Here is a 71,404-nt window from a genome sequence, read left to right as displayed (position 1 = left end):
TTATACTATCACAAGATACCTCCTGTATCTTGTTACAAGATACAGGAGTGTTCGACATAATGCTTGCACACGAATATATAGGGGAGTTTGTTTAAGTAATGACCCGCGCAATTATAATATTATGGATTAATTTGATTGCATGAAAGGCAGCAATTTCCAACATAATCGAGTTGTTGCGAATTCAATACAGTCTACATTTGCGAGCGTTCGTCTGTAACCAAGTTAACGCAAGTATTGCCATGTTTGAGTAAAACCACTCCTCCTTAGAATACTAGAGCCTCCTTAGAAGGAGTTTCAAAGTCTTCAAAGAAAACTTTTAGAAAAGGAATTCATATTCAATTTATATTAAGAATATCTTTAAGTATTCTAATACTATATCTACCTTAGGAGAGGTCCTCCTTCTAAAGAAGATCTAGTATTATAAATTATATTACCTTTTATTACAACTGATCATACCATATTTAGTGGCGTGCAAGATTCATACCTGCCGAAGATTTCTCGAAAGACTACGACATGGGGTTTTTCAATGAGGGTATATTATGGTTTCTTAAGGGTCGGCAACTTGCACGTGACACCTCTGGTGGCCTCAGGCGTCTATACTAAAGGCTACAGTAACAGTATACCAGATAGGCTGTATGCTTGTCTGCCACCATCGCAGTATATGTATTATATTTTTCGATAAATAAATCAATCATTATTTACTTTAATTATATAGTCACTGACTGTTATCTCAGAAGGAGTAGGCATTTCTTTAATGGATGATAATGGAATGCTGCATCCGCCTGCGCTAACGGATTGCGCTGTCGGGACACCAGTGGAGAATAATAAGATACATAAGGTAACGTCAGTTACCCCATCGTGACAAAATTACTAGGAATTTATCACGAATTGTTTCGAGGTCAATCTACCTTAGTTCATTGCTAACAATAGGGTTATAATCCTCATTTATAACAATGTCCTTCCTCCAGAGGCATTGTCAAATACAGATGTTATAGTAAATGCAACACTTGACATGCCCACAATTTGACAACACAAGTGACTAGATAGTCGAGAGTCGTATATATGAATATTTTTTAATATTCATATATGCGAAGAACCATTATTCTTTTTAAAAATAGACTGGTTACTGTAAACTAATTTTACCCAAAAGGGGATCAAATCTACTAGTTCTGCGGGGGATACGACTGAAGTGGCAACACTGGCTTAAGTCGTATGAAGAGCATTTTAAGTTTTAATTACTTCTATTGGGAATCCGAACTTGCGGAGGCGTCGTAACTGACTTTCATTAATTAAATTTATGTACTGCAAGTGGTTTACGGTTTCGAGTTTAAAAAGATATATTTTAAATAGAATCTGACTTTTGTATTTGTATTGGGTGTGAGTTTTATCAATGTACACACTTCCTGGGCAGTTAGATGCTACTTTTGCTTGTATTTTAAATAAAAATGCTACATGTCTTAAAATGATTTCGCTATTGACTTAATAAAAAATATATAAAAATAATGACTGGTCGGTGGGACGATTTGAAACGCACTACCGTAGTGGGGTGCAGTAGGCACGCTGGATGTATTTGCGTGAACACCAATACGAAGTTAACACTTCCCGTATTATGGATTTCTCAGTTGGTTATTATTGTGATTGTAATAGAACTAGGTAATTGTGGATAAATGAAAATAATTTGCTTCCGTATATTGTGAAAAAATCAATTGCAATGATAAAAACAAAAGACGAACAGTGAGAGAAACGTTGCAAAGAATAGAATAGAATAGAAAATCATTTATTCAAATAAACTTACATTGAAGCACTTTTGAATAGTCATTACATTTTTTTTAATCTACCGCTCGTTCGGAAAGCTGTCACATCACAAGAAGAACGAGCAAGAAACTTGCGTGTTGCTCTTTTAAATAATTTTATTATTACTTTACATTCTTAAGTTTAAGTGTGTGAATACAAACCACTAATTAGCACTAATTCAATTAAATACTGAAATAGAAAAATATTGAATATATAACCAACTGGTTAAACAATTAATAAGAGGAAATTAGTCATAGTGATTAGAGCAGACCAGTCCCTACAAGCAGCACCCGTTCACGAGTATGACGGATGAGCCAGCCATCACTGCGCTCGACCATATTTTAGGGAGCCCAATGACCCGGCCCACCACGCCGCCACAAGTCTGGACATTTTAGTGAGCATGACTACTCAAAACACTAGACCACGTCAAAGCTACTTACAATTGCCATCTGATAGTTATAGTATTCACATTTTACATAAGAATGCATGCGGCAATCAATATAATAACCGCTACGCTTTCATATTTCTAAAATCAATCAATTAAATCAAGAAAAAGTATATGACTATAAAAAAATATTAACAAGGAAGTTTAATTTCCAACACAAATGTGTGACTCAAAATTAACTTAAATGTTTATAGATTTATTATTTCGTTAACTAGTTAGATTAATAAAAAAAATACTAAACTTTATCTGACAAATTGACAATTTTGTAACTCCGGATTACTTTGAACAGAAGACTTTCATAGTATACAGAGAATGCACAAAAGTGTAACTATTGAATGAACATAATGACAAAAAATACAATTACATATATTGTATGTCACTGCATTCACCCTGATCTAATTTAAATACGAATCTATATTTTTGCAATCATATACAAGTTTTTTTAAATAGAATAGGCTGAGTTGCTTGTCATTTCTTCTTAGCTTCTTCAAACTGATAGTAGATTTGACTACCTGTCGGTAAACATCATCTTATACCATTCATTCGATATTGGCGTAGTTACTGTCAGTAAATTATCTATACATATAAATAAAATTGGAGCGTCTGTTTGTAATATTGAAATAACCATCTTTTACTACATGCATATGAATATAAATACGGTACCTACATATACCAAAAAAATACTTTTTACCATTTTTGTCTGTCTGTCTGTTTGTTCCGGGTAATGGCTAGACCGATTTTGACGGGGCTTTTTATTAGCAGATAGCTGATGTAATAAGAAGTAACTTAGGCTACTTTTATTTTAGAAAAATATAGTTAAAATCCACGCGGACGAAGTCGCGGATACAGCTAGTATAATATATAAATATAAATATTTTGTTTTTTTTATACTATCTGTCTATTAAAAATCACGAATAGTTTTTGCGTAAAACTGTAATAAAACATCCACTCGTCTTTATTAATTTTTATAATTCCAAAATACATATTTAGATGAATAAACATATTTTGATTTCTATCTGTGTGTTGAAATTCAATAGTAGTTTTTGCATAAAACTGTATCGAACATCCAACCATCTTAACAAAGCAATTTTTTTTATAAGTCTAAAATATATTTACATGAGAAATTATTGATTTTCTATTTGTTCATAGAAATTCTATAGTCATTTTTGCGTAAAACTGTATCAAGCATCCATCCGCGTTCATACATTTGCTAAAATTTCTTAAATATATACTGAATACTCTAATATCTAGTTATCTCCATCTATACATTGTAATTGAGGAATGATATTATCGAGAGCGTAAGCCTCGGTAACAGCTCGTTAGAACATCTATCAAAGTGCTGGAAACTAATCCGTCAGATGCAGCTGTAAACCATCCCATTAAACCGTAGTTAGCGAATACGGTTGATGAAGCACGACGCCCCGCAATAGTTGGGATGTAGATTGGTATAGTCTACGAATAAATTGAACTATCGGTGTGGAACATACGTCCATCAAATTCTGTTATCACTTAAACTTGATTATGTAAAGTATTTTAAGCTGGACAAAGCATATGTTAAAATGGAGTACGCGATTCTTTGGCACTCTAAAGACGAGACTAGAAGACGGCGACCAAAGAACACGTTGAAAAGACTATATCAATCGGGACAACTCTGGAATAGGGTTGTGGAAGACTGAGTTTAATGGAAAGAGCTGGAGGAGGACATCGCACTTCCGTGGGTACGTACCTAAGCAACAATTTATACAAAATCGACCTAGGTAAATAATAACCTTATGATGATATCTAATTAAGTATTAAAACTTCATTAGGTTTATATTGTTGCAATAAATCAGTCACTTTTTGAGGTACTTAAGGTATGAAATAGTATAAAAAATCGCTGTTTTTTCTGTCTATTGTTATGCTTGCTACTTCTAAACCAAACAACAAAAATTTATTTTCTTTTTACTAACATTTAGAGAATTTCTTCAAGAAGGTTTATATGCATAATCCATGCATTTAGTTTTATGACATATGTCACGTATACTGTATTGAACACATGTGCTAAAAGATAGGTTTCTTATATATATATATATACATATATATATATATATATATATTAGTACCTTTATACTAAATTTCATTCCGTATATTTTCAACACACAGCCCGTTTATTAGCAATTATAATCTGCATATGCTAATTCAATCCTAAACGCCAGGCAACAAAGTTTGCTTTAGAATGTTCTATATTAACCTCATCGATATCCAACTGACCTCACGTCAACAATATAGGCATGAAACAGGTAATAAGCGTGTATGATAATGTCACAATAAATTTCAATTTTAACATAAACAAATTATCTTACCTACATTTATAGTATCTTAAAACAACGGTGGTTTAGTGGTTTAGCACACCGCTTTACTTCCGATGGTCGCAGGTTCGAATCCTCGCATGATGAAAATATTTCTATTCACGAGTATGATTGTTTGTATATTATATATGTATTTCTATATATATTACATATGAATTTACAAAAACAATGTATCGATGTAGTTATATCAGATGTTTAGTACCCATAACACAAGCTTCGCTTAGATTGAGACTGGATAGTGCTTTGTGAATTGTCCTGATATATTATATTATATCATTGTTACTCTAAAAAAATAATAAAACAGATATATTACCTTCACGACTATAATATTAGATGGGGTAATCATAGTTATTGTTTACTCTCGACGTTGTAGTAAAAGTAGGATTTCACGCTAGGTTTATTTCAAAAAATTAACCATGTTTCCACAATCAGTGTGTCAGTCAGAAATCTTTACATAGTCGGTACCGCTGTCTGTACGCATAGACCTTTTACACTAAGTAATCATCCTCATGAACTTAAGTTTTTGTACTGTGCGAGAGGAATCGATCCCGCGATCATCGGAAGTAAAGTGCTGTTCTAAAAGCAAGACTTCAAATGCCGTCAAAACATAAATCCAGCATATCGAACAGGATCAAGTCTTCTATCAAATATATAGTTAGTTGACACTGTACAAAGTGCCTCTACTCTCTATATTGACATGCACTCAATTTACACTGAAATTCTATAGACACAATATATTGCGAATATAGCCTCTAAACTCAGCAATTACTCTCAAACAGGCAATTTCGTTGAAAGCTGAAACAGTTTCAGAATAGAAATGCTATCTAATTCCAATCTAGACAAATTTAAAACTGCTATTAGAAATATATTGTTTGATAAAACTTATTATACGGTTCTTGATTTCCTGACTGATACATTGACGTAAAAACAATTGATTAACGACTTGTATAATGACGTAATGCAGTGATTTTATTTGATTTAACATAAATTGTATCTACAAGTTTAATTTTTGCACACCTCGGATCTCGACAACATATTGTTAACACCTTATTTCTTATCTTCATTTAGCAAATGAAGTATTATTATTATTAATATAGTTATCGACACATATTTTATGATTTTGTGGAACTGGGTCACACCCACTATTTTCGAAATGGCGTCTTATGAACAGTTACTCGGAAAAATGGCATTTCCCGAGCAAACCACTAACGGAACGGATGAGTTATGCGCGTGTGTCTAATAATAAAAAGAGCTTGTCCTGTCTAGAACTGCAGTGGGTTTTATACTAGAACGTGTATGTATTAACTGGCTCCTACCAGATTTAACTGGGCAGCGAGAGAAACACCAGTGGTGAAAGTGAGTACATTGGTCAGGGCCCCTTAAACCTACACCCGGGTCACAAGTGCTGGAAACTGTTCGGAGTTATCCTCTCTACCACACGATAGATCCGGTCCCAGTAAGGTGAATCCATGGAATACTAAGAAGCTTCTTTTTTATTCTTAGAGAATAAAAAAAATTGAAATGTGAAACAGAAGCATGACTACTGTCAATTCTAAAACTGCTGATCTAGATCATACCAAATTGGTCCTTATCAGTCGCCGACTGATAAGGAACAATGAGTCAGAAGTGCTTCACTAGTCGATTACTGAAACAATAAGAGTTATCAATCAATTTGTTATGGATGACAAAATTATTACACTTTTATTAATTATCTTTCAAAAATAACTACACTTTTGCACCAATCATTTGTGTACAATGAATTAGAAAATTAAGATATAACGGTTAAAAAAGCAACAAAAATTAACAACAATAATAATTCGACATAACGTTTCTTTTAACGACTAAGGTTTCTTAAAGACTAAATTTATTATTTTATTTGAGGAGAATTTAAGGTCGTTGATGATATGATGATGATGAAGATGATGATGATGATGATAAAATCACGTATTTCAAAAAGAATGACCATTATAATGGAGCAAAGGAAAATATGTATTTACAATGTATATATAAAAAATATAATAAAAGTCTAAAAGATGTGTCGTGCACTCTACTCTTACTCTTATATTGTTAAAACGATTTCCGGACGGGTAGAGGGAGAGTTATGGAGGCAACATTTTACAGTTTTTGCTATACCTCGAAAAAATTAAGATCCGGGTTATCCATCGGTCTATAAGTTATGCAGTAAAATTGAACCGAATGTTTACAGTTCAAAACAATCCCTAACACTACTCTAGAGTTGTGGTAACCTAGTAAAATTCCTCTATATGGGGAACAATGAACGAAACATCACGAAGCACTGTCTATTGTGGCGAGGCCTATTGTATTTTTAGAAGCTTTTGTTATAAACTTGAGTAATCCACTACACGGCTTTTGTTTTTTTCATGTACATTATATAGACGGAGGCAGGTGTTTTACACATTAATAAAATGTAGATCTCATAAACAGACTTAAATTTTAAATTTCATTTCGTCCTAATAAACTGACAGACTAAGGTCGGATTTCACCAATGAAACTGATCACGTTTAGTTCGTACTGAACGCCATTAAAATGTTTTAACGTGTTCAAAGCTTCATTTTGCATTTCACCACTACAAATTTCGCTAAACACTTTTAAAAATTCTGAAGATCTGATTTCCTACAGTTAACTCTTTAAACGTATTTAAAGCAGCTGTCAGTTGTCAAACAGTCATCAATCAAATATTTGACAATACAATATCGGGAATAAAAAGAAAATTGACAGTAATATAAAAAATCCTCTATAAAATATTTTTTTAAAGCAGGTGTCAGTTGTCAATATTTTGTAGTCGATCAATCAAAATTAAAAATTAAAAAACTTATCCTAATTATCACGTGATTGAATTATAAAAATTTCTTAGAATTATTTTATTTAAATTACCCAAATATTATTTTATGAGCGTGTAACACTGTGAACGAATAAAAATGTAAACTTCATTTTGGTAAACGCGATCTGTATAATATTGGTGAATTCCATTTAAAGTAAAACGAGATCAACGTCGTTCATTTTTTCGAGTTCACGCTGAACTCCGTTTCCTTGAACGTGTTTATGCTACGATTGGTGAAATCCGACCTAAAATATGGAAAGCGTCGTCTATGAAATTGCTACACACTTTAAACAGAGTCCATGTGTGTAATGTTAATTTATTGTGTGTAAATTTATAATATATGCAAGGGCAATTATAAATAAATAAACCATTAATTTAACAACATGATTCAGAAACAAAAGATTAAAAAAAATCATTACATAGAATAAAACAAAGTCGCTGTCGCTATGTATGCTTAAATCTTTAAAGATTACTACTAGACTACGCAACGGATCTTGAAGCCTTTTTTTTTAATAGATAGAGTGATTCATTTTATAAAATAAGAATTTTATAAAATAAGGAAAGGATGGTTTCAGAGATGCTAGACGTTTTAGAATCTTGCTTTCTATAGTCGCAAGTTCGATTCTCATTCGATACAAATATTTTATCGACGAGTATAAATATTGATTTTGGTATATCATCTATAGCTCCTATTTTTTTCCGGATGATTTTTTTTTTAAGGGAATGTTCACCCACCTGCAGTATTTACGCTGACGGGGCACCAGTGGTGGATGATAAGATGAACATACCGGGAATGTCACGATAGTTTCCAGGGAGAACTGCGTGGAGGTCGATCTGACATGCAATCTTGTTTGGATCTTGCTAGCAATCATCATTTCATCATCTTGTCATCATTATCATCATCGGGATCATTAGTCCACATTACTATCCCCTTACCCCCCCCCCCCCCCCCCCCCGCGGGTTTGCAGTATCATCTGCACTCGCCCCCTATCGTCCGGTGAAACTGTAAGCAGCTAGAGACTGCAGCATTAGAGTAGTTTGAAAAAAAAGTATGTTTCTATGTACTTATTTAAAAAAAGTATAAGTTGTTTAGTTTACCTCTGCATTGTTAGGAGTGGATGGTGCTTTGTGAATCGCCCAGTGTTATTATTTAGTAATCTTCAAGTATAACAGAATGGACTGACAAAGCGCTATTTCTTATTATTCATTTTGTTTTCTTCGTCTATCTACCATTTCTACTCTACTATTTGTTACTTTTATTTTTTTCGTATTTCAGTTTCCAAAATTAATACTTAGAGGTTTAATAGCCAATGACGGCCTCGGTGGTCTAGCGGTTTAGCATACCGCCTTACTTCCGATGGTCGCGGGTTTGATTCCTCGTACAGTACAAACACTTGTACTCATGTATATTGTTAGATTATTAAATCAATAATTTTAATTGGACTGTATATTTAATAAATAATTTATGGGAGTACAGTTTATATGGCTTAACGGTTAGAAAAAGGGTTGAAAGTCAGTTTGAATGAAACTTAAATTGTCTGTTACAAAATTATATACTACAAAATATTTATATTTATTTTATGTTTAAAGTGTTTTAAAATAATATGTTTGTTTCTATCGGTCGCGGTGTTTACTATGTATGTATGTATGTATGAAAAAAAAAATAACTAGCTCAACTTAGGTCTAGCTATGTGAATTGTCCTAAGATTATTATTATTATAATGTGTCTCTGGAATGCGTCTACTAAATCCAAAAAGTTTTTCAAATACAACGAGCAGTACCTACTAGAAATTAATGCATTCAAATAGACAAAAACTCGTTCATATAAACTTCAGCTTTGTATATTTAATATATATTGTTATATTTAGTATATATTCTTATATCCTCTTAAGAATTCAGATCTCCGTTTAAAGCCACCTAAAACCGAATGAAAATATATGACTACGTTGCTACTAACGAAAAAAAAATCCCAAATGTTCTCACTATCAGCATATTCCCAGTTTTCTGCCTCGTTGCCTTTTCAGGGATAATGAAGTTCCCCATTTGTTTTTGTGGCTCACGGCATCTGGACCTATAAACAGTACAAACTGGTCCCGTGATAGGCCATTGTTACACCATCACACGCTCCACATGCTTTTATAGCATGTACGGTATACCCATTGCTATTTGATCATTAACATAATAGTATTATTAGTAAAGTGCTGTGTTATGGGTACTAGACAACTGATATGAATACGTAGATTTTTTTGTAAATACATATATACATAGAAAATACACAGACAATCATACTAGAATCACACCCGCAATCATCGGAAGTGAGACGTTGTGCTAAATCACTAGACCACTCAGGTCGTCTTTGCTATTTCATCATTAATATATTGGTGCTGGCAAAAAAATCTGTACTGAACCCTCATTGAATCTAGAACTAAGGAGAAATATTTATTTCAGTAAATCAATCAATTAACTTGGACAATAAACACAGCGCCATCTAGTCCCACGGTAAGCAGAGCTAGTGTTTTGGGTACTATACAACTGATTTAAATACATAGTTTTTTTTTATAAATACATATATACATATAGAAAATACCCAGACCGATACAAACAATCATACTCATGAATACAAATGTTTGTATGCGAACCTGCGACCATCAGAAGTAAAGCGGTGAGCTAAACCGTAAGACCACTAAGACTGTCTAATACGAATTTTAATGAAGAAGAATGAATAATCTATATTAAAATAAATTTAATATAAATCAAAACCTTTGAATAGTTATATATATTTTTTTCTTTTACCAATTTCTTTGGTCGAACATTTTTTCCTCCATTTATCGCACGGTGCAAATATTTGTATTCATGAGTATGATTGTTTGTATCTGTTTGTGTGTTTTCTATGTATTATATGTATGTATTTACAATAAATAATATATATTTGTTGGCGTCCGACCGCCGAACTCCTTTGATACTATTATTATTTTTAAATTTATATATTTTTAGAACAGTTCTTTTTTATATGTCATGTTATTTGATATCTTCACTTTATTGTTCTCTCATTGTCCTTTTGATAGTTCGCAACTGCACATTAATATATTATATTATTATAAACTACGTGTTTTCATCATTTGGATACTCATACAGTCCACCGATCTATTATAGTATTTATATCAGTTGTCTAGTACCCATAACACAAGTTTTGCTTACCGTGGAACTAGATGGTGCTGTGTTAATTGTCCAGAGTAATTTATTTATATATATTGTTATGGAATATTATATTAAATCTATTTGCAGCAAAAAATATTCAATTCAAAAACACATCAGTACAATAATTCAACTCTTCCGAGTATTGTGAAAACCAATTTCAAACTCTCGGAACTAATTCTGAACTTAACAGGTCGACTAAGTCAAATTTGGGAATTATCCTACCGAACATAAAACGTTACCACAAAGACGTATTGTTAGAGCGTCTTTGTTGCAATATTGATAACTTTATCCACTATCGTTGTATATTTTTTAATAGTTTTAATTTCAACGTAGAAAATACGATAACATTTTGTTTTCGTGCCCTAATATATTATATATCCGAATTTAATCTATAATGATGGTTCTTCTTGAACTTGGTACAATAAAAACAAAAAAATATATTGTTAAATTAACATAATAATGTTTTTTTACAAATTCAGAACTCTGAAATTATAAAATGACTAATTTATAAATAAAGGAAATATAGTAATTTTATTGCAAATAATAATTATTTAAAAAAAGGAGGTTTTGAAATCAGCTGTATTTTATTATGTGAAGTAAGTTCTTTATTTAATCAAATAACAACTTCTATTACATCTAGAGTTAGACAAATAAGGAAAATAATAAATTGATGCAATAATAGAAAGTAAATTCTATTTTTCTTAGGTATATAATTCTAACAGAAAACATTTTAAACACATTTACAGGAAAATAGTAGCTTTTCAATGTTGCCAGCGACATACTACAGACTCAACGACACAACAACATATGTATTGTAATATTTTGTAATTTCTTGAAATAAATAATTATATTATATCATCTAGAATATACTGCATTGAGTTTACATAATTGTTTAAGTACGTACATAAATAAATAAATTTATTTATATCACATCTAAAATATCATCTCAGTGGCATCGGCTCTGATGTTAGCTAAGACAATACGGGGACCGTGGTTATCTGCTTATCTTGAATTTTGTGCTTGGATGACTCCAGATCCGAGATCTAAGGATGTTAAAGTAACTTTGATGTTAAATTACGGTAAATACAGAGGCACCTGAAAAATTACGTAAAACTAGAGGCCAATCGGTCTATTCTAAAATGGTTCTACCGTTAAAATAAAACGGTTTTGGTTTAGATTTAGTTCAGATATCAGACGGCTTCGATGGTCTAGCGGTTTAGCACAACTTTGCTTTCAGATGGTCGCGAGTTCGATTCCTTGCAATGTACAAACATTTGTATTCATGAATATGATTATTTGTATTGGTTTGGGTGTTTTTTATGTATATTATGTACATATTATAAAAAAATATATATTTAAATAATATATATTTAAGAAACGGATATTGATAATAAAAAAAAATCTGTGAACAATTACGCAGTTGCAGTAATTATATCAACACATGTAGATGTCTTAAAATAAATAAATAACGAATTTAATCATTATTAAAAAAACAAATTATATATTTTCTCCTAGAAGTAAAACATACTTAAAGATCAAACGAACTTACCAAGTGAAGTTCGATCATAATTATGTGACAGCTTCATTCTTAGCGATTTGTGTTTACATATTATAGTAGTATTCCCAAGCACCAGCCTCGCACGGTAGATAATAGTTTTTTTTTTTTATAAAAATAAAAACTAGTTCTTGTATTGACTATTCCCTTACTACCTCCCACTACTTACCCGATACGGGTGGATATTCTTGTTACTGCGCTCATTTTGTTTAAAGTAAAGTTTTCATTTCAAATTTTATGTAGTTTTTATTTTATTTTTCGCTTCACACTTCTCACTTTATTGTCCGGGTTTGGGATATTAGAAAGAACTTCAGCTAAATTATTATTTATTTATTTTTTACAATACGCACATAAGTATATACATATATGAATGCATCAAGTGGGTGGGTGTGAATAAATCGCTAAGAATGGATTTAATCATTATTAAAAAAAATAATTAGATATTTTTTCCTAGAAGTAAAACATACTCGTACTACGGTAGATACTATATCTTCTTACATAAACATATACTTATATCACCTCTACATACACGTCCGTCATTAAAATTCATTGTTAATTTTTTCGCAAAGCAATCTCCATTGCGTTCCAATTTATAAGAAAAAGGTTGAACTTTTTTTTTACATAAATTGGTTGTAGTATAATAAATTAAGTCTCGTTACACGCAGAAGGTTTTTGGGGAAATATCTTTTTTTTTAGCAAGCTCGCGATAATGAGGGCTCTAATAGGCTGTATGGATAATTTCTTTGAAATGCTGTTGTTTTTTTTTTACACCCGAAATTGTTCCCGAAAAATGTGAACACAAGGGATTTTTAAGACAAATTTAATAGGCACACGAATTGTAGGCCTTAAGGCGTATCTCGCATCTTTATGTGTTTTTTTAACTGATTTTTATTTTGAGAAACGAATTGTGACACGCGGTTTTACTCTGTTGGAGATATTCAGTGGATATAATAATCTCAGAACAATTCACACAGCGCCATTTAGATCCAATTTAAGATAACTAAAGCTTGTGTTATGGATAACTAACTAAGATAACTGATACATACATATTTATTTTCGTATATATAATAATAATAATAATAATCTCAGGACAATTCACACAGCGCCATCTAGATCCAAGTTAAGCTAGCTAAAGCTTGTGTTATGGGTACTAGATAACTGATACATATACATATAAATACATACATGTATATATATACAAACAATCATTACAAATGTTTGTACCGTGCGAGGAATAGGTCGTAAAGCGGTGTGCTTGACCAAGACCACCGAGGTCGTCAAATATATACATATTATACATAGAAAACACCGAGGCCGGTACAAACAATAATTCTAATGAATACAAATATTTGTGCAGTACGCGGAATCGAACCTGCGACCATCGGAAGTAAGCTAAACCGCTAGACCACCGAGGCCGTTATGGCCTATTAATGAATCTAAATTATAATGAATCATGTTGTTAAATTAACGATTAATTTATTTATATATTATATATAGATAATAAATTTATATGGCAAAACAACATTTGCCAGGTCTGATAGTCTTTTTAAATATATATAACTCAAAGGTGACTGACATAGTGATCTATCAACGGACAGGCCAGACCACTGGACGGATCGGGCTGAGACTTTGCTTGCATAAAGCTACTATGACGTAGTCATCCCCTAAGAAAGGATTTTTATAAATTCCATCCCTAAAGGGACAAATTAAACCGAGCGAAACCGCGAGCAAAAGCTAGTGCTATATAAAATTCTCACTTACACAACACTTGGCAGCTTTTTAAATATGTGCTAAGACTATAAACTATCGAGATCAAATTTAGATTAGCATTTTGTAACTTTGTTATACCTATCTGGTAAAGTTCCATACGTTTCCATGGTCATTGGTATAATTGGTCATAAAATTATTAATTACTGGTGATACAAACTAAGCAACGAGACAAAGTGATTACTATATAGTATTTTTAACGGCCTAGTGGGTGAATTTTCTGCTCATTTTGTCATTCTCCATTGACCAACGTAAACCATTAGCGCAGGAGGGTACATTATTCCATTATCATCCAATAAAAAACTCTACGTCTAATCCTGTATGTATATTATACATAAAAATGTATTTGAATTTAGAACACAATTTAATAAGAGTATTATCATCATCATCATCATCTTCAGCCCACTGCAGCCCACTGCTGGACATAGGCCTTTCCCAAGGTATGCCATTGGGCACGATGCTCAGACCTTCTTGTCCAATCTTTACGTTGGTCCATCTAGTTACGGGGCATTATACGCTACATTTGCCTATAGTATATTTAGAACATAATATGCGCATTTATATAATCATTAGTACAGTTAATTATATATCGATTATACTGTATTCAACTTTTCTGCTAAGTCGCTTAAAAGTCAATTTATTTTTCAATCAACATGAAATAATGGCTACCCTACGCCTAGCTAGGCGTTAAATTTCCGTCCCCTCAGATCCGGAGGGAGGAAATGTTTGTAGTCTGAAGATGTTTCAGCATTACACAATAGTACACTGAAGAATTTAAAAGTAAATACTTTAATGTTAAAATTAAATGAATCACTGATGTGTGGTGTGATAAGGTTGAATACATTAGAGGTAGTATGAAAGTGGCGCCGGTGTCGGAAAAGTTGAAGAGTAATCGTCTGTCATGGTATGGACATGTAAGGCAGAGAATATTTTAAAGAAAGTATTGTATATATGGATGGTAAGGCTGGAAAAGAGACGGATGGACTGTCTGATAGAGAATATGGCAAGAAAGGGAGTAAATAACGAGCTGACTGCGTACAGAAATGAATGTAAGAGAATAACATATCGACCCCGAATGAATTGAGTAAGGAAGATTAGGATGAAAATTAAATGAATGACCTCACCGCACGGGTGCATATATTATATATATAAACCTTCCTCTTGAATCACTCTATCTATTGCTCAGAACTGCATTAAAATTAAGCACTAAAAAGGCAGCGGAAACACTTCATTCATCATATACTATGTAAAAATAATATTCAAAACGCACGATGTGCTTCTAAAGTGACGAAATGCCCTAAATCTTATTAACGGGGAGCGGCTTTCCAATTACCGGGAGTTAATCGAAAATTTAAAATCAACGCACGCCGAATTATCATTTCATCTTCTTTCTTCAATTGAAATGGTTTCCGGCAGTCGGCAGTTGATGATTTTGAATGTTATAGATGTACAAATTCATTCTTTCTTCAGATTCAGTCTCATTCTCATTTCAACATCATTCTTTTTCTATAAGAAACACAAGGGACAAACGAGCATGTGGTTCACCTGATGCACCAACATCAGGGGAATTGTAAGTACGTTGTCGGCCTTTTAAAAAGGAATGAGCTCTTTTCTTGAAGGTTATTGAAATCTATGGGTTCGGAAATATCATTGCTAGAAGGTGATTCTATAACAAAAAGTTTCTAGAAATCCGCACTGTGGAGGACCGCCTTTCATCCAAATGATCAGGATAAAAAAGTGAGGTAATTATTTATTTTATAATATTACAAACTGAAATCTATGATATTATATATTTGAAACCAATTTGTGTGCTCGCAAAAGTTTTGTAGTTTTTATTTTAATACACAGCTATGTTGCATGTTTACTAAGGGAGCCGGAGCCGGAGCTGACTCTCCTAAACACAGTTTATTGTGTTATATACCTATCTGAAAGGCCACTTTACCTACCCTCTTTACGGTCTGTATATCATTACATAGTATAAAGCAAAGTCGCTGTCGCTGTCTGTCTGTCTCTATGTATGACGACGGATTTTGAAGCGGTTTTTTTTAATTGATAGAGTGATTCAAGAGGAAGGATTACATGTATAATATATGTACATCCGTGGCGAGTAGCTAGTTTTAATATAAGTTTTATTTTAAAATGAACTGTAACTAGTTAGTACTTAGTGTCTTTTTGGATCAATAAAATTACATACATTACATTACGTTTTATACTAAGTAATGATAATACTATTGAATAAAAATCTAGTTTTACCTATACAATGTGAAACTGAATAAGTTTTTAAATCAATTGGTGATTTTTAAATAATTATACTGATTGAAGTCTCCTACTATGTGTAATTATTCTAACTATATTTTAGGAACTACAGACATTTTCTTCTAGTACTTTTACAGGTACGTGAGAAGTTAAGTTTAGTGACATAAAAATATTCAGATTTGCAGTTGCATGTTAATGCCTTAAATGATCTACGGATTTAGATAAGAGATGGAAGCGAAAGACGAGATGATACCTCGACTTCTTCCGTTTTGGCACGAGTGACATCCACGGCTGCTCAGATAAACGCTTGGCACGAGAATATACGGTGCAGCATTTATTATTTAAGATGAGTTATGGGTTTATATTTATAACTAGCGGAGCACGTTACTTTGTATGCGTTTAACTTTTTTATTTATAAACGTATTGGAATAAAACAAATATACAATTTTAGATCAAGCTTCCCACAATATACTAGTGGAAACCAAACTCAAATAGGTTAAGCCGTTTTTGAGATAAATAGGCATTAATTCTAAAATTTATCATATTGGGTTCTATATATGCTACACTTTGCTATTTCCATATTACGAGAAATTAAAAAAACAACATCTGCCTTCGCTGCGACGATCAAACATGTATTTTTTTTAAATAAAAACATAATATCTTATTTGTTGATAATTCAGCTTTTAATAGGTGAGAGAATATAAAATCGCTTACGTACTTTTATATTAAATTTGTTATCGGAATTCCCATCACCGGAAGATCTTTTTTTTTTTTAATAGTTGAATTTGAATATGGATTTATATACATGTGTATTCTAATGGTATACACTATCAGAGCACTAGTGGAGAATGTTAGTCGGAAATATAAATTGACACAAAAGGTTCATTGGTGATAGCCAAATTCGAAGTCATGACCATTAGTGTCTGAGTCGGAATAATAAACAACTACACCACGGTGTTTTTACCTACCTAATCAATATCAATACAGCAATATCGAGGGTCTAATAGAAAAAAATGCGGTGCTCACTTATTCACTGGTAATGTTGCCTCGGGGCGTACGAACCTACATAACACCTCCATTTCTAGATTTTATAACCACATTATCTTTTGCGGTCGCGTAATCTTGTAAAATAAATTGAATTTTCAACGACAACGTACAACTTTCAAAACTTCACAAAGGTGTTTGGCATACCGCCTTATTACCGATGTTCACAGGTTCGATTCTTCATGCGGTACAAACATTTGTATTCATTAATATGATTATTTGTATCTATGTATATATTTAAGTATTTGAGATAATTTTCCTGTACCTATAACACAAGATCTAGTTAGATTGGGACTAGATGGCGTTGTGTTAATTATCCACAATTATTATCATTCACTAAGTTGATGTTACACTAATAGAAGAATTAGCAACTGAATTATACCAGATCTAAGCGGCAGCCCTGAAATAATGGTTTATTTCTGGTGAATTCTCCTTTGGGCTGACCCTGGCTGAATTAGTCTGGCCTGAATTCATGCTCATCCCATCATCCCCCACAGGTGCCCCGCCAGCTTATATCATCAGCACCAGAGCGTATACCGTTCCATCATCAATAAAAAAACAGTGTAGTATATATTACAGAATGTAGAGAAAATAATAGAAAAACCAATTATTTCATAAATATTTTAATATCATAGTTTTATTAAGCTATTAATTACAAAAATTATTATACACAACGTTGTCTATGTATTACATAGATAACTTACTTTAACTACAAAGTCTTTGGTTTTTTATACATAAATAATTTTATAAACTAGTGGTCGCCTAATGGTCGAAAATCAACCATAATAATTAATAATTTTGAACATTATTAAGGTACTATTGTCACAAATTTACTTATCTATACATATAAAAAAAATTGGAGTGTCTGTTTGTAATATTAAAATAACCGTTTTTTACTACAAGCATATGAATATAAATACGGTACATACACCAAAATAAGATTTTTTACAATTTTTGTCTGTCTGTCTGTTTGTTACGGCTAAACTCGGAAATGGTTGGACCGATTTTGACGGGACCTTTTTTGGCAGGTAGCTGATGTAATAAGGAGTAACTTAGACTACTTTTATTTTAGAAAAATAAAGTTAAATTCCACGCAGACGACGTTGCGGGAACAGCTAGTTTATAATATACGTATAGATTACTAGATAATCCGAGATTAAATTAATTTGGTCTAAAATTTGACGGCCTCGGTGGTCTAGCGGTTTAGACAGTGTCTTCCGAAGGGCGCGGATTCAATTCCTTGCACAGTACAAACATTTGTATTCGGGAGTATGATTATTTGTATTGGTCTGTTTCCTATGTCTATTATATATGAATTTACTAAAAAAAATGTATGTATTTATATAAATTGTCTAATACCCATAACACAAGATTTACTTAGGGTCTAGATGGCGCTGTGTGGATTATCCTAGGTTGATATAATTTAAGAGTATCTCTCTATTGAACTCCACTCAGTTTATATTTAATCTGAGTCTAATTCAATTGAATCGTCCGAATCTTTTTCTTGTGTTGCTGAGTTCCCTGAGACACTCGGTTCTGGTTGGGACGCAGTTTCTTCTAGAAGCTTCTGTAATTCCTCCTTTTGTCTTCTTTTGAAAAATCCTAACTGTAATTTCAAAGAAAAGCAACATAAGCTGAACAGTCAATAAGGTAAGTAGTCGCTTGGCAGCTTGCTTAATAAAATGTATTTCAATAAACGTTATGATTTGACGACCTCGGTGGTCTAGCGGTCTAGCACACCGCTTTACGACCATTGGTCGCGGGTTCGATTCCTCGCACGGCACAAACAATTTGTATTCATGAGTATGATTGTTTGTATCGGTCTGGGTGTTTTCTATCTATAATATGTATGTATTTACAAAAAAAAAAACTATGTATATATGTATCAGTTATCTAGTACCCATAACACAAGCTTTAACTAGCTTAACTTGGGTCTAGATGGCGCTGTGTGAATTGTCCTGAGATTATTATTATTATTATTATAGATTAGTCAGTCAAATTACTGTGCCATGACGTTGTAGTCCTCCCGGAAGGCATCACGAGCATCTCATGATAACGTGATGCCTTGCTGCTGTTCATGCACATAATCGAGGGTCATAACTTACCATCAGGTGGACTGTCAGTTTATTCCTCAATCTAATTACAAAAAGATCTATAATTTTATGTAATAGATAGATTTACTAGCTCTGCCTACGGTTTCACCCGCGTAAACGTTATAGCCTACTAGCTAGCTACACGCCCCGGTTTTGTACGAGAGTACATATATTATATATATAAACCTTTCACTTTAATCACTCTATTCTCTATTGTAAAAATCCGTTGCGTCGTTTAAAAGATATAAGCGAACAGACAGCGGAATCGACTTCATTTTATACTATGTAATTATAAAGATATATTATTCTGATTATAAGCTATATTATAGTAAAATTTCATTAAAATATATTCAGTAGTTTTGGCGTGAAAAAGTAACAAACGTTACCCTACCACCCTTGTAGTTCCACCACTTCGTAGAACTATACTCGGTGCTAGTTCTCCTAGACTGTATAACAATTTACTCCAAGACTGAGTAAATTGTTGAACGAATATACTGACATCATAGACATCCACTTTGACGCAATCAGTGCATATCAAATATATACGACCATTTAATAGCTCCATCGGAGCCGTGAAAAAAATATATTTTATTATTATTTTAATATTAAACACTCACACACAAAAACATACATACTCACATACACACACACACGCACACATATACATGTATACCCACGTATTAGAATAGATAATAAACATACTCATAATAAAAAAACAGTTAATTTAAGATTTTTGTTATATAACTTTTGTATATTATTTTGCATGCCATGTTCGCCTATAAATAATTGTGAAAATAGACCATAATTCATTACATATAATTAACGAAATTATATGATTGCAACAATTGTTGGTGAATCTAAATAAAAAAAAACATGCACCCATACATCTATCCGCACTCACAAACTTGCGTTTATAACAATAGTAAAATTCTTACCATGTACATAATAATTGTGACTACAACCAGAATTAGTAACCCGCCGATTACACCTGCTATCAGCGGCCAAATAGGCCACACAGGTTCCAACACGATACAAGTGGTAACAGCTGCCATCCTATTAAAAAAAAATCTTATACAGTTACCACTTTCTACAGGTGGCCAATTGGCTTGTTCACCATTCCATAAAAAAATAAAAAATATTAGAAGTCTTATGTGAGGTCTTTAGGTATTGTTTAAACATATTAATATAGATTATTTAATTGACTCAGTGCTAATTGGTAGTTTGTATTCACACACTTCAACTTAAAAATGTAAAGTAACAATAAAAACATTTAAAAGAGCAACACGCAAGTTTCTTGTTCGTTCTTCTTGTAATGAGACAGCTTTCCGAATGAGCGGTAGATTAAAAAATAAAAGTGATGACTATTCAAAAGTACTTCAATGTAAGTTTATTTGTATAAATGATTTTCTATTCTATTCTATTCTAGAACTACAGATGTTACCATACATATATATATATATATACATATAGTGAACTGGACGATAGGGAAAAAATATTAATATAAAAAAACTTGACGTTTCTAAGTAGCTAAAGTGTCCTGTATGAATGATTTGATTTGATTTAACTGTTTCTGACTCTCACTTAGAATAGACGTTAAGGGACACAGTCACCTAGATACATAAAATAATAATTGCATTTAATAATGTCTAGTAAGACAAATTCAAAATTGTCTACTAGGCACTGCTGTATCTAAACTGTGTCACCCCACCTTACAATTTCCTATTTTTATTTCGTATATAAGATCATTATTTCTATGTACACATTGTCAGTTTATCATCATCTGTAATATACATCGTCTCGACCAACAACATCCTATTATTCACCCGCAACAGACCTCAATAGAATAATCCTGGAAATAGGATAAGAAATGAAATTGAAGTACTTACTTGTATTCATCTTCTGTTTTCAACTCAAATTTAGAAGTCACGTTGATAGTGATGTTCGTTTCCAATAATTTTCCTGAAATAAACGAATTTATTTATTAGTCCAGACTGGAAATATGCGTTCAGGGAATGAAATTTGTACTAACAATCCCTTTTTTCGGTCTACTCTAATGTTATTGGCCGCACCTAGCCTTTACAGCTTCACCGGATGACCGGGCGAGTGCAGGCCCACAGAAAAACTTATGAAAAAACTGTATGGTTATGAAAAGAGAGTCAAACAGAACAAAGAGGACAATTTCACATTTGTAACATTAATATCAGTATATAGTAACATTTTATTTTATTTCATGTCATTAAAATTCATAAAGCGCCTGTATGATAGTTGGACATCCAGCAAAAATTCATTTCATTTCATTAAACTTCAATTAGAGCTTGTATAATTTTAAAAACAGCCACCAACATAACTGCATTGTTAAACTATGGGTAAGTAATTCTAGTTTTAATTCAATTAAAGCGAGGGCTCGAATGAATGGAAGAGTTTTACTTAATTGGAAACTCGAATATGGTAGAATTAAAGCATTCAGCAAGTTTTACCTGAATTTCAGTTTTAAATAAGTGCTTTAGTTAACTAAAAAAGTGTACCAATGAATACGGAAGCTATTAGTGAATTACTGGCAACTAAATCTTCTTCTTCTTCTTCTTATCTGATACGTTCTTGACAGAATGCTAATGGTTATTATGTAGTGGAATATGAGGTTGATGTCATCCGCCATACGACAGCTAGCCATTTGTCTCTACTGGCTGCCATTCTAGTATACTCGTGGAATACCAGAACCATTGCTATAGGGAACTCTAATTTCGTTTGTACTTTTATAATATTACTGTTTGTCGCGGTGTCGCCTACGTGAATTTACAACCTATCTAATGTTAAGAAAAATAGTATTCATATACATGAAATCTAATATTTTCTCTTCATAACATTAGCTACCTTTAAATATGTAAATTTGTGTATGTTTTGTATGTATATTTTATTTTATTTACATAAGTGTATACAATTTTTATGTTTCCACTAATGCGCCACCCACTCTATTTTTTTTTTTTTTTGTAAATACTCTCTTTCCAAAGGTTGTCTGTAAGAGATTACATTAGCGATAAGATTGCCTTTTGTACTTAGTTTTTTTTTTTTCTTTTAATTTGTTCATGTTTTTTATATGTTGGTGCAATAAAGTGTTATAATAATAATAATACCTTTACACGAAGCATTATTTTTCGCGGGATCAAAAACATTTATAAATTATCTGTAACTCTATAATTAAGTTTTTGCTCAATAGTCGGACGTCCGCCATTTTGCAATGATAATTAATTATTATAAAAAGGCGCTAAAGTACGCACGACTGAAGGAAGCGGGAATGCGCACACTGGCGGCACGCGCAGTCTTTCTCATCTCTTTTTTTTTCTACATTTACACGCACATTATTTTCTGCGTGAAAGTCGATTTGCGCGTGAAAAAGCGTATGTGTAAAGGCAGATAATAAGTTGTATGTAAGTTTACATATTAAATATACTAACCAAATCGACTTAAATCGTAGTGTAGTAGCATGTAGAATGTTTTTGTATGTTTAGCATATACAGTCCAAGTACAATCAAGACGCTGATGGTTTGGAGTACATCCAGCCACTGGGACTGATACGCTTAACTGAAACAAAGGCCATATTTTATTTCATGTATTCACTAATATAACAATATAAATAATATATTTTATTGAATTAGGTTTTATAAAAAAATCTTTACCGGTTCCGATAAACTTATTGAAGCGGTCAAATTATGCCAGTCGGATGGTCCCAGATTTGTAACCTAAAAATTTAAAATTATCAAATGTACAAATATCAAACTATTTGCATCCTGTTATGCTGCTCACGTTAATTATAGTCTGTGATACATGCTACTAATGTAGCTATTAATAATGTAGCTCTTAAAACAATTATTCCAAATATGTGATAATTACTATTGTTAAGGTTTAAGTAGATTATAATCAGTGAAACAATAGTGTTTGCTTCAACGCCAATAGATGGCGCTGTAACAAAATTGAAACGCGCTAATGTTTCGTTTTATTGATTTTTCATATGTTATTTGTAATATTTTTGTAGCTGTACCTGTATTTGAAACCGTACCGTACGTAATAAACATAGTACCGTTAGGGCCTTGTGGTTTTAACAACTATAAAGTAACAAAGTATGATATTAAATCAAATCTAAGCCCTAACTTATAATAATAAATAAACATTTTACCTCGTATGAATATATGAGTGTAAAGTTCTTTGCATCTTTTAATTGTTCTCGTGATACAAATATGGTAGCATTTGATAACGATTTTCTGTAATAGAAATATTCGCAGATATATATTGCATTATACTTACGAATATTAATTTATAATATTAAGTAGCGAAATAACTCTCTCTGTCTGTCTATCTTGCTATAATGCAAAAACTACTAAACCGATTTAAATAAAATTTGATACACATATAGTCTAGACCCTGAGAAAAGAGGCTACTGTTTAATGCGAAAAAAAAGGTTGTAAAGGAAAATTTGTACAGAATTATTGTGATTTTTAAAGCCAGAAGTTTGAAACTTATTTTGTAGGCGGTTCATTCAAAGTTTGTTACAATTTTACCCTTAAGGGGGTAAAATAAAATTGAGAATGAAAGGTTGTATGAAAATTCGTCATTAATCGTCTATACCACGCCGAAGAGTCGTGTGCACAGCTAGTATTAAATAAATTCTGGTTAGATAATGTAGTTGGATTTTGACATCTGTACATTATAAATAAGCGGGCTATGTGTTACCATATGCGAGGGCTAAAATCACGCCATACTGCAATTTCACTGCAGGTCACTTTTATTTTATTGCAGTTTCACTTGTAATATACAATAAATATATATATGTTACGATAAATAAACGTTAAACGCGGGGATGCGCAATCTGTCGGCGCGTGCGGCTACCATGTTCTCTTAGTCTACATTTACATTCACTTAATTCTTGTGTAAAAGCCGATTTGCGCGTGATATAGCGTACGTGCAAAGGCAGGAATTGTTAACGTTTATTTCCTGCGTAAAGCCGATTCGCGCGTGTAAAAGCGTATGTGTAAAGGCGAGAATTGTTATCGTTTATTTCCTGCGTAAACCCGATTTGCACGTGAAAAAGCGTACATATAAAGGCAGCTATTATTATCATAGATACATACCCAGTAACTGCAAACTTAGCTTTTGGAGTTATAGTCAGAGTTAATTCCTGAAGAGCTCCTTCTGTTACATTTTCTCTATATAATGGTTCTTTCAATTCTGCTAATAATTTCATTTCATTAGGCTGGTCGTATTCATATTGCAACTCTATCTCATATACCACAGACTCGTTTCTGTGCAACGGCGCTGGTAAATTGCAGGTCATGTTCAATTTCTTCAGGTTACAAGAGCGAGGCACTCTTATGGGAGTTAGAGGCAACATCAGCTGCAGTTTTGCACCATAAGCTGGTTCTTCTTCATTAATAATTGTTATTTTTGCACCCAGTTTCATATTTGTACCAGGAATGTATGGACTAAAAAACATTTTTTATGTACATACTTGAATAATTTCTTATATCTTAGGATCGTCGTAATGTTATATATAGTAGATAATATAGTAAACTACAGGGTTCAATATATTATCCCGACTATAGGTAAAAAATGTGAATTCCAATTTGGCATACAACTTAAATATGTAAATTTATATTTATAACTTTCTCTCGGATAATGGCAACATTGTTAACAAATATAATAATATCTCTGAACAATCGAAACAACGCGATATAGTCCCATGCTAAGCAGATCGTGTTTTATGGGTACTAGATAAAACTGATAGAAATACTTAAATACATTTTTTAAATACATACATAATATGTATAGAAAACACACAGACTGATACAAACAATCGTAATCATGAATACAAATGTTTGTACCGTGCGAGGAATCGAACCCGCGATCATTTGAAGTAAACCGGTGTGCTAAACCACTAGACTACTGAGACCGTCAAGACCTATTATTATATGGCTCACCTATCCATCGGTTCTACTCTCATCTTCAACAATGGCGTACAAATCAAATCCTTTCCACAATCTCCAATCATCTGGGCAAGAAATGACGTCTCTAGTTTTGAATCCTCTGATAATCTTGTAAAATCTAAATACGGACACAAAATAGAAATACTTTATTTAAAAAAGCAACACGCACGTTAGTTTCCCGTTCTTCTTGTGATAAGTCGTGCGTTCCGAATGAGTGGTAGAATAAAAAAATATGACTATTCAAAAGTGCTCACATAACGTTTATTTGAATAAAGATTATTTCTATTTTTATATTTATACATTCTTATAGTAAGGATGTATACACATATAGCTTGTACAAAAAACCTCTAAGAGAGGATTTACTAAACTGTTAATATTCTTTTTATAATTTGTAAATAAATAAAAATTTTAATTTGTATGCCTCCTGATTATGAGGCGAATATTAGTACCATATTTTATTTTAATACACTCACTATAAAGGAAACAGTGTTGCTGGCAGCTTGTCTATCATTCTTTTTATAAACTTTATATTTTTACATCAATTTTTTATACGTCACTTTTGACTATATATATTGTTTTGTTACTTCTTGCTGTGAGCCCTTTTGGGAAGAATACACACTTTTACTAGTATTTGGTTTTTATTAAAATAGTAGTTGTGTTCCCGCTCCAGTAACAAACAGTGTTCAAACAAATTAATCTATAATTAAGTATAATTAGGGTATTGTACTTCAAAAAAGGTCCCTTTATAAGCTACATGTTAGGCCTTGAATAAATTATTATTATTTGTTTAATTCCACTACTATTAGTGTGAGACCACAAATATTCAGTGCGAAAATACATATATAAAAATATATTTTCTTTTCTTAAAAAAAAATATAACTTACCATCCAATTTACTTGGCTCCAATTTGTACCGAATTAATATTGGTTTTGATAAATCCGCAGTCCTCTGCAAATACAATGATGGCGTGATACTTTCTCTGTGATCTATCACTAACATTTTTTATGTTTATACTGTACTGGCTACCCGCCCCGGCTTAATAATATATAAACCTACGTCTTGAATCACTCTATCTACTGCTAAAACTTACATTAAAATCCGTTACGTAGTTTAAAAGATCTACCCGAACAGACACCGGAAGCTACTTTATTTTATACTATGTAAAGAAGTGGACATGATAGTGAAAGACACAGGGTCCTTCGCACCCCCGTGAGAGTGTTTTGGTGGGGGGACTGGAGGGTTAGTAGAAATTTATTTGTTACTAAAATTAAAGAAATCGCTCCAGCCATTCTCGACTTTTTTTAAGAGACTAAGGCTGCAATTCATCAATCGTAGTATAAACACGTTCAGCATCGACTTCTACAGTGTCACAACCCCATAAAATAATTTTTGGGGGACAATCATGGAGGGTTAGTAGGAAAATATTTGTTACCAAAAATTAAACAAATCGCTCCAACCGTTCTCGAAAGATTGTTTTTTTTAAGAGATTAAGGTCGGATTTCACCAAAGAAACTGATCACCAAAATCCAGCCTTAATAGACATAATAACCTAATAATATATACTTACATTAACATTCACAACATGCTCGTCACACTTCTCTATGCCTGGTTTGACAGATATGACTGATTCTGTATGATCATCCATAAATGCTCTATTCAATTCAGGATCAATCATTTTCGTTGCTTTAAAATCTAAAACAGAGTTAAGTCACTTATTTAATACATATTTAATTATAAAACAGTAGACTTACCTGTAAGAGTTATTGCACACATATGTACATCGTAATGCACGAGTAAAATAAAAAGTAAATAATATACGTATATACTGTCCGGCCGCTCAAAGTTTGCGTTTCGAACACGTGGGGATCGAATGGGCGATGTAACTTTGAACTGACGTACGATTTACGGCAAAATTTTAAATATCTTTTATTTGTCTTATTAACGAGTGATAATATAAAATGTAATAATTATTCCAACTTACAATAAACGTATTAATTTTGGCCTATTCCAAATTCTAAGCAATTCAGAAATGCAAACTTTGAGCGGCCGCACCTTACATATGTAGGATAGTAGTGATAACTTATCACCTACCAACATTAATGTGTTGCCATTTCTGCGTCCTTACGGACACACAGAAATATGCTGTGAAATTGTTCGCATCCTCAGGTAGGTCCATCAAATTAGGTACTTTTATTTCTGTCTCCACTTTCACTGTAGGTACACATTTCAGGAGATAAGCTGTTTGACTAGCATAAGCTCCTATAACCACATCTGTTGGAGAAATAAAAATAGGAATATCATTTATTCAGATAAACTAATTTTAACACGTTAATCGCCATGTCAGTCATATTTGTCTGACGCTAAGAAGTTCTACATGAGCAATGTCAGACATATATGTCTGACATAGGTACGCGATTTGGTAGAAGGCGCTGTGCTCAAAACAATAGGTCAATACTTGTTGTATTTTGTTTGGATGCGTCAGACATATAAGACTGACACGTCTTGTCGCGATAAAAAGTTTTAATATAGGGTCATGTTAGTCATATATGTGTGACATAACAAATAGTGAATTTCTAAGAATTTTGGCAAATAAAAATTTCTGTGATACATTGAGTTCCCTTGATACATGTTTAACTAACAAAGTTACCATGGACCATGTGAAAATTTTTCTGATATTATAGTGGCGATTAACGTATTAAGGACTTTTCAATAGTCATTTCTTGCATCAGTTTTTTATCAATCATCAATCATCAATTTTTTATTAACAAATTTGTATCTTGGCGAGTATTAAGGGTGGCTCAGTTAATTATTAAGGTACATTAAATAGAAATATAAATAATCTGTATTCAAATAAGCTTAATACAAGCACTTTTGAATAGTCACGTTTTTTTATTCTACCGCTCAAATATTCAAATAAAATTAATGATTTGAGAATTAAGGAAAATAAATTGCTTATGTTTTGACAGGATATTTAAAAATACGACAACTATAACAAAATTATAAATAAATCATTATTTTTATATTAAAAAAGAAACGCAATAAAGGTCATGAGTTACAGCTAAACATATGATACTCACCATTACAAAAATTATTATCAACATCATATCCTTTTGAAATTGATATACCTAAACCTCGGGCCCCCTCGACCAGAATTCTTTGTGCGTATTGGTTTTTCAATCCACTGTCGCTGCCTTGATATATGTAAACGACGCCGGAACCTTCATTCTCCCATGGAGCTCCTACTGCTACATCTAAAATAAAAGAAAATATTGTGTTCAGTACACAAAGGACTGATTTCAGCGCTGAAGTAACAATTCCTAGATTTCAGCAACTCTTTTAAATATATACATAATACAGTCAATATTATTCGCTAATATTTTCTGTCTGTAGTTAAAGTTATTAACATCGGCAGCCGCGAGTAGAGGAGAGCACGAACCCGGGGGAGCAGCCCGGCGGCCGGTGTGTCCGGGGGTATGTGGCCCTGACCCGTAAAGGGGCACCGGGCGGTACAGCGCCCTCAACGCCGTCTATGCCCGGCAAGGAGGCGGTACACGGTCGCGGTTGGGGTGCGCAATGCAACACAACGACGATCGCGGTCCTCGATGAGGGGGGCGGAGGGTGTAGTTTTCAACCGAAACTCCAAGTTGGATACTAGGAGCTGAGGATATAGGGGCATCCGAACCTCCAAGGAGGCGAGTGGTCCGTTCAGGGTGGGCGCGGAGTGGTCCCCGTGCCCACTGGAGAATGCAGCCGCGTCTCGGCCGAATGATGCGAACCCGAGACGTCGGCGAAGAATCGAACATCTGGGGGCTTTGGTGGGTAAAAATCCCACAGTATCCGTCCGCAGTCCTTCATAAATGTGGGCGGAACTGTATGAACATTTCCCGTCGTTAAAAAAAAGTTAAAGTATTTTTGAAAATATCTTTCGTTTTTTTTAATACTAATACAATTAATAACTAATAAATAAATAATTTCAAAGTCGCTTTAGAGTGTTTATAAATTAGTTCATTACAAATAAAAAACAAATATTTCCTCATCATAATATCGGTTTAGTAAATTTGAAACGCCACAAAGTCAAATTAAATGGATTGTTTCCAATAATTTTCGTATCATGTTCCTTGTTGTTAATTAATATTAAATTAATTCGTATTATGTATACTCAATATTATTATCTTTGTTCATTTAAATATTATTTTTATTTTCCTTGTTTGTATATCTATTTAGCCGAATGTCGAATCCATTCCTCTAAGTTTTGTTTAGTAGATTGCTTTTACTCAAACTTTTTTTAGATACTGGAACGGTGCCGGGTGCACCGTTCCAGTATCTAAAATGAAATGCGCCCTGCTCTAAAGTTACGCTAGCTCGGCACCGGTGGAGGATGATAAGATGAGCATGAGGTCAGGTCAGTTACCCCGTCGTGACAAATTCACCAAGAATTTATCACGATGGTTTTCAGGAGGAACAGCAAATAATAAGATCATCAGTCCACATTACTAACAATTCCCTTTCCCCTGATACACTGATACGTTGTATCGTATCCGTCAGGCAGGAGTTGGCCTTTAATATCTCCATAAGTCCTTCCTTAGCTTGATAACGTGGTGTGAATTGTCTAAGGACATCATTATTACTAGTTTATACAAATAACCTACCGTTATAACCATCACCATCAACATCGCCTAGATCAGCTATGGAAATTCCGAAATGCGCTCCGCTGTGTTTTGATCCTGACACAAAACCTGATTCCTCTAACGAGAAGGTACTATTCTGTGAACACAAGAAAGAGGAAACAATTTATACTTAGCGGAGCAGTAAAGTCCTTGGCGACCGCGAAGGCTGTAGCAAGGTGGACCGACAATCTTGTCGTCGCAAGTGATCTTCAACATTGTGTCGTTGTGAAGATCTCTTGCGTGATCTTGACCAGATGGTCAAGCTCTATTTCACGCAACGGTCTGGGTGTTTCTAAGTATTTTATTTAAATATTTTTGTGACAACTGATTTTAGTTAACTGATAGAAATTTCTATCAGTTGTCTAATACCCACAACACAAGTTAAGAGCTTAGTTTGGGACTAGATGGCCCTTTGTGAATTGTGCAGAGTTGTTATTAGATTTGTTGCCGGTGTGTAATCCTCGTGGTTAATTTCAGATATATTCTAGACTTTGTGGTAACTGATCTGACTTCACCCTCATCTCGTTACCCTCCACTGGTGTCCCTTTAGCGTATATCATTAGCGAGATGAAAGTGTTAATTTGTAACGATATTTAGTTAACATAACAATCATATGTGTATATATTTAATTTAAATAAATTTTCTATTTGTTAACCGATCGGTACGGGAACCTCGCCACAGTATAACAGTGAAAACCGCATTTAAATTGTTTAAGTGGTGGTTTTTATGGTTAGCGTGCATAAACGCATAGATAACAAAAATTTAATGAAGATCTCAATAATATATTACATATGCCGATAAAAATAAATTATTCGTATTAAAAATAACAATACAAAACTCAATTCGATAAAATAAAAATTAATGATAAACTGACATGGCCATATATGTACTAGCTGTGCCCGCGGTTTCACCCACATGAAAGTCATTACTAATTAATTGTTGTTCTTGTCATTACTGACGTAAAAATAGAAATAGAAATAATCTTTATTCAAATAAACTTAATATAAGCACTTTTGAATAGTCAAGTTTTTGTTTCTACCGCTTATTCAGAATGCAGATTCATCGCAAGAAGAATAAACTTGTGTGTTGCACTTCTTCTCATATAAGTTATATTACTGTAAAGTATCATCAAAATCCTTTCAGTAGTTTTTGCGTGAAAGAATAACATACATCCATCCATACTTACAAACTGCTGCGTTTATAATATCAATAAAATGATTAACTGTTTTTTTTTTGAGATAAAATATAGCCTGCACGTCTTTATACATTCTATCTCCATGTCTTTTCAGTCGTTTAAACAAAACAAATGGACAGACATTTATAATATTATCATGAAGAAATAATAACGTGTACAATGGCAATATTGAATAATTAATATTTAGGGAATTTCCCTTAAACAAAAATTAATACCTATTATTAGTAGGAAACAATAAATGTAAATGAATTTAATTCTGTAATAGATATTATTTATTATTAATTCGTATTAGATCATATTATTCTGAAAAGGAAAAACGGTTAAACTGTGGTTTTGATTAACCTTTGGTTTCTAAGCGTGGCTGTAATAAACCTTGTCTTAGCACTCGGTACCTACTGTATTACCTATTTATTTCAAACACTAGCTGCACCCGTGACTTTGTATATGTGGTATTTGCAATAGCAACAGTTTATATATGTTTTAAACCAATTGCAACAAAATAAAAAAAAAATTAGAGAACCACAATACATTAGTGAAAATTTGTTTAAATGAGCTACTGAATGGATTTTGATGAAACTTTGCAGTAATATAGCTCATATATCAGAATAACACATATGTAGACTATGATTTAGGATGTAGTGGTAAATATGAAGTAAATGTGATGCAGACAAGTTGCAGACAAGTTCTATGTATATATTAGTATATAGCTAAAGAGTATGTTTGTTCGTTTGGTTGAACGCGCTAATCTCTAGAACTACAAATTGAAAATATATTTTAGTATTGCCAGAGTATCCAATATATCGAGGAAGGCTATGTATGCTATAAAAATCATAATAGGATCTAAACATCAATGAAAAATATAGCAAAAATGGAGAAGATCTGGTTATCGGTTTTTACCTGGTCACGGTTTATATAAACGAAAACAGCTCCCTGGTCGTAGTGCAGCCCTCCATCTTTGTGGGTGAAGGTAGGAGCACCAACGAGCAGGTCAAGTCTACCATCATTGTTGATATCCACACAGCAGAGAGAGGCGCCATAGTAGGCCCCCGTGTGGCGTCCGACTATAATTTGCCTAATTCTTAATGGAGCATTTTCTTGGATCGCTGATTCGTATAAAAAAACCTGAAATAGAATAGAAAATTCTTTATTCAAATAAATACAAATTTTAGCACTTTTTTATTGGATTTTTTGGGCTATTGTCAGGTGACTGCAGCATTTGTAGCACTGCGACCTACATAGATCTATTGTGCTCGCCCTTTTTTAGAGTTCGCTACATAGACCCGTCAGGGACAAGAATTTAAGGATATTTTTAGGAACGATGGTTTTTATCTCCTCGGGAAAGAGAGTAAACTTTCCAAAGGAGATATTTCGTTTATGCATGAGTGGGCTACAACCACATAAGATGTGTAGTGGCGTTTCCTCTTCAGTTTGGCAGAATCTGCAGTTTTGCCACATGTTTGTTTAATTCGCAGTGTCCTGTGAGGGCTCTTCGTACATATGTTGTTTTTACTCAATAGCAGTAGTCTATTGGAGTATTTGTTCGAGTAGCCCAAAATTAGGGCTTTTGAATATACCAATCCTGACATTTCAGTGATTCAGTGCTTCTCGTTTGGTTATTAGTATTTAAGAATAAGCATACTTATTTCATTAATAGAAATAGAAATAATCTTTATTTAAATTAACTCAATACAAGCACTTTTGAATAGTCATATCTTTTATTCTACCAGTCATTCGGAACGCAGATTCATCACAAGAAGAACGAGCACGAAGCAGAACTTGCGTATTGCTCTTTAAATAATTTACCTATGAATACATGTATATATAAAAACATAAATGCCTAAATTGATTTGGACTTTGATGTTTCTAGAAATTAAATTCTAATATCGATACCATACTAATCTGATCGAGCCCCTGTCCCATTCAAACGGAATGGTATTACGACGACCTGAGCCAAGGTCCGAAAACCTAGATGTGACCTCAGATTAAAGTCGTGTCGTGTCCTGAGGTAGTAGTTGACCTTAAACTCAACACAATGCTCCATTAAGTCCTTTCGCGGGTTTGGATAATCCTCTGCGCTTGCTCATATTTCCTTCGGTGAAGCTGTTAATCCAGCTTCGGTCAACGTTGAAATAGTCGGAAAACATGATACCGATATTTGAAGAGTTTTTTCAAGAGATCTTAAATTATCATTTTTAAATTTAATAATAATGTTAATCTAAATATATATAACTCAAAGGTGACTGACATAGTGATCTATCAACGCACAGCCCAAACCACTGGACGGATCAGGCTGAAATTTGGCACATGCAGGTTATGACGTAGGCATCCGCTAAGAAAGGATTTTAATTAATTCTATATCCAAGGACATAAAATAGGGGATGAAAGTTTGTATGAAACTTTGTCTACTATGACGTAGGCATCCCCTAAGATAGGATTTTGATAAATTCCACCCCTAAGGGAATAAAATAGGTGATGAAAGTTTGTATGAAACTTTGTCTACTATGACGTAGGCATCCCCTAAGATAGGATTTTGATAAATTCCACCCCTAAGGGAATAAAATAGGTGATGAAAGTTTGTATGAAAGTACTGTAAAGCCGCAAAAACTATACCTAATAATAATACTTCTTAACGCGAGCGAAGCCGCAAGAAAAAGCTAGTAGATGATAAATCTTATTTATATCATAATTACCTGACCCAATCCATTCTTCGATCTCGGTGCACCCGCTACACGAAGTATTTTACCTTTGTTTTCAAATGAGCCTGCTTCAACGCTGTATCCTGAAAAGTTATATTCTTTAACTAGCTACTCGCCCCGGCTTCGCACGGGTGTACATGTATTATATATATATAAGCCTTCCTCTTGAATCACTCTGTCTATTAAAGAAAACCGCATCAAAATCCGTTACGTAGTTTTAAATATTTAAGCATATATAGGAACGGACAGACAGCGACAGCGACTTTGTTTTATACTATGTAATGATACCCTATACAACTCAAACAGTGACTACCTTGTTTTTTTTTTGATTGAGCCTATTTTTGTAACTCTTTTAACTTCTGCGTTTGCGCTTTCGGGTTACGCTCGCTTTAGCAGAGTATGTTAAATGTTTTGGAAGTGTTTTATTTGTTTAGTTTATACATTTGTTAATACTAATAGTTATTATGTGTAGTTTAGATGTTTATTATATATATAGTTTGAATGTTATTTATGTGCATGTGTTGTTTTTAGATTACATGTTGTTAATATTTACAAGACGAGTGATTGTATCTCGATGTTTTTCTTATAGGAGATATATTATTTACACTAAGAGGAGCTTGTTATATGAGTACACTATCGATAGAATTACTTAAATAAAAAAAAAACATTTAATACCGCATATGTATATATAGTCTTTAAGTCAATCATCCAAGTATATTGTATTTCTTATAGTGGTATTCAATGTGTTTTTTTTTATTTAATTCTATCGATGGTGTTGCATATAAACAAAATTAATGCTATAATAATAATAATAATAATCTCAGGACAATTCACACAGCGCCATCTAGACCCAAGTTAAGCTATCTAAAGCTTGTGTTATGGGTACTAGATAACTGATACATATACATAGATTTTTTTGTAAATAAATACTTATTATACATAGAAAACACCCAGGGCGATACAAATAATCATACTTATGAATACAAATGTTTGTGCCGTGCGAGGAATCGAACCCGCGACCATCGGTCGTAAAGCGGTGTGCTTGACCACTAGACCACCGAGGCCGGTACAAACAATCATACTCATGAATACAAATGTTTGTGCCGTGCGAGATTCGAACCCGCGAATCGGTCGTAAAGCGGTGTGCTTGACGTGTGATGGTATGTTATTTGTTAATAATAAATAGCGTATATTTATATATACATATTTATAGGTTGCCTTGAATGTGGTACAATGGTGTGGCCATTGTACCACATTGACCTATAAATAAATAAAGTTTGACTTTAAAATTGTCTCTTATATTTAGTCATCACTGACCACCAGCCACAGCTAACATTGTCAATTCTCTAAAACATTCTATAAGTACACAATCTTATTAATATTATAAACGCGAAAGAAAAAGAAATGAATGTGAAAGGTTGTATGGTAGTATAGTTATTTTTAAAGGTAGAAGCTTGAAGCTTTTTTTAGTCTTTTTGGATTAGATTGTTAAATATTTTGCTATTCTAGGATACTATTCAACGCGGACGAAGTCGCGGTTAGTAGTCTATATCCTACAATAAAGTTAAATTGCTCACCGAAATAGTCATCAAGTTGCAATTCTTCAGTGTAAAATGGATTAGTGACTGGTCTCTTCTTTGTGTTCAGAGTATTTTCTAAATCACTGTAATAATCAACTGTTCCACCTAAAACGAAATAATAGACTGTACTACAGAACCATCATCTCATTTATTTGGGGTCAGCGTAATATATTTTTTATATAACATAAATTATTGGTTAACTTTCCATGTTCAACTAACTGACCAGATCTCATGATCATTGGAGGATAGAGGATTATTAGTAAGGTGGATTAATAACCCTATTGCTAGTAACGTAGTAGCAACTGTCAGGTTGACCTCCACGCGGTTCCCCCTGGAAACCATTATGTTAAATTCCTGGTGAATTTGCCACGAGGCTAACAGACCTGACCTCAAGTCAACTACGTGGTAGCAACTGTCAGGTTGACTTCCACGCGGCTCCTCCTGGAAACCATTGTGTTAAATTCCTGGTGAATTTGCCACGAGGCTAACCGACCTGACCTCAAGTCAACTACGTGGTAGCAACTGTCAGGTAGACCTCCACGCGGCTCCTCCTGGAAACCATTGTGTTAAATTCCTGGTGAATTTGCCACGAGGCTAACCGACCTGACCTCAAGTCAACTACGTGGTAGCAACTGTCAGGTAGACCTCCACGCGGCTCCTCCTGGAAACCATTATTTTAAATTCCTGGTGAATTTGCCACGAGGCTAACCGACCTGACCTCAAGTATGTATAAATATAAGTCAGTACTGTTTTAAGTTTGACGCGGTCATTATTTATTAGTACAATTAGTAAATCACGGGATCTTAACTAAACAAATATAAAACGTGGTAACTCAGTAGACTTATTATCCTCCACTGGTGCCTGGCCAGCGTATCCGTTAGCGCAGGCGAATACACCATTCCATTATCATCCCTTAAAAAAAGACCACATAGTCACTTTATCATCGTACACTGATGCCCCCATAAAACCGTTAGCGCCGGAGAGTGCATCGTTCCATTATCATTTATTAAGAAAAATCCAACGAGAGCAATTTTACTGCAGTCTCAAGAATAATTTTTTGGTGTTTGGAATCAGTGAGAAATGTAAATTGATACACATTTTTTAATGTCGGCTATAAGTTGTAGAGTTTCAAAAGTTATTTGCGTAGATACTTCAGTCTCATCTATTTCAAGTTCTCTCAGCTTGCTCTGTAATCTGTGTTTCGGTTATAGGAAGCAAATTTGGAGATTAGGATTAGATCTTCATCTACTGGAATGGCAACGCATGAGTGGATTCATGGTTATCACATGATAACGTGATGGCGACAGTTACTATCATGTAGGCCATTATATTAAAAAAATCTTATAAGGCGTACTCACCGGTCCATTGCAAAAGCCCCGGTGCGCCAAAAATTACGTGTTTATCATCACACACCTTCAAAGACATACCAAATTGAGCCTCAGCGTAAAAATGTAGAGAGTCTTCATATCCTGGTCTAACTTTGTCAGCATGGAAAGCTTGTTTACCTGTGGAAATATAAACTTAATACAAGCACTGTTGAATACTCAATTTTTTTAATTCTACCACTCATTCAAAACATACACTCATCACAAGAATAATGAGCTAGGAACATGCTCTTTTAAATCAAGGTTGTTCAGAATTACATTTATAAGAATTATATTTAATACCTCTCATTCGGAATGTAATTTCATCACAAAAAGAATGAGCTAGAAACATGCATTCGGAACGCTGACTTACCATGATTCTTGCTCATTCTTCTTGTGAAGTGATTCACAAGAAGAATGGGCAAGAATCATGCTATTTTAAATTAATGTTGTTCAGAATTACATTTTTAAGAATTGTGTGTGAATACAAACTACTAATTAGCAAAGTTGATATTAATAAATGAATAGTTTAGTAACAAAACAAATTAGTCATAGTATCAGAGCAGATCAGTCCGCAAGCAGCACCGGTTACAAGTATAACGTGTGAGGTGTCCTAAAATAAACATAGTTTTAAACTTTTCCCATGCTTGTTTACAATTGTATCCATTATACAAACGAGATGTTTACCATGGCAATATTATTTATGAACATATATGACGTCATTACGTATTGGTCATGGAGCAACTGTGACATGCACGACAACCTCGCCCGAGGCAAATTCTTATTAATCCCGCTGGCACCATAACGGCAGTTAATCCTACGGGTCCACCCGTTTCGTCCCGACCACACTTTCACACACACACGACACTGTCCTCCCCGGCGAAGACAACGGCCTCAACTATATCATACCGCGCAATCAACCTGACTGCGCGCGCCCGGGCACTCCACACGGGTGCCCCCGGTCGCCCCTCCGACCGATACCTCGTCTAGTTCATACGGGGATCGAATTGGGCTGAGCCGAGGCTCGAACTCCTAGCGGTTCCCTCAGACTAAAGTCGTATCCGTCAGGCGGGCCGTTGGCCTTCAGCCGCTGCACAAGTCCTTCCGTGGGTTTGGAGTATCTGCATCTGCACTCGCTCCCTATCGTCCGGTAAAGGCCAGCTGCGGCATTAGAGTAGCCCGTAAAAAAGTCCTCAAGAATGAATATGAGTACCACGGGTTATGAGATCCGTAGTGTCGTTTTACCACGGTTGTGTTGTGTAGTGTCGGTTACCACTTACCGTCAGTCTGCTTACTATTCCAATTGTATAAAAAATTAATACTCACGACTGTCTCCAAAAGGATTAAGTAGGATATAAACGTTTCTTTTCTTTACGTAAGCAAAACAAACACCGTTTGCTAATATATATCTCTTCTCATGTAATCTGGACCAGCGTGGTGCACATATCTGTAATGGATACCATATTGCTATTACCTGCGACTTCGACAAATTTTTTGACGACCTCGGTGGTCTAGCGATTTAGCACACCGCTTTATTTCCGATGGTCACGAGTTTGAGTCCTCGCACGGTAAAAACATTTATATTCATGTTTAAGATTCTTTCCGTCTGGATATTTTCTATGTATATAATGTATGTAGTTACAAAAAAGGTATCTAAGTATTTATATCAGTTGTATCCAATTTATTTTTATTTGGTAATTTGAGCTATTCTCTGGTCATATGACACTTCGCCATACATAGATCTAATGTGGTCGTCCATTTTCAAAATTCTCACTTTCGTTTCAAGCTCTACTTAGCGTGGAACTAGATAGCGTTGTGTGAATTGTCCAGGGATATTATTACTGTTACTTTTGGGATAAAATAGAGCCTATATCCACCCTCAAGATACTATCGATCTTTATGTATTTTTCTTAATAAACGTTCAGCGATTTACTTGATAAAGTAGTAAACAGACGAGGTCCCTTTATTATTTTGGAATCAAATATCATCAGCGAAAGTCATATCCGAAGTGTTTGCATTTACCAGGACGGCGTCGTATACATAACACCCCCACTGACAGCCCCATCTGGGAAAACAGTCATGATATTATTCTAATAACAAACACCCCAGCCGAAATGAGATGCTAATTTCGGAAAATTCAAGTCAACGTACATATGATTTAAATCTTTATTGAATGTTACTTACGTATAATCTTTCTTTATTCAATGCACCTAACGTTGCTCCATACCACATGTCGTCGACAAAAGTTGCTGGGAGTCGATATGCTGAATAAAAAACAAATGTAAAAGATATTTAATTACCTAATACATAGTTATTACACATGCTAATAGTAGTGGAATGCAATAAAAGGCTATGCAGGAAAAGAAATACGACCGGTGAAGATGAGTGTTGATGTACGGCAGCAAATGAGTCCCTTAAACCTACACCCAGGTCACAATTCCCAGGAACTGCTCAGAATTTCCGTATCTGCCATAAAATGGACCCGGCACAGTCACACCCATCTCAGATGAAGTTCGTCTCTCCATTTTATCGAATTGTTATTTTGCTAAAGTTCATTTAATTACATATTTAATGCATTTGTATTATTTTGTTTAGTTCCTCTATTCTTAGCATGTACAATATGGTCTCATATTGCAATATGGTTTACACCCACCACTAGAGAGCAAGTTCCGATATAGGATCTACTTCCAATAACAGAATTTGGCCTCTAGTGGGGAAGGTTGTAACGCTTACGTAGTATAAATATTCAGTGCCTAAACCTGAACATCGCTGTTCAGGTTTAGGCACTGAATATTTATTGTTAATGATCTCACACATACTAATAGTACATCAGAATTAAACATAAAAATACAAGTCCATTAATTAATCATCCCTCAACACCTCTTCGCTGCCAAAACACCTGTCTCTGTTACTGTCTGTCACTTTACAGTGTTTATTTTCTTTCAATTTGACAGACTTACTTGGAAGTAAAGGAGAACAGGTCTTGTTATGTCCATCCTCGATGTCCAATGAACAGTTAAACACAAGTCCAGTTGAAACAATTGGTCTCGTTCTGCTCTTCGCTTTCGGTGCACCAACTTGGAAGCTGAATGTAAGTTAATAATATAAAAATAGAATAGAAAATAATTAATTCAAATGAACATAAATTTATACACTTTTGAATAGATATCGCTATAATTTTCTTAATCTACCGCACATTCGGAAAACTGTCTCATCACAAGAAGCATAAGCTAGAAACTTGTGTGTTGCTCATTTAAATAGTTGTTGCATCTTTACATTTTTAAGCCGAAAGGTATGATAAAACATTTCGACTATTGCCACTACCAATAATCTTCTATTCTCTCCCGCTTGCTGTGCCCAAAATGGTCCATAATTTATCTACTTTGAACTTAACTATCTACCAACTGCTAACTGTAAAATTATGGAATCCATTCCATCATTTTACAGTTAGCAGTTGGTATATGTGTACTATGTAATGAAGCTTTGGAAAGCTTCATTACAAGTACACATAAAAGTTTTTCTTGTTTTTCGGTTGGTGGGCCTGGTGATCTGTATTACAGGTTGTAACCACGATCACAACAATTGATTGTAATGATAAATCTTTGCAATTGCTGTTCCTAATGTGTACCATGTTTGTGAGGAAAAATAAATAAAATATTATTATATTATAGTATATAACAAAGCCGTTGTCGCTATCTGTCCGTTCCTATGTATGCTTAAATCAAAATCATTATTTTGAAGCTGTTTTTTTAAAAAGAGATACAAGAATATATACATATATAAAATATGAACACCCGTGAGAAGCCGGCAAAATAGTAAATAAATAAATAAATACTACTAACTAAGTAAACTAGTAATAATTATTAATGAACTTGGCTAATTCACATAACGCCACTACTCCCAAGATAATCATCTTGTGTAGTATAAACAATTGTTAGAAACACTTTATCACTACAAACAGTTACTCACAAATATTATAACTACACAATACTTCCATACAAACAATTTTGTTTTTTTTATTATCATAGCGTAACATAAGTATAAATTCTCTTTTACATTGTCCACTCTCTCTCTTTTCGTGGTAGCTTCCAGTACTGGCACAATTATTCCACCGCCAGTTTTCATTATTCACCTTTAAAAACGATAAAATATATGTACTATTTAACCTATTCTTGGTGTAGTTGTATATATATATTTTTAATTTTTATATTTATTAATGTTATTTTAGTCTATTTTGTTCTTTCTAGTATATATAATTGGTTTGTATTTATTAAAAATTATTATTTTTTTAATTATCTCTCTCTCTCTCCCCAGTTTTCAGTGGTAAAAATGAGTTTAATATATATTTACATTTTATTTGATCTTTTTTTGGAGCCATTTCGTTATATGGATGTTAAAAATATTATTTTATGTTTATTTTTAATTATCTGCAAAATAAATTATATTTTTTATATGAACTTTTTTTACGTTTGTTGTTCATATTGTATTTTTTACATTGCACTGAATAAAATATATCTTTATTGCTAACAGTGTGGGTACATTTTTTTGTAGGTGGTATAACAATATACGTATATTGTATATGTATCAACAGTTACCTATCGGGTATGCAACAATTTAGAACAGGTTTGATTTAAGATTTAAAATTATATTATCAATTACATTAATTTATTATGGCATGATATTATTCTAATTAAATTGTCAAAAAAATATATGATTCAAATATATAATTCAAATATGTTTCAAAATGGTAATCATTTTGTTTATCAAAACAACCAACCTTTAGTCTAGCCTTAAACATTCGTTTACTTAGACATTTTATGTCCAGTGTATAATATCCATTACCATTGCGCTTTTGCGATGGATATAATTATAAATTACCGGTAAAAATAAGTCATGTTTATGACGCAAGTTATTTCATACATCCGATTTACATCCGTCGAATGTTCAGAGCTATTATTGTTATATCTATGTATAAATTAAATATATATATTTTCATTTATTTAATCACTTACCCTAAGTCACTGAGGAGTACTGAATAACCAAAATATTCCGACGGAATGTCTGGAGCAAATGTAATTTTTCGATCCTCATTGAAAATCCCTTTATAGAACGACACAGTATCACAATAAATAAAATTTAACAAATACAGAATCCATAATAATTTAATAATCACTTCCATATTGACAACACCTAATTTTGTCCACAGACCAACATAAAAGTCAAGACAGGTTCGTACAAAAAAAGCTGTAAAACTACTCCTAACAAAGTTAATAAACATATACATACAAATACAAAGTCTAACCATAGTCGGAAGTACGAACAAGATTGTCAAAATATACCATGATAAAAGTATTATAAAAACATAGCAATGTAATGCTAGGACAAAAATAATGTAATTATGTAATATTATGTTATATGTGGTTATAATAACCATCTTTTTATCTAAGTAATTGTAAAAACTATTATGATAAAAAAAAATATGACACCGACAGTAACGTGGTGTTAGAAGAACTGACATTACGTCAATTACTAAGAAACATAAATTCATTTTAAAAAATCCTTATCTCAACTTTTTTGTATACGTAAATATTATCATATAGGATATAGTAAACATGGAAAGTAATCATATCACTGACTACGTTCTCTTTTATTCTTCTTATCAAACATCATTACATAGTATAAAACAAAGCCGCTGTCGCTGTCTGTCCGTCCCTATGTATGCTTAAATCTTTAAAACTACGCAACGGATTTTGAAATGTTTTTTTAATAGATAGAGTGATTCTAGAGGAAGGTTTTGTATGTATAATACATGTACATCCGTGCGAAGACGGGGGAAGTAGCTAGTTAGATATAAAAATGTCTCACACGTCAAAGAACAATATCACTTTTGTTGTATGCAGTACTCCGTCTAGACTTTTTTGTTGGTCTTCGCTATCGTACACGACATTAAAGCTACAAATCGAATATCTAATAGACACTCGAGGTCATATCAATAATTTTAACACAGTATCGTACCGTATTCATTATTATTATCAATATAATATCACCCAAAACAATAATTGTAATTTGTATATTTGTCTGTCTGTGTCTTGAACGATTTGGGCACGGTTTTCACTAACGCATTAAGTAATCATCACTTAAAATTTTGTGTTTATTTTATTACAATGGGTACACATATAAATAAAAATGAATATTGTTATTTCGAATACCATGGGTACAATCTAAGTTTAGTAAAGTAATAACATATTTTTAATGCACTATTTACACTTATAAAACATCTTTTATGCACCATTTACAGTTATAAAATGTTAATTTTATTCGTTAAAAGTTTAATATTTAATTTAAACCATAATCAAATCGGTCCCGCTCAGCACGCACTCCGGAACAGACTGGACATACCTATAATTATTTGTACATAAACAATGCAGATAAATGATTCACATTGTATGTACATAATTTTGATTTTAGTTGATGACTCACATTTACAAAGGTCTCGTAGTTCTGAGTGTAATGGCGGAATTAAGTAGAATTTCTTGTAATAATGACAATGTTGTTCATAAAATAAGCTGTATGAACAAAATAGAAGTAGCACTATTCTTTATTCATATAAACTCAATACAAGCATTTTTGAATAGTCATACTTTTTATTATACCACTTAATCGGAAGGCAGTTACATCACTCAGAAGAATGAGCAAGAAACTTGTGTGCTGCTGTTTTGAATATTTTTTTTTCGATTTATATTTTTATTTCTACTTGATACAAAAGGTCGCCAAGTGCAATTAAATTGATACTTATGTATGTGTCGATGATTCATCATCGACTGAATCATTTACTTATAGTAGCATCATTTGCTTACAATAGTCATTTATTCTTTGCCGTACAGTGCGAGACTGTTGGTCAGGTTTGCGTCATTACAAGAAAATATTTTTTGTATGATTCTGTGTAACTTTTTTTTTTCTGCATGACATATTTGCAAACATATGTTTGTAAAAGTGTTATTTATCATTATTCATATAGATCTATTACATACTCTTACGATATGTCTAATCTACAGTCAGTTTGGAGTGCTTTCGAGCTGAGAGGAACTGACAGGAAACTCAGCTCTTATTCTTTTCAAATAAGGTTGTACATGTTTACAATAATATAGACTCATTATTAAGTTTAAATTAAAAAAAATAGAGTGACCCCCAGCATACGTTATTGCAATTTTGTCAAACGCAAATAGTCTAATTAGTGTTCGTAACCCGAGCTGACCAGATCCCTCAAACAGCACTCGTTCACGAGTATGACGGATGAGCCAGCATCATTGTACTCGACCATATTAGAGGGAGCACATTGACCCAGCCCACCACGCCGCCACAAGTTTGAACTTTATAGCTATTAGAGTAATATTACTGCTTCAAGTTACTTCACTACGTCATTGATTTTGAAGTTTCTGATCCGGTTTTGATTTTTGGAGATCGTAAAAATAAGACAATGCTCGTATAAAGACGTGCAATCGTTTCTTTTTTAGTTTCTTTCCAAAGGACAGTGCCAACCCTTATGTTAGGTTAATTAATTACTCTGTGGTAGGTACAGATGGCTACCTGACTCGACAGACATTGTTCTGTCTTAGTCACCATACTTGTAAATATTTGTGGATTACCTTCTATATAAAGTCGTATCCGTCAAGTGGGAGATGGCCTTCAGCCGCTCCATAAGTCCTTCCGCGGGTTTGTATCATTAAAAAAATTTTTGTATCTGCACTCGCCCACTATCGTCCAGTCTGCTTCCCCTGCCACTCGCGCTACCGGAAATATTGCCGGGCGACAACTGAGCGAGAGGGCTGAATGTAGAAACACGCTGCCACTCTCGCTGCCAGTCCTTTGACTCGCGCACGAAAAACCGACAATCGAGGGAGCACCGCGAGTGGCAGCGTCAATGGCATGGGAAGTGTTTCCACTCGTGTTTACAGACTCGCGCTGTTCAATTCCCTGCCCACTCGGGCTGAGTGTAAATTGGGCACAACGGTCAGCTGCGACCATCAGCATTAGAGTAGTCCGAAAGTTAAATACCATTTACAATGTTTTGGACAATAATCATAAAAGATGAATCGGGTCAGCTAATTAATAATATACATATAACATAATATATTTAATATACTATAATTAATATAAACCAATACCATTGTATATTAATACTCTATACAACTGTACATATAAATGAAATTGGAGTGTCTGTTTGTAATATTGAAATAAACGTTTTTTACTACATGCATATGAATATAAATACGGCACATACATACACCAAAATAATATCTTTTGCAATTTTTGCCTGCTTTCTATTTGTTCCGGCTAATCTTTGAAATGGCTGAACCGATTTTGACGGTTTTGATTTTATTGGCAGATAGCTGATGTAACAAGGAATAACTTAGGCTACGTTTATTTTAATAAAAGTAGCCTAAGTTACTAAAAATAAACTTAAATTCCACGCGGAAGAAGTCTCGGGTATAGCTACTAAACTTGATATATCTAATGTATTATAATAATTAATATAAACCAATAACGTTGTATATTAATAATAGTATATTAGTTTAAAATACTTTTAATTAGCTCTCTCTCACAATGCTTTTAACACTATTTATCACCATTTAAATGTTTCGCTAATAAGACATTCAGCGGATGTCACATGAAATTCATGAATCATTACTATTGGGCGACAACTTTACTCGCGACATCGCTCGCTTTTTGTAATAACATTACACACTACTAATACTACAATCTTTCTGCTTGTTATTGTGTCTATACATGTAAATAAAATTGGAGTGTCTGTTTGTAATATTGAAATAACCGTTTTTACTACATGCATATGAATATAAATACGGTGCTTACACCAAAATAACGTTTTATACAATTTTTGTGTCTGTCTGTCTGTTTGTTCCGGGTAATGTCTGAAATGGCTGAACCGATTTTGACGGGACTTTTTTTGGCAGATAGCTGATGCAATAAGGAGTAACTTAGGCTACTTTTACTTTAGAAAATTAAAGTTAAATTCTACGCGGACGAAATCGCGTGTACAGCTAGTAATTTATTAAAAAAAAAAAAAAAAAAATCTATTCAAAAGAGCAGTACATTAATTTCTACTATTCTTCTATGATGAATCTGCGCTATATTGTATGTATGTATATATATTATATATTTTTTATTCTACCACTCACTATTCATTTCATTTACTCATTATTCATACTACTATTCAAAAGTGCTTGTACTGAGTTTATTTAAATAACGATTATTTTTATTTACTACTAGCTGTTCCCGCGACTTAATCCGCGTTGAATTTAACTAATATTTCCAATATAGAAGATTTTTTTTTCAATAAAAGTAGCCTAAGTTATTACATCAGCTACCTGCCAAAGATTCCCGTCAAAATCGGTCCAGCCATTTCAGAGATTAGCCGGAACAAACAGACAGACAGACACAAAAATTGTAAAAAATGTTATTTTGGTGTATGCACTGTATTTATAATAATGCATGTAGTAAAAACGGTTATTTCAATATTACAAACAGACACTCCAATTTTATTTACATGTATAGATTTCTATTTCTGCTTTAAAATTTTTTTTTTTAATTGATTGCTACTCACTACATTGTAGAATCACCTTCCAGCAATGGTATTTCCGAACTGATGTACATACATATAACTAGAACTAGACATATAAATTTATAAATTTATTTTTCTTTTACGTGAAAATGTAACAAGCATATTTTATCTATTGTAGAGATCACTCACGGAGGTGTACATTCTACCTAACCCGCATGATGTTGACTTAATGATGCAATATTTTCTTGAAAGTTATGAAAATGTGTACATATTTAAAGATGATCTCAATGGTACACAAAAAATACATGAAATTTATGATTTGATGTATCGGGCGCCTATGCTTGGGATGTCCCATAAAATATTATGTGTAATATTAGTAATTACAATAAAATTATTACTATTAACTTGCACAATTCAAAGATCTGTACACATGAATATGTCAATAAATATATATATTTATTAGCTTTTGCCCGCGGCTTCGCTCGCATTAATTTATCCCCTTAGAGGTGGAATTTATCAAAATCCTTTCATAGGGGATGCCTACGTCATTGTATCATTGTAGGTTTATGCATGCAAAGTCTCAGCCCGAAAAGTTTAAAATTGACAAAATTTCATATAAACTTTCATCCCCTATTTTATCCCTTTGGGGATAGAATTAATCAAAATCCTTTCTTAGCGGATGCCTACGTCATAACATCTACCTGCATGCCAAATTTCAGCCCGATCCGTCCAGTGGTTTGGGCTGGGCGCTGATAGATCACAACAAAATTTATCAACCAATTTAAACAAAAATTAACAACCAATAACAAAAAGTATTTAAAATAACATTTTTTTTATAGTAGGACCTTTTTTCCGTAGACTGAAAGTACATGCTCTTTTGTAATTTTTTTTTTAAATAATATTGTATAACATTAAAATTTAAAACGGTACATTTACAAATAATTCATTTATTGAAATCTAAGTGCAATTTTCCTCAATTATTGCATTAATACTTGCTTTTCAGGAAGATAACTGGCATTATTTATCACAGTTATTATGTCTCGTTTTAACCACAATAATGTTGATTTATGTATTTATTTAATACTAGCTGTGCCTGCGGTTTAAGCTTCTTGAAATTTATATCCTGTTTTATTCTGATGTATAAGCTAGTATAAGCTGTATAAGCTGTCTTGTTATCACGATTATTATTATTAATAAATCTATTGCATACGTTTATTCCTTCGTGAGTGCATTGGTATTGTACTGTAGTATTCACTGAGAGCATGTAATTTTATAAATAATATAAATTACTATAAAGTTTCATCAATATCTGTTCAGTAATTTTTGCCCGAAAGAGTAACAAACATCCATACTAACAAGCTTTCGCGTTTATAATAAATTTTTGATTATTTGGTCAAGGTCACTATTTTACTCGGACGAAGTCGCTAGTGTTAAATCTGTTCAGTAATTTTTGCCCGAAAGAGTAACAAACTGAATTTTCATTTAATGTTAGACATAGACACCTATATAAATATACATTGTACATAAACTGGCTTTAAAAAAAAAAGTAATTCAATTGAGTTTCTTGCCAGTTCTTCTCAATTGGATCTATATACCGAACTGGACGGTAGGGAAAAAAATAAAATTATAATATAAAAATTTGACGTTCATAAGCGGCTAAAATGTCCTACATGAATAAATGATTTTTTGAATTTTGAAACGTCCATCCATACTAACAAGCTTTCGCGTTTATAATAAATTTTTGATTATTTGGTCAAGGTCACTTTTTTCTCGGACGAAGTCTAGTGTTCTATAATTATAATATTATATAGATTCTGCGATTCACGACACACGCACAGAAGCGTGCCACACGCATCACATTACGATAAAGAGTACAACGTTTACATTATCAATTTATTATTCATTACTGTTTCCTTCCTGTGCCCCTGTCCACCGTCCGTTGCTGTCATTGAGCCGCTGTATCGAATTTGTATGTATCGACCCAATGGTACGAATGCATACTGGCACTTAGATTAAACTTCACTGGTCGCTGGTTCGATTCTCGTAAGTTTTATATTGTATTGTGTTGGCGTGATTTTTTGTATTTGATTGGGTATTTTCTATGAATACTATATATATATATACAATATATATATATACATATAAATCTTCTAAATTATTGTATAAAAATACCGCTTCAAAATCCATTGCGTAGTTTTAAAGATTTAATCATACATAGGGACAAACAGACAGCGACTGCGTCTCTGTGTTATACTATGTAATGATATATATTCGTCCGTTTTAGTCACAAACTTTCGTTTTTATAATATTAGTAGAAAGGGAGAAGAGGATTGTTAGAAATCTACTAATAATCCCATTACTAGCAATGTACCATGTCAGGTTGACCTCCACGTGGATCTCCCTGAAACCATCGTGACAAATTCCTGGCAAATTTGTCATTATGGGCTAACTGATCTGACCTCATGTTCATCGTATCACCCGCCACGGTTGCCCCGCCAGCGTAAACCGTTAGCGCAGGCGAGTGTACCATTCCATTATCATCAATAAAAATAAGTGCTACAAGTCTTAACACCTGACTATAGCCCAAAACACTCAATAAAAAAAATTCATTGCTTCATAATTAAAGAGCGACACTCTTGTCTGTGAAGCTCTTGCCATATTCCACGATCTTCCATCACATTCTTTAAACCTTGATACGATACGGATCCAATTCTGCCTTTCATTTTCTTGATGTAGCTGTGCCTTGGTCTTCCTTTACCCCTCTTTACTTCTTTACCTCAATAATAACTTTCATAAATTCATCGAGCCGTATCAAGTCCTAACATTTAAAAAAAAATGTTTTTTATTCTGACTACTCTAATGCAGTTGGCTGCAGGTGGCGAGTGCATATGTCACTCCAAACCCGCGGAAGGACTTATGGAGCGGCTGAAGGCCAACTCCCGCCTGACAGATACGACTTTAATCTGAGGGCACCGCTAGGGGTTCGAACCTCAGCTCGGGCCATCGTAAGTTGGCCCGTTCCCCCGTCCATTTCAATCGAATTGGATGGGGATCGATCAGAGGGGAAATTGTATGGAGATATGATATGTACATGCCTACATATTCTATACATATGCAACACTTTGTTTATTTAAAAGGCAATCGCTAGGAAGCGATCAATTCCGGACTGGATCATAAAGTTTCATAAACGTCACGAGGGGACTGGTACGATACGAGAGTATTCTGTAATGTACGCTGAGATTTATAACCGGCTTCAAAAACGGGGAAAGAATTAATGTTAGGTTAGTGTGGAGTAATGAACCCATTATTTAATTGATATTATTTTGTTTAATTCAAATATTCAGTGCGGAAACTTGACTACCGTTTCAACCTTCTCTAATAGCTATCAAATTCCGACCGTTGTTGAGTCTAGACTATTGCGACACGTGTTTCGCCTCTGAACGAAGTATCATCAGGCATTGAATGTAGTTCGTATATAGGTTGGAAGCCCAATGTTGACTGTACGGCGTTCAGAGGCGAAACACATGTCGCAATATGGGTAGCAGACTCAATAACGGTCGGAATTTGATCGCCATTAGAGAAGGTCGTAACGGCAGTCAGGTATTTGTGATCTCAAATATGCTAATTGTAGCGGAATTAAACAAAAAAATATAAATCCATTAAATACTGAATGTGCTTCCACAAAATAACACCTAATTCCATAAAATATATGAACCTGTGGGGTCGGTAACAATAAATATACAAATAAAATAGACCCTCAACTAATAATTAGTATATTGAAAAGAATAATATTAACAAAAGATTATCTTAAAGAAAATATAGTTATATATGTGGAACAGAGCTGTATAAGGCGAGTGACGGATGACGTGAGAATATTTTATAGGTGAAAATATGGAACGTGTCTGTCTTGTCTGTAAGCGGCCAGTTGTCATGAAAAGAGGTAATGATGTGAAATGATTATAATACAAATATATACAGTACACCATAAACCCATTACTAGCAATGTACCATGTTACCATGTAGCAACCGCCTGGAGACCATTGTGATAAATTCCTGGTTTTACGACGACGTATTAACCTAACCTCATTCTCCACTGGTGTCCCACCAACCGTTAGCGCAGGTTTTACACTGACATTTAAAACGTCAATATACATTAACAAGTATTAGGCATGCGACAATCAACATAGAAACAGCTTGTACTTAATCTTTATTCAATCGGATAACATTGTTATAATAATAATCTCAGGACAAATCACAGCGCCCTCTAGACCCAAGTTAAGCTAGTTAAAGCTTGTGGTATAAGTACTAGATAATTGATACAAATATATATATTTTGTTTTCGTAAAAACATAATATTTTATATAGAAAACACCCAGACTGATACAAACAATCATACTCATGAATACAAATGTTTATGCCGTGCGAAGAATCGAACCCGCGACCAACGGAAATAAGGCAGTGTGCTAAATCGCTAGACCACCGAGGCCGTCAAACCTCTTCGATTTTATAATTTTTTTTATATACAAATGTTCCAGAATAGGTCTGCGCGCTCCAGTAATCCAATCACTACATCACAACACAATCGGAGCAGTGCGCGATTACTTGTCAAATTATACGTTCATGTATCTACATTTTGACCAAACATAGTTTTATATCGTGTATATATTAATATCTTAAACATGTGAGTAAATAATTCAATTGACTGTTTTAGAGTGTAGTGTCTTCTACAGTTTAGTATATGGTGAGTGCTCTGAAGAACTACATTCGCTAATTCCATTTTTTTTAAGGTAATTATTTAAAAAATGAAATTAATGTTAATGTTAGCCCAATTGACAGGAAAATCTCGGTAGTCTAGCGGTTTATCACACCTCCTTACTTGCAATGATATCGGTTTCGATTCCCCGCACGCTAGAAACATTGGTATTCATGAGTATAACTGTTTGAATTGATCTGGGTGTTATCTATGTATTTACAAAAAAATTGGTATCTATGTGTTTATATCAGTCTAGTACCCATAACACAAGCTAATCTTGGGACTAGACGGCGCTGTGTGAATTGTCCCTAGATATTATTATTATTACAGGGATAAAGGCACCAGAATCTTATTTTTTTATTTATTTAACTTCAATGCACAAAAATTATGTGTACATATGGTAGACTTAACACCTCGCGGAGTTATCTACCAGTCAACCATGAGTGGTGTAGAGCAAGATTGTTGATTTATCATGATGGTTTCCAGGGGGAACCGCGTGCAGGTCAACCTGACATGGTACAATGCTAGCAACGGCCATCCCCCCTCTCCCTTCCTATTGCTAGTAATGAATATTATCAGTACAATCTCCAACCGCTTTCTCGGGAAAATAATCATAGTTAATTTCTAGTACATTCACTAGCGTATTGAACCTGACTTTATTCTCATCCTATCATTTTCCAATAATGTTGTAGCACCAGCGTGCACTGCTAACGCAGGTGGATGTACCATTCCCTTATAATTCATATTGTCTGTAAGTTTGTCATATTATTTTTTAGAAATTGATTTTGGTAATCAATGGTTTACCACCACACTGTCCGAATAAATGTATATGTTCTGATTGATGTATTACTTCCAGACATCTAATTAAGGCATAAGTCTCTGCCTGAAGATTGAGGCGTATTTTCCTAAGCCTATATAGTTGCAGATTTTGGGTTTTACACCACATATTCCACATCCTACATCATCTCCTATTTTGGACCCGTCTGTAAACCAGACTAGGTCATGCTCTGAGTGAGACGGTGCATTACTTTCCTATGGTAGCGGATTCGGTTTCGATTTGCCCACGGTGCAAACATTCGTATTCATGAGTATGCTCGATTGTATTGCTCTGGGTGTTTTCTATGTATATTATGTATGTATTTAAGTATTGATATTAGTTGCCTAGTTCTCTTATCACAAGCTCTGCTTAACATAAAACTAGATAGCTTTGTATAAATTGACCAGGGTCATTATTATTATTACTTAAATTACTATATGAACTTCTTACGACAGCGACTTAAAGTATTATTGCTGTGTGAATTGTTCAAGTTTAATATTATTAACTACAGTACCTATCTATCGCTACAAATTGCATACACTCTATCCTGAGTAATTAAAGCCATCGCTCCTAAGAGTATCCTTCAATTCTTGTCCCTGACGGGTTTACGTAGTGAGCACAACAGATCTATGTAGGTCGCAGTACTACAGGTTCAAGCACCTGACAATAGCCCAACATCCAATAATATAAAATAATAAAAAATATATCTATTGCTAATTATCGAAGGTTCTATTGAGGCAAACAGCAAATATTCTCCGGGTCGCTCACCATCGCAATGGACTGACCTTATAAAAACAGCTACACAGCACTTCATTGTATAATGTTCTCGTGCAGTCAAAAACCATACCAGATGGAGGCAAATTGCAACGAGATCTATCACCAAAGAGGACAACGAAGAGATACCATCATGAAAGCTACGACCGCTCTGTCAAGAGTGAACGACTGAAGAAGAGAGTTCTTTCTGTTAATCTTTCGTCAGAGTTACGGGAATGCGCTAGCAATCTTTCACAACCCTGACGGAACTGGTCCTCCTATATGTCTATATAGGAGGATCAGTTGCAGTCTTGCCAGGAATTTGAAAGTGTAGTTCTGTATATCTACAGTATTTTCCAGTATCTATATTAACAATGTGCAAGAGTGAAATACTAAAAAAGAAGACCTATCGCCCCTCTTCTGAAAGTATCATAAAATATAATAGGTACACTAAAAAGTGTTTAATATACATTTTAAGACCAATATCGTTAGGTTATGCTTGCCTAAAACAGATGTTCCATAACAAATTCTTATTAAAACAGGCGGTGCCGTTACAAAGTTTTCAGGTGAAATATTCAGGGCGTGCTCGGGCGTAGCGCGGGCGAGTCATCAAAGAGCGAAGCCTGCTGAGGCAGCAGGAATCAACCAGGCAAAACTGAAAACCGCTGAAATCCAAAAACGATTACGTGCGAGACATACGGACGGAATGTTTGTGTAACACCGCGATTTCATCATTACTATATATACGCCACCAAGGAGCAACGCGAGTTTCAAGCGATTGGCCAGATTCCCACCAATATGCTGAACACCTTCATGTAGGACTACCGGCCGAAGCATGTGGTGTATCGGCGCTACCGTGGGAGATTACCATCATCAGTGCCGTGACCACACAGACAATTTACATTTATTTTTTCTATTAATTATATCATTTATATGTATATAAGTCTGTAAGGTATTTCTAATATGGGCCTTTAGTGGCCTGAATTAAATAAATCAATAAATATTATATTATACTTGCCAAACCGACTCTGTCTATCTGTCTGTCTCGCTTTCACGCTAAAGCTACTGAACCTACTTAAATGAAATTTTGTACACAGATAGTCTAGACCCCGAGAAAGGACATAGCCTAGTTCTTAATGCGATGAAAGAATTGTAAGGGTTTAAATAAATATTGTCATTTTTAAAGCTAATATTTAGGCTGTTGATTAAATATAATTAAATATGACATTCAAAGTTTGTTAAAATGGAAATTCGTCGTTTTTGAAGCTAGACTTTTTTATTTAGCTTTTTTTGGGTAAGATTATTAAATATTTTATGCTATCCAAGGTCACTATTCCACACGGACGAAGTTGCGGGCATAGCTAGTCTTAGACATTTCAAGCCAAAGTTTCGTCGTTTTAAACGGTAATGTGTCAGATGGACTTGTTTTACGCCGCAAATGTATTTCCGCGACGTCTGCTCTCGGTTCACAATTGGAGATTTCCGTAGTAAGCTACAACACTATATATAGCGACAAGATTGTTTGCGACCTGGATTGAAACTTAATTACTAGATGCGGACGTTATTTTGTACAAGTTGCAATAACTAGTTGCAACTAACGAATAACAGGTTTATAGTTACCGTTCGAAATATGAATGCCGCGTGTTAATTCCGCTAAACTACTTTTACCTTTTTGTATTAAGTTAATTAAATTTCATAAAGATCTTACTTTTTAAAAATGTAATAACGTGATAAAATCCATGATATTCTTAATTTTACATACGAATAATTACGCGTCAAATTAAAAAAAAAGTATAAAAGAAACTAATTACAAAAGTAACTTAAATATAATCAATTTTGTAATTAGCTTGCTTATTTCAATACGCTACTTAGAGGCTTGGTGTGATAATATAACTTAAAATAAAACTTTTTAGGTAGCATATTAATAAACATACGAACATACAAACTGATTTTATGACACAACATATATATCGTTTCATGATACATAATCATAACCACAATACAGCTACTTAAATAGTTATTTTAAAAAAATACAAAAATATTCATGTATATTCATGTAGTTCACAGTATGTCCTACATTTTTACATTTTTACCTTTTAGTCTGTTTATTTTGTATTTTTAAGATATTGACAGTATACTAAAACATTTCATTGTTTTAGTATAAACAGACTATACAAAGTTAATCAAACACTATATAAATAAATAATTTTGGAAATGTCCAAGTAACTATCTAGATTCTAACAATTACTAGGTACAAAACTCAATAATTAATTTATGAATGAAAGTTAAATCATGAATCATATTCGTGCAGGCATATAAAATACCTACTCTATATTATGTATGTTTGGAAATTTTCTACAATACCGACATCTACTGAAACGTATACGAAACATTAAGTTATGTTAAGCATCTCTCTACCATTTGTGTGTTTCACCAACTTTCGCTGTAAAGCAAGAAGAGTTACAAAGTTTAATAGTTCTATATTGTTCCAATAGATGGCGCTGTACACATTTATACAATTTATAAAGAAAGAGAGAAGAAGAGACAAGAAAGCATTAAATTCCTAACATTTATTAATAAAACTAGTGTTGTAAAGTAATTTATTTACGTATAGTAACTAATAAAAATAATATTTAAATGTATTATAGTAAAGACGTATTGTCTTGAAACGCAATACTACAATGTTGTTTTAAGAAATCTACCTACAATTTTTATATTTTGCATTTCAATAAATCGAAATTATTTATACCTATTTTTTTAAATTTAAATTATAAATCGATACAAAGGCAAGAAGTAGGTATGTATTAGAATGTACGATGATTAAAATAACCTTGGTGGTGCCGATGCATCAAGAAATGCATACAGTTGCCAACGACATACTAGCGGCACGTTTGAGCGTGTGTCTCGGCCTGATTAAAAAATTAAATTAAAAAGTCACCCATCGGCTGTACAACGGGTTGTATCGGTATATAAAAAAGTAGTATAATTGATAAAAAATATAGAATTACACAGTCTTTTTTTAATACAAAGAAGTGGAAAGTTTTATTTATAAATATTTACTTAATTGTTAATATATTGTGTTTCGATAATCAATAAATACTACGTGATTTAAATAGGTTATAATATTAACAAGAAAATTTGTAGTGAAAGTTTTTACAGTGATTTCTTTCTAATTTATTATATATACCTAGATATTAGTAAAATTGTGGCCACCGTTCATAAAGCTACCAAAATTAAACAAATAAAGGGTAAGTAAATCTACAAATAGTATTAATTAATATAATAAGTACAAAACAGTACCTTTTTTAATTTAAAAATAGAAAATAATTAAATCAAAGTATTGTGTATAAACCATAGGTATATGATATACTTATCTATATTACAGTATATCCGGTTTAAAATCAAACTCACTTAAATTATTTTATTTTTGATCTCTGAACATATCTATTTGAACTATAAATTTATTATTCTGGAATTGTTACTAATATTATAAAGTAGTTTCATTTGTATTTATTTCCTGTTCATGTCTTGACGGTTTAATCAGTCTACATAAAGAGAATAGTAATTAGTTTAGTTTTAAATTAGTTATTAGTAATTATAATATCCGCGCATAATTCTTACAACGCCATCTAGTTCTAAGCTAAGCAGAGATTTTGTTATGGGTACTAGACAACTGATACAAATACTCAAATACAGGTTTTGTTCTTTAAAAAAAAACGCTAAAATAAAGTTCAGATAATATTCCCATAATTTACAATTGAAGGTAAATCTTTCCTTACTCGTGGCGGTGTTGATATAAAGGCGTAAGTGGTTTCAAAGTTTGATAACCTGAACGTGGAAAGAATTTTTTTTATGATAGATAAATAGATAGATGAATATACTTTATTTGTAACACACACTAAAGAAAAGGCATAAACAAAATATTAAAGGACATGTATCGTTACAATAAGGTGGATTTAATTGGTGATAATGTAATGGAATGGTGCACAGATTTTGTGCTAACACAAACGGTATTGGGGCACCGATGGAGAATGATAGGATGGGGTCAAGTTAGCCCATTGTATTGAATTCTTCCACTAATATATCAGGGGCGGATCTAAGGGCTTTTTGGGCTGCAGCCCAGTGCCCCGATACAAAGGGCCCCATTCCCTACTGAAACGACATCTAGAAGATAAAAAAATATCTAGTTAAAAAACCTATCATAACCCTGAGATCAATCAACCCATTCAAATGCGAGTCTATCGAAATGAACGGGGAATTTCTGGTCGGTTGTTTTTGGTCGGTGTATTTTTTTTTTGGAGTAATATAATTAGGTAGGTCCGTAAGTTGATTTAGCTCCACAAAATCACGATCCGCCCCTGAATATTCTGATAACTTTATATGATAATTTAAAGGTCATTCGTCTCCATTACCATCTCGGGCGGGGTGTTTTCTATGCACTATATTTACAAAAAAGTGTATTTATTTAGCTAAGTACTGTTGTACTATACAACTGTATAAATACAGTTGTATAGTACAACAGTACTTAGCTTGGGACTAGATGGCGGTGTTATTCTGAGATAGTATTATGTAATAAATTTTTAATAATAATAAATAATTGCCATAGTGAGTATGGTGACCACAAAGACCATATAATTGTTTTATACATATGTTAGTCCGTAAGGTATAATAAGGTAAAGCCCAATATTGTTATATATTAAGGTAATATTAAGTTGCCTGACGTAAATAAATAAAAAAATCAATAGCTGTAAAATTTTAGTTCACGTCGTACGAAATATGGAAGAACACAGACTTTATACCTCTTCATACATCACCAAGTCGTGGGTAAGAACTTGTGATCTATAAACCCGGATAAATCTGGCCACAAGAGTGCCATTGTGTATTGTCCTGAGATTATATATATAATCAATAGCCATGAAATTTAGTGCACGTCATATCAAATATAAATGGAAGAACACAGCTTTATACCTCTTCATACATCACCAAGTCGTGGGTAAGAACTTGTGATCTATAAACCCGGATAAATCTGGCCACAAACGTCACGAGCGCCATTATACTCTATCGCTTCTATATTTACAACGGCACATGTACGTAATTTTAGGACAAGTTGTGACGACTTGTGACCGGTGTTTGGTCACAGTTTTAAATATTTTAATTAACACTAACCAATTAAATTAATAACGTCTGGACAATTAACGCAGCGCCATCTAGTCCCACGGTAAGCAGAGCTCGTGGTATGAGTAATAGACAACTGATATAAATACTTAATTTTGTTTATAAATACATACATAATATTATTATTATATTTTATCATTATTAATATACATATAAAAAACCCAGACATACAGATAATCATACTTATGAATACAATGTTTGCACCGTGCGAGGAATTGAACCCGCGACCATCGGAAGTAAAGCGGTGTGCTAGACCGCTAGACCACCGAGGCCGTCACATTACATTAAGTTATATTTACGTAATATTATTTTGTTTAATTCCACTACAATTAGCAAGTTTGAGATCACAAATACCTGACTACCGTTATGACCTTTTCTAATGGTGATCAAATTCCGACCGTTATTGAGCCTACACCCATATTGCGACACATATGTTTCGCCTTCGAACGAGGTATCATCAGGCATTAAATGGAGTTCGGATATAGCTTGGAAACCTTTTTTTTCGGCCTACTGCAATGCTGTTGACCGCCGCTGGCCTTTACAGCTTCATCGAACGATAGGGGGCGAGTGCAGATGGCACTCCACACCCACGGAAGGACTTATGGAGCGGCTATAAGCCAACTCCTGTCTGACGGCGTATCCGTTGGGCAGAGGTTGGCTTTCAGCCGCTTTACTTTAGTCCGAGGGCACCGCATGGGTTCAAACCTCGGCTCAGGCCGTCGTAATTTCGATCCCCGTTTGAATTGGACGGGGGATCGATCGAAGGGGGAAGCCTAAAGTTGACTGTTCGGCGACCGAACCGCGACTAGTTCGATATAATATATTTAAACTATGTATATTGTTTAATATTTTAACATATGTGTAGTCTACTTGTTCACTACCGCTATTTAACCAAAAAGGTAGCAAGTTGAAACTTGGCTGACATCCAAAAACACCCCAGACGTTCCAGTTACATTAAAAATCAAGTATAAAAGAATAGAGTTTCTTACATTATAATTTATTTTTTTAATAAAATATAGAATTACCACCTATGATTTATTTTAAAAGTAGGCAAAAAAAAATTTCAGATGGTTTGTTTATTCATTATAAAGGTATCAAGCAATCAAACTTTATAATATTACTAGTTATTCGGACAAAAATTATTTTTCCATATAAATTAAAGTCGCTATTAAAAAAGTATCTGATGCCAGAATGGTAAAAATTTAGAGTACGTATTTTTTATGCCACGATATAAAAAAAAAAAAAATGTAATACAAAAAATAAAAAAACTGTTAGGGATGGACAACCTTTATCACTTAGGGGTATGAAATATATATAGTAGTCGATTCTCAGACCTAATGAATATGCATATAAAATTTAAAAAAAAACAGTCGTTCCGTTTCTGATGAGTATAGTAATTAATAGTAATTAACATTGTGAAGTGAGAATTTTATATATAAGAAGTTGTATTAAAAAAAACTTTTTTATAACAAACATGGCCGACTGAAACAATTGCCATGCGTGCCGGTAACTGTAATAAAGTTTTTGGATTATTTAATATCTAATAATTATAGTTACATGACTACCACAGGAAGAAAAACATGTCTAAGAATTTCTATGCAACTGCAATACTTAATACAGCATAATCTTCATAATTTAATAAACTACGTATTTATAGAAGTTTTATGCAACTATGTGAATGGAAGTCAATCGATGGCTGCGCGCGCAACTTCAGGCATGCCCTTCTTACCTCCACCAAGCGCCTCTGACGAGTTCATCCCTCGTTATATCCTAAATACATCGCTGGGGAACTGCGTATCAAATTTATATTATACAAAGCAAACGCTCAATGGTTAATGTAACATTTCTTAATGAACGAGATAAAGCAATCTTGATACATAACATAGAGTACATGCAATCCACCGCAACCCACTGAAAGGCATTGTTATTCAGTTCCATGAAAACGTTAGACAGGAACAGTGGCTCACATTTATTTGGAATAAAAAAAATGCAATCATATTTCAAATAACTTTTCTAAATTAAACCGTACTAACTTAAACATAAAGTGTATTTGTTGATATAAAATATTGATTTCTGCTATTTATAATACCAATAAATTTATCCAATGCATTGTAAACACTATCGGGAAACAATGATATCCTAAATGTCTATTTACATTTATTTCATTAAACAATAAATTATTATTTTATTCTATCAAAAGTCATAAACAACGGTCTCCGGTTATCCATTAAAAACAAACCAGATCTGAAGATCTGGACTGCCGAGTCCAACTTCACCTGTAATGGAGAAAAGTGAACGGTTTTCAGAATATCTATTCGCTAAGATGGGCCCAGGAGATGGGGGGCCGAAGACAACGGAGGACCGGACGGCGCCGGTAGAGCCCACTGGTGCCAGGAAGTGGCTGGCAGATAACATCATGCTGGTGATCACCTTGATTGGAGTGCTTTTCGGGATTGCTGTAGGTGAGTTTATATTTATAAATATTCATTCGGTACCGGTATTCAGATCGGTAGATTAAAAAAAATGAGTATTCAAAAGTGATTTAATGTAAGTTTATTTGAATAAATCATTTTCTATTCTTATTTCGTACTCTTTATAGAAATCTAATATATATAATTCTCGTGTCACAGTTTTCGTTCCCATACTCCTCCAAAACAAAACGGCATGACCGATTCTTATGAAATTTTGGGAGCGTATTGAGTAGGTCTGAGAATCGGCCAACATCTATTTTTCCCCCTAAATGTTAGGGGTAGTCCACCCCTAAATATTTTTTTTATTTAAGGCAAAACAACGATTGCCCGGACAGCTAGTATCTTTATAAAAATCTTTATAGAAAGATATGTATTAATATAAAAATACATGCATATAATTACATGTACAAGAGGCGGCCTTATCGCTAAACAATCTCTTACTGTAAGAGATCGTTTTAGGTAGACGTAGGTGAAGATTAAGAAAATAATAGGCGGTGCACTTAACAACACAACTAATACATAAATAATACATGCAAATATACACAAATATGTACATTCTATTCATATTGCTTTAGAAATAGAAATAGTCATAATATTCATTCAAATAAATTTAATATTGACACTTTTGAATAGTCATAATTTTTTTTATTCTAACACTCACTCGAGATGAAGATTCGACTCATCACAAGAAGTGGCAAGAATTTTGCGTGTTGCTTTTTTAAATATAAGTTTTACAGAATTATGTTTTTGAAAAGAAAGAAAGAAAGTTTTCTTATGTTTTTGAGAATTTTGAGTGAATACAAACTGCCATATAGCAAAGTCGAGATATGTAAGTAAATAAATATACATAATATAATACTTCAACGATAGTTTAATAGTAATAATTATCAGAGCAGACCAGCCCAAAACGTTACGTACGTTCTGCTCTATTCTATTGTTGCAGTAAACATAAAGATATATATTTTGTTATTTGGAAAATTCATTATATTTCCAATCTATTGTAAACTAGCTACTTGTCCCGGCTTCGCACGGGTGTACATATATTATATATATAAACCTTCCTCTAAAATCACCCTATCTATTAAAAAAACCCACTTCAAAATCCGTTGCATAGTTTTAAAGATTTAAGCATATATAGGGACGGACAGACAGCGACAGCGACTTTATTTTATACTATGTAATAATGATTCTTATACTGCCTTCAATTGTTCCTACGAATGAGCTAAAAATCCCCTTAATTGGTGAAAATTATTACTAGGATAAAGAATTATGACTTACCATAGGATAAAGAAAATAATTTAATATTCATTCACACATAATTTAAGAGCTACCATCTTGTCGGTGGAGCTCTTGCCACTTCCGCGATCTTCCATCATGCTCTTTAATTCTTGATACGTCACGACTCCCATTTTCTCCTTAATTTCATAGAGCAAAAATTTCACCGAGTTAAATTAGTCATTGTTGAAAATTTTCATAGTAATACATTTTGTATGGGGAGCGGTCGTGGATTCACATTTTGTATTAGCCTTAATAAGCAGGGAATGCATCATTTCATCCATTAATAACATGTTTAATGTGCAGATCACGTGGTATCAAAATCATGCGCAAGTCAAATATCTACTATAATATATACGGTTGAACAATGAACCAAACCGAAAGACTGTTTCAGTATTTAAGTATTTATAAAATGGAACATTTTTCCTATAGAAGTGAAAATATAAGGTAATTTTAAAATCTCCATAAGAAACTGGTCGGTCACATGATAACTTTGTTCTAGAAAAGTCTTTTCCGATCCTGTTTCTTTTCACCAACACAATGGATTTTAGAAACTGTTTTCAATAGCATGATAACATTGTACACTGATATATGATAGAGTTAAGTTATATGATCTCCATCATAACTAATAATAACATCCATCATAAACAATAATATTCACCGTGCGAATCCGTACTATGTCGCTAGTGTAATAAATAACCAAGAATTTTGCGACGGTCTCGGTGGTCTAGCGGATTTGCACACCACTTGATTTACGATAGTCGCGGGATCCATTCCTCGCACGGTACAAACATTTGTATTCATGAGTGATTGTTTGTATCGGTCTGGGTGTTTTCTATGTATAATGTGTATGTACAAAAAATGTGTGTATGTATTTATATCAGTTGTTTGATACCGTGTCATGGCACTATGTCAATTGTCTTGAGATATTATTACACTATTTATTATATTTGCCTTAATAAATACTCCACTCGAGTTATCATAACAACTATTTATAACTCCTGTAAAATTGGTTAAAACACGACAGACTTTGATAAGCGTATGACAGTTTATAATCTCTATAGATACCTACAATAAGTAATCTTTATATCTATAAACAAACCTAAAACTTTTATTAAAGATATAAAGAAGTTGTCATATCTGGGAGCTCATTGTGCAACGCTAACAATTTAATTTGAAATCGATTAAAACAAATAATATTCCGAATACGTAACCTACTTCAGTTACAATCAGTAGCTATATCTCGGCATTTGCTGCAAACTAATTTGTAGGTTTATGCTGAGTTAGTTGCCTTTTCACCTTTACTGCACATAAAGCCACTTCCATTTCTTTTATTTGTACCGCTGTTATGCTATGTGTTTGCAATTAGGGAATAAATTTGCATATAAAAAAATGCAAACCAGTCGATTTTTATCTGCCGCAATTGAGAAATGTTAGAAACTGAGTTATTAATTCGTGTTTTTTTTTACAATAAGAATGTATTCAAGTTTTGCTATCAGATGTCTAATAGCCATAGTAGAAGTTCTGTCTAATTTAGAACTTGTGGCAGTGTAAATTATGCATTAATCTATACATATAAATAAAATTAGAGTGTCTGTTGTGTCTGTAATATTGAATTAACCGTTTTTTAATACATGCCTATGATTATAAATACGATACATACACCAAAATTGTAATAAATGTTTTATTACAATTTTTTTCTGTCTGTCCGTTTGTTCCTGCTAATCTCTGGAATGGCTGGACCGATTTTGACGTGACTTTTATTGGCAGGTAGCTGATGTAATAAGGAGTAACTTAGACTACTTTTATTTTAGAAAAATAAAGTAGTCTAAGTTACTCCAACTAAAGCCAGTTATTAATATAAAATTATATATTTACTGTATTTTATAGCACATTATTTTAAAATGGTTATATATAAAAGCTGATACTGTGTAGTCTTCGCGTGACTATTTCACCTTTACGAGAATATTGTAGTTCAATATTGTCGTTTAGTTATTTTTGTCTTCTACTTTATCTATTCGTGTCTACAATCTATAACATGTACAGAATGGATGACGAGTACGATAGCGTATATTTTATGAATTTTTGAAATCCGCGAATGTCGCAATCTGGGTCACCATCTAGGACCGTCCTAGAACTAAGGTAAATAGCTCGTTTTATGAGAAGTTAGAGAGAAAACTAATATAAGGAAGCTGAACAGTAAAAAAATGTTTACGACTAAATTTTTAAAAAGTGATATAGAAGAAATTATTTTACATAAAACCTCAACAACTAATGGATCATGCCTACTCTAGTTCTACTTACAGTTGTTGGCAGTTAATTTAAATATCTTGTAAAGTCACTGACATATTTCATTATGATTATATAAAAATTAAAATAATAACTATATTAAAGATTGTCATAAATATTAAAGAAAGTGGCAGAGGAAGACCAAAAGAGAGATGAATGGACTGAATGAAAGATGATGTGGTAAGAAAGTGAGTGAATAACGAGGTTACTGCGAACAGGGATGAATGGAAGAGAAAACATATTACGCCGGTCCTAATTGAATGGGATAAGGAAGAAGCAGATGTTGATGATCTCATTATAAATATGTTTAATTTAATAAATATCGTATCTCGTACAATCTTTAAGATTAACTTTTTTACTAACAAACAGAGCTTCTGTATATACTTATAATTTATTAATTTATGTAGAATGGGAACAAATTTGGACCCAACTTCAAGCATGATTAATGGTAGTCAACATTTCAATTGAACAAATAAAATCTAATTGGTATATCATTCATATGTCTCCGTCCATTAATTGATCTTATGAAAGCAGTCATGTTAGAATTAAGAATGAACACGACTCTGTATTAAGATACTTATCTTGGCATTTAGGAGAGAGCATCGTCACCTAATTGATTGAACTTTCAACTCACTCTAATTGATATAAATTTCAACTTCAGGATTTGGACTTCGCCCCTACCATCTCGGCCCCGATGCGCTCATGATAATTTCATACCCTGGAGAGCTCTTCATGAGATTGTTGAAGTTAATGATACTACCTTTAATCATAGCGAGTCTAATCGCTGGGTCTGCAAGTTTAAATGCGAAGATGAGCGGAAAAATCGCAGTCCGGACTCTTCTATACTTTATACTTACTTCCATGTTTAATGCCTTCCTTGGTATATTACTGGCTACGATGATACATCCTGGACAACCAGAGTTAAGGGACGATCATCATGCTGTGGTGGAGAATAAGAGAGACCATAAGATCTTGGATAGCATACTTGATATTGGAAGGTAATATTTTTATTTTTATTTGCAATTCAAATTGCTTCCGAATTGATAAAGATTGAATAACACTAGACATAACAAAATAAATTGTGTCTAAATTTCATTGTTATAACAGCAATGTTAATAACATTGCTGAGGACTGAGGTGTGTTATACCTTAAGGAATTGATAGTTAAATTGCAAGGAATTTAACTCCCAATTTCTTCAAACTGGAATACATAAATATATTTTGCACTCTGCTATTGGCAGAATTAGATTAAATAAAGCAACGCGACGTCTGAACAAAATTTCCCGGTAAGCTGAGATTGTTAGAGAATTTTTTTAAGGGAAGTGTTTAGTTTTAAGGAAATTTACTGCGGATTCAACTCCGAGTCTTTAATACATTTATTTATTTTTAGGAACATATTTCCGGATAATATCGTACAAGCAGCCTTTCAACAAGCCCACACAGTGTACACAGAACCACCGACAATGTTTGCTAGAAATTTCACTGAAAATGATACTCTGCCTAACTTGGTAAGAGTTGTATCCTATAGGTTAGTATACAGTCTACTTCATATTATATATTCTTTAAGAGCAATAGTTATATAAACAGATACTACTGTACTAGATAAAGGTGATATCAGGCAGCAAGATTAGTGTTAACACTGTTTCGTAATATATATTTAAAAACATTAACACCAAACTGAAATGGTTGATACCAGGGAAAGATAAAAGATTATTTCAATCTTAAATTAATTTAATTAACTGACTGTACAGTTATTATTACAAAATTAATAGTCATAAAACCATTAAAAATGGTTTCCGTTGAAAATTAGTGCTGTAGCTTCGGCTGCAGCAATATTCTGCGCAGTGTCCGTTTTAGCAAATATTTTATAAACGCATTTTCAATTGTCTTATTCTGTTGATGTGGCTATGTCTCTGAATATGTATGTACATGTATATGTGTCTGTACGTGTATACATGCTTTTGCATTAAAATTTAATTGAATCTATGCTATTTATAATGCATGTTAATGTCGATAATAATTGCTTAATAAATGTATATTGTTATTATTAAATAGATTAGAAAGTGGACTAAAATTTTATAACTATAACAAAATTAAAAAAATAATTTACTCAAATAATGAATTTTTTAAAGTATGTTCTTTTTTAGATAATGATTTAAAGGAATTTAATTCCAATCGTAAATGCAGTAATAATATTAAATAGAGACAATGGGCGGCAAATATAAATACAAATTCTTAAACATGTAGTATTATACAACACATTGAGATGAGTACCGACCATTCTTCTTGTCTGAATGTGCATTCTGTATATAGCGAAAGTGCTTCTATTGAACAATCCAATATAGATTATTTCTACTACTCTATTTTTTAACTCTAATACAGATTTATTCCCGTCACCCCTTAACATAGCGTGGCATAGGAAATAGTGTTGTAAAAAATGTCAAAATAATAGTAATTAGTTTAAAATTGAAATAACTAAAAGAACCAAAACAATGTATGCTGTAGTAGCTTTTGTATTTAAAGCAAATATTACAATTATAAATTTCAGATCTGGTACTAACACTCTTGGCTTAGTATTTTTCTGCCTAGTTTTCGGAAGTCTTCTGGGCACCCTGGGGCCTAAAGGACAGGTGGTGATAGACTTCTTCCAGGCTATATTCGAGGTGATCATGAAGATGGTGACGGGTGTCATGTGGTTTACACCTTTGGGTGTCAGCAGTGTCATAGCTGGCAAGATACTTGGTGTTAGCAATGTCGGTAAGTTTTTTAACCTGTTTGTAACATACTATTTATTATTATTATATTTAAAGTAGAATAAAATTCGAAGTATTTAAAAATAGAAAACGGATTTAGACGATCACGGTGGCTTAGAGAAATCTTCTAAATATTTGAGTATAGTTACCACTTCGGTGGTCTAGCGGTTTAACATACCCCCTTATTTCCGATGGTCGCGGGCTAGAATCCTTGCAAAAACATTGTATTCTTGAGTATGATTGTTTATATTCGTCTCGATATTTTCTATGTATTTGTAATAAAAAGTATTGTCTGAGTTATCTAGTACCCATAAGCTTTGCCTAGCTTGGGACTAGATGGCAATGCGTGAATTGTCCACGGTCCAATTATTATTATTGTTCATAATTCCCAATTCAAATTCATATCTTTGAAAGATTATGATTTTCTTTTATTAAACTGACTTGTGTTATATCATCTAGAAACGTTGTAAGCAATGGCCATCTAAATTAAAAACAACAATGATAAATATTTGGCATACTTTCCGAAATTATCAAGTCTATGATTATGATATACTAGCTGTTCCCGCGGTTTCACGCCCATGAAATTTATAACCTATGTGCTGTTCTGATGTATAAGCAATATAGCTTACTATGTAGTTTCTTCAATAATTTAAATCCGTTCATTAGTTTTTACGTGTAAGAGTAACAAACATCCATCTATACTCACAAACTTTCGCTATAATTGTTAATACTGTCAATAAGATTTATATTAAACTTTATCATTTCAGCTACAGTAATGTCACAACTAGCATGGTTTATAGCAACAGTCACCGTTGGTGTATTTTTCTATCAACTTATTGTAATGCAGCTCATATACTTTGCATTCCTCAAGAAGAATCCGTACAAATTCTATCTTGGACTCACTCAAGCAATGCTGACTGCATCAGCTACCGCATCTACGTAAGTATTTTATTTATTTAATTAATTAGAAAATAGAAACAATCTTTATTCATGAAACATATAAGCACTTTTGAATAGTCATATTTTTTTATCTTACTGGAATTATCATTTTTTGCTTACGTTTGTTTCTATTTAGTTTAGTCTTCTTCTTCTTATTTGCCATCTCCTACGCCAGGTTGGCGATCATCTTATTCTATTGTAAAAGCACTGAATATTTATGTTTCTGTCCTTTCTTTCTTTAGTAGGGTATAACGGCTAATGATAATAATTATTTACTTTACCTGTTACATTTCAGAGCTGCAGCTCTTCCAGTGACATTTCGAAGCATGGAAGGCCCTCTACGGATAGACCCTCGAATTACCAGATTCGTGCTTCCAATTGGTTGCAACATCAATATGGACGGAACGGCATTATTTCTGTCTGTAGCTAGTATTTTTGTGTGCCAGATGAATAGTATACATTTGGGATTTGCGCAATTAGCAACAATATTGTAAGTTTCTAATTTAGTTCCTAATTATATATTTATTTTTGCTTAGAATTAAAATATTGATACAAATAATATTATAATACACATAGACAAATCACATAGCGCTATCTATTCTTAACATATTATTACAGTTAAAACATTGATCCAGAAACATAATATATTTTAGGATAGTGATAAAGCGACATCTAGTCCCAAACTAAAAAGAACTTGTGTATGGATACTAAACAATTGATATATAAAGACATTATTTTTTGGAAATGCTAACATAATATATATACAAAGTAACCAGACCGATACAAACAATCATACTCATGTATACAAATGTTTATACCGTTCGAAAAATCTAACCGCGACCATTCGAAATAAGGCTGTGCGGTGTGCTAAACCGCTAGACCGCTAGGGGTTATATTAAAATACATAGTTACGTTTTTCTTTCTTTCATTTATTTATCATTTTATATTACTTCACCTACTTCACCATTGTTCCACAGTTTAACATCAACCGCGGCGTCAGTATCATCAGCATCAGTACCATCAGCCGCAATGGTATTACTACTCGTGGTATTAGCAGCCGTTGATGCCCCTACACATGATGTGTCCCTGTTATTTGCTGTGGATTGGCTTGTGTGAGTATATCATGAATATTTACTAGAACACGACTTTGCAACTTTCATTTCCAACATTAATTTGCTTGAAGGTTCATGTACAGTAGCGAAATAATTATAATATGTAATATGATCTCTACTACTGTGTGGCATACCTCTAATGTTGCCATTCCTGCCATTCCCTAAGTCTAAGTTTTGATTACTCTGTATCCTGTTGTTTCAATGCCATATCTATATCTCCGACCATTTCTCTAAGTCTATGTTTTGACTCCTCTATAATCTGTTATTTCACTGTCCTTTCTTTATGACTTGTCATCCTCTAAGTCTAAGTTTTGATTCTCCTGTATCCTGTTGCCTTACATATATCGCAATTTTCAAACAGCTACATAGCTGCTTGGCGACTCAAAGAAGGACAATAAAAAGAATACCTTGGTAAACAGCTGAGCCGTATTCTAAAACCACTATATGTTATATTTCAGAGATCGAATACGTACAACGAATAATATGTTGGGAGATTGCTATGCAGCTGCAGTCGTCGAGCATTTATCTAAAAACGAGTTGATGGCTTGCGATGCAGTTTCTACTGTAAGTATAATTTATTATTATCTGTAAAGCTATTGTAATTGTAATAGTTATAAAGATCTAAAGGTTTAGACAACTCACAAATGAAATTAACCATGAAAATAATCATGCTGCGCACATAAGAACGACAGACATTTTATGTTTGCTGTCTTATTCCATTAATTGCTTTTAAATATGGTAATTCATTATTGATAGATTTATTTTCTACACGTTTAAGATCTCTTCAACGAATCTCAAGAAGTAGGTCGCAAATCAACTGTCCTCCTCCGTCGATGTCTAATTTAAATGGGGTCCAAAATTGACAGCCTCAGCCGAGGTGTCTATCCCTCACTATCCGTCATCCCATAAGTCCTTATCGTTCGTTCGTAAAGCTCAGAAGCGGTCAAAAGCACTAGAAAACTATTTATATATGTATTTATAAATAGAATAGTATCTCTAAATATTTGTATCAGTTGTCTAGTCCATAATAAAATCTCTGCCTAGCTTGGAACTAGATGGCCCTGTGTGAATCGTCTAAGGATATCACATTATACAGCTTTCCTAAAATAGGATTTTAATCATATTTTCAGGATCCAGCCCTCAATTGTTTGACTCCCACCACCAACACTGAGGTTGACATCGGCGTAGTAAAATGCGATGACGTCATCATCGATATGCACCAGAATCATTGTGATTCCAATAGGATTTAGTTTTAAATAGAAATTAAGTTACAAAAATAAGACTAAGTATTATATTGTGTGAAGGTCATCATAAATGGATGAGTGATTGCAAAAGTGAGATTAGAACCTTGTCCAATGCCTAACCAGAAATTTATTATATAGACCCTTTTAATATCGGTGTAATACATAAGCATGTAGGTATACATGTATAAAGTGATGATTTTATATAAAATTTTCTTTTAGAATATACACTATCGAAATGTCGCACGTTTTGCATTTTCTGGCAATTTTATATTTCCAAATATTTGGGCCAGGCCCAGCAAATGTTGTGTTGCCATATATATTCTAAATATCTTTATTTAAAAATTTCATGGTATAAAGGTGAAAATTTAATGTTAAATATATTTTCTAATGACGAATCATATAAAAATTAAAGGGGTCGAAGAGGTTAAAGAGTAATTTAGGATAAAGGATAAAGAGCAGTCTTTCGTGGTATGGGCATGTAATGCGTAGAAATGAGATAATATTTTAAAGAAGGTGTTACATATAAATGTAGATCGTTATAAGGGCAGAGGAAGGTGGAAAAAGAGATGGATGGACTGTGTGAAAGATAATATGACAAGAAAGCGAGTAAATGGCGAGATGACTGCGAACAAGGGAGAATGGAAGAGAAAAATATATTATGCCGACCACAAATAAATGGGATAAGGAAGAAGCTGATGATAATGAATCGTGTAAAAATGAACAATTTGACCATTTAATTAAAAATACTTTGCCACCATTATCACTTATGGTTAAAAATATATAACAATCGATTCTCAGACCTACCAATAATTATGCTGAACAATATTTATTTAAAATAGCAAGACACAGTTTTCTTTCTCATTATTCCTGTAATGAGTCTGCGTTCCGATTGAATAGTAGATTCAAAAATATGACTTATTTGTGTCGAAATTAATAGAACTTATTGACAAAAAATGCAAACGTTCGACGATTTATTCCAGATTTAACTTGAATTCAGTATATAATTATGAGCTCTTTATATTCTTTTTTACGGCAAGTACCTGAAATATATAGGTTATGCCTAATTAAACCTCGTAAGGTACATTATAGCCTTGTAGTTATAACTTTATATCCACATATTGCTCAATTTTTGAAAAAGAAATCTTAGTAAATAAAGTGAGGTTAGTATACCTGAAGCGAGTGAGTCTGCATGGTGATTTCTCAATCTTTCGTAATCTCTCAAAAGTAGTACTGTGGTTGTAAATCCTTATTTCCTTATTAATATGATAAATGCAAAAGTAACTCTGTCTGCCTGTCGTGCTTTCACACCAAAACTATAGAACCGACTTTAATGAAATTTGCTATACAGATAATCTAGACCCTGAGATAGGCTACTTTTTATTTCGAAAAATAATATAAAATAGCTTAAATAATATAAAATGCTAT

General features: G+C 33.3%; 2 protein-coding genes across 8 annotated transcripts; one reads left to right on the top strand and one right to left on the bottom strand.

The window, feature by feature from the left end:
- Nucleotides 1-17,884: 17,884 nt before the first annotated feature.
- Nucleotides 17,885-43,206, bottom strand: LOC131849474 (integrin alpha-PS3-like). 4 transcript variants are annotated; one of them, XM_059199553.1, is made up of 22 exons: nt 42,835-43,206; nt 41,832-42,009; nt 39,780-39,904; nt 39,004-39,083; nt 38,146-38,266; nt 36,814-36,960; nt 35,453-35,560; nt 33,870-33,958; nt 32,077-32,301; nt 29,967-30,081; nt 28,395-28,568; nt 27,409-27,588; nt 26,885-27,009; nt 26,202-26,265; nt 25,312-25,435; nt 24,466-24,816; nt 23,514-23,598; nt 23,017-23,079; nt 22,795-22,921; nt 21,229-21,301; nt 20,278-20,395; nt 17,885-18,855 (listed from the first exon to the last, which is right to left on the bottom strand). In XM_059199553.1, the coding sequence occupies exons 2-22, from the start codon at nt 41,996-41,998 to the stop codon at nt 18,712-18,714; spliced, it is 2,805 nt and encodes a 934-aa protein (XP_059055536.1). In that variant the 5' UTR covers nt 41,999-42,009; nt 42,835-43,206; the 3' UTR covers nt 17,885-18,711. The 4 variants fall into 4 exon arrangements, with proteins under 4 accessions (XP_059055536.1, XP_059055537.1, XP_059055535.1 ...); XM_059199554.1 differs by having other exon boundaries at nt 43,029-43,206; XM_059199552.1 differs by having other exon boundaries at nt 43,085-43,206.
- A 7,887-nt stretch (nt 43,207-51,093) lies between these two features.
- LOC131849512 (excitatory amino acid transporter 2) lies at nt 51,094-70,167 on the top strand. Of its 4 annotated transcripts, none has more exons than XM_059199594.1 (10): nt 51,094-51,140; nt 60,204-60,359; nt 64,594-64,930; nt 65,322-65,459; nt 66,480-66,688; nt 67,452-67,623; nt 67,919-68,113; nt 68,601-68,735; nt 69,194-69,299; nt 69,866-70,167. In XM_059199594.1, the coding sequence occupies exons 2-10, from the start codon at nt 60,221-60,223 to the stop codon at nt 69,983-69,985; spliced, it is 1,551 nt and encodes a 516-aa protein (XP_059055577.1). In that variant the 5' UTR covers nt 51,094-51,140; nt 60,204-60,220; the 3' UTR covers nt 69,986-70,167. The 4 variants fall into 4 exon arrangements, with proteins under 4 accessions (XP_059055577.1, XP_059055576.1, XP_059055575.1 ...); XM_059199593.1 differs by lacking the exon at nt 51,094-51,140 and adding an exon at nt 55,722-55,970; XM_059199592.1 differs by lacking the exon at nt 51,094-51,140 and having other exon boundaries at nt 59,854-60,359.
- The last annotated feature ends 1,237 nt before the right edge of the window (nt 70,168-71,404 follow it).

The sequence above is a fragment of the Achroia grisella genome, unplaced genomic scaffold (genome assembly GCF_030625045.1).
Source record: "Achroia grisella isolate CSIRO2021 unplaced genomic scaffold, CSIRO_AGI_Agris_v1 utg642, whole genome shotgun sequence".
Taxonomy (NCBI): domain Eukaryota; kingdom Metazoa; phylum Arthropoda; class Insecta; order Lepidoptera; family Pyralidae; genus Achroia; species Achroia grisella.
Note: the sequence above shows the minus strand (reverse complement) of the source record. Positions and strands in the feature narration are given on the sequence as shown.

Coding starts and splice junctions, on each gene's coding strand:
- LOC131849474 (XM_059199552.1), bottom strand. Junction 39,905..41,831: donor GTACTCCTCAGTGACTTAGG/GTAAGTGATTAA, acceptor ACTTACATTCAG/CTTCCAAGTTGGTGCACCGA. Junction 30,082..32,076: donor TTTATATAAACCGTGACCAG/GTAAAAACCGAT, acceptor TTGTGTTCACAG/AATAGTACCTTCTCGTTAGA.
- LOC131849512 (XM_059199592.1), top strand. CDS start 60,179: ATGGAGAAAAGTGAACGGTTTTCAGAATATCTATTCGCTAAGATGGGC. Junction 65,460..66,479: donor GTAAGAGTTGTATCCTATAG/GTTAGTATACAG, acceptor TATAAATTTCAG/ATCTGGTACTAACACTCTTG. Junction 68,736..69,193: donor TTTGCTGTGGATTGGCTTGT/GTGAGTATATCA, acceptor GTTATATTTCAG/AGATCGAATACGTACAACGA.